The sequence below is a fragment of the Atractosteus spatula genome, chromosome 24, assembly GCF_055471065.1.
Source record: "Atractosteus spatula isolate fAtrSpa1 chromosome 24, fAtrSpa1.hap1, whole genome shotgun sequence".
NCBI lineage: Eukaryota > Metazoa > Chordata > Actinopteri > Semionotiformes > Lepisosteidae > Atractosteus > Atractosteus spatula.
This window is the reverse complement of record NC_142729.1, coordinates 5,958,687-6,030,775: the sequence shown is the minus strand read 5'-3', so window position 1 is coordinate 6,030,775 and position 72,089 is coordinate 5,958,687. Positions and strand designations below refer to the sequence as shown.

General features: G+C 40.9%; 1 pseudogene; it reads left to right on the top strand.

Annotated features, from left to right (window-relative positions):
- The first annotated feature begins 40,761 nt into the window (after nucleotides 1-40,761).
- LOC148815822 (uncharacterized) lies at nucleotides 40,762-42,914 on the top strand (annotated as a pseudogene).
- The last annotated feature ends 29,175 nt before the right edge of the window (nucleotides 42,915-72,089 follow it).

Sequence of the window (72,089 nt, the reverse complement as noted above, 5' to 3'; positions counted from 1 at the left end):
CGGTGAGACCACAGCCGATGATCTTCTGGCCCATATTGACCATTCTCTGCAGTGCCTTTCTTTCTCGAGAAGAGGTGTCGCCGTACCACACGGTGATCCCGTTGGTAAGGATGCTCTCGATGGTGCAGCAGTAGAAGTTCACCAACACAGTTACTGGCATCCCCCATCGCTTGAGGCACCTCAAGAAATAAAGGTGCTGCTGAGCCTTCTTCAAGATAGAGTCCATGCTCACAATCCAGGTTAGATCATTAGAAATGAAGCTAGTGACTGGTTCCACTTCTGTTCCATTAATACTGAGTGGGCTGTGAGTGTGCGGCCTGTGTCTCTGAAAGTCCACTATTAGCTCTTTTGTTTTACTCACGTTCAAGTCGAGGTTATTGCTATGACACCACCTAAGCAGCTGTATGACTTCATCCCTGTAAGTGGACTTGGCATCATCGCTGATCAAATGACCCTGAAAGAAACGTAAGAAGTTTGAAATTATTATTTATTATTAATACATTTAGATTGTTAATTAATAACATACAGATGCAGCCATTCAAAATGCATGGTACAAACCCGTACCGCACGCAACTATCCACAACCAACTGCAGTGCACCGCGGTAAGCGATTGGCTGGCCAAAATGACTGACAGGGGCACTCGTGGTGCATTGGTCGGTAGTGAAAAGATTTAATCATTTAATCTCTTTACTGTGCACATTTTGATCCACTTAGTATTGAATATTTATATGAAATTTTACCACTAAAGGGAAATTTTAGTAGCTGAGCATAAAAAGAAGAGGAGCATAATGCATCTGAAGGTCATAAACGATATTAATTTAGGAACATAAACATATTACTGTATGTAAACTGTACTGTGTATGGCTGGTCTTGGTAGTTTAAAGAAAAAATACACACCAGTCTTCCATTTCTCCCTAAACATTTTAAGCATGAACGTTTTATGAAACGGTACCCAAATATGCATTTGCTGTATAGAATGAATTTTAATTTAAAAAAAAATTATTTAACACGAAAATTAAACTGTTTACATCTTCCACCTGAGAATATAGTCACCCGTTGCTACGCAACGCAGAAACACAGCCACTAACTAGCAAAGAGAGGATATTAGCTAGCCAATATGATAAAGTAATAAATGATTTTTTTTGTTTATTTCTTTTGCACATTTATTCGAACATTTCCATCAATTGTACAAGCACTTGGAAACTGTCCAATCCCTAGTTCATCAGGCATTTTCTTTTACGCTCCGGGCATTCTCCCGGTCTGGCGCCGGTCTGTGTCTTCTAGGATATAATGCCAGTGATTTTTTGTTAAATTTGGGTTTCCAAACTCTTGTTTTTATGTCCACTATAACAGACAATCTCCCTTGCTTTTAACTGAGCATTTCATAATTTCTTCAAATAAAAATGATTTACTTTATTTCCCTCACGGGATCAATAAAGTATCTATCATCTATCTAAACTATGGGACAGAATTCTGGGGTCTCCCTATACCAGAGATTACGGTAGGGCTTCAGAATGGTGATTGGCTGACACCATCTGACACCCCTCTGATTGGGGAAAAAAGACCTGCTGATCTGTTCTACACACCAGGAAGACAACATATGTTGTTTCTATTTGAAACGCGTATTTTAAAAGTTTAACTAAGAAGTAAAAACCTTACAGCGTACACAGATTTCTAAGCTGAATAGGAGGAAGAAAAATCACCCGTGTTTCACGCATAAAAAGTGGTTATAACTATCGAAACCTGTTTTATTTATTTTATTTTTATTTAAATTAAGAGTTCCTGTCACCCCCATTTCCATTTAAATCGCAAATCCATGTTTAATTAAATGTCTTTTAACATAAATCTTTATCTTTGTCTTCTGCATAATAATGTTCACCACTGTTTCCAGCAAATTAATAATTAACTTTATTTTATATAACATTTTAAACAAATAAGATTAGATTGCTCATAAATCTAATCACTTATTCTACATAAACACAGCATAATTGCTCTCTGAAAATGCTCTTTTTCTTGTTCGTTTTGGAGACCTTGATCGAAACTGATTTGAGATGTCAGAACGGATTCATTTTCTGTATATTTCTGTGTGTGCATTTCCTACATTGCTTTGTCTGTCAAGATTTTAACTTTATATTTAGGCTCAGATTTCAACTATAAATTGTACACTAATTACTAGCAGTAAATACTGATGTTTTGCTCCCTCTTACCACAAAAATATTAAAAATAATGTATTGTGGATGGGATTAACTTTTTCGAACGTGTCTCTACCTACTGCGACTCGGACACGGAATGGTTAAAGATGGCGACAACTCACGCACCCAGAGATGGGGGGCGTCTTTCCGCCTCCATAGCTAAAATGCCAAATAGGAGTAGTTTTTAATTCAGTTTGAATTATAACTGTACGTACTGTCTTCGTATTTGGCCAGGGCTTAAAAGAGAGGGCGCGCCAAAATGTTTCAGTGCCTGCGCTTTAAAAGTACCTCTGTCGCGGAAGAATTTGACCTCGGAACGTTTACCCAGCGTAATTATTGTATTTCATTGCACTTTGACAGATTGTCTTTAAATCAATTGTTGTCAGAATATCCCCACCTCCAAACAAGAACAAAATTGCAACGATTTTATTAACTGGCTGTTTCAGTAACTAAAAGTATATATTTAAAGTAATAATTTAACAATATATGTAAATTTTTTAAGATATGATTATGTTGTGAATGTCTGTAGATTATATCTTATTTTTAGTTTTTGTTTTGTTTCACATTAATTTTATAAGGGAGAGTGTCATAGAGACGACTCCTTTACCCCCCATCTTGATTAAAATACTTTTATTTTTTCAGACAGAATTCACATTCACTGCAGCCAAATGGCCTTGCAGATCAGAAAATCAAGGAGCAAAACAATTATCGCGCCTGGCTCCTCAATGGAATCGCTTTAACATGCTAATGCGTTGGTGTAACAGTCCGGGTGTGGCAAGCTTCTAATGTCTCCCGACTTTGGCGAAAGGAACCCATCTTTCATTGGAAGACAATGAACATATTCTAACTGTACATGAGAATATACAGATGCAGCCATTCAAAATGCGCAGGCGATACCGCATTATTTTCCGGTACGCTGCATGCAGTCTACCGCGACTTACCGGTAAATACCGCAAGTTACCGGTAAATACCGCTAGCAAAATAATAGTATCCGGAATTTCCGCAAGGTGGAGCTAATAAAGCTCAACCTCTCATGTTTGAGCTGTAGCCATCAAAGTCTTTAACGAAGATATTACTAATAGTATTAATAAAAAATGACCTTGGACAAGCTGTAAACTCAAAGTATTGCCCTGGTCCACATTCTTTTTTTCATTGACCGTCTTTGTAAAAGTAACACCACAGCATTTCGCAATCACGCATTTTTTTCCAATCATGCAAAGTACAGTAATTTTTGAGAATCAATTCACCATGCCTTACACATGCTCATAAAAGAGATTGATTTAGGAACATAAACATATTACCGTATGCAAACTGAACTGTATACAGTATGTACAGTATATGTATATTTAATGTCTTAACTGTGCCCGTTTAAGTATTGAATATTTATATGGAATTTTACCACTGAAGGGAAATCTTAGTGCCTGAGCATAAAAAGAATAGGAGCATACTGCAACGCGTGTGAAGGCCATAAACGATATTAATTTTGGAACATAAACATACAGTATATGGCTGGTCTCGGTACTTTAAAGAAAACATACACGAAACATGGTTTCATTATGACCAGAATCGGTCTTGAGATATTTTTAACTTGATTTACAGTATTTGAGAGGTATGTCTTGACACCGATACTACGTAAGTACTGCTCACATACTGTATATGTTTCTAGGTTTATATTATGCATTTCATATGGTCAAATTACTTTTGAGCAACTGATAAGAAGCGCGAAACGGTATGCCCAGGGCGTTTTAATTTCGTTTTGTGCAGGGACTGCTTTAACTATATCGCCGTGGATTGATTAGAAATATCAAGTACATACAAGTCATTTTTTAAATGTTGTAGTTTGTCTTGTAAAAATGTTACGAGAACATCATCTGTCAACAATTACACAGGTTCTGTTTCCATATTGCGGATTTTGGTTACGTAATATTATTTTCTAATTTAACGTTGTGAATATATGATTTGGGCAAACAGAGCCACAAAGAAGTACATTATGGGTTGTTGTTTTTTTTTGCAGTTTTATCTAGAACAAGCGATGCTTAAACCTTTGTCTGATTCTTGTGAAACTATCCACACGACAGTTACCTACAGTAGGAGTTGACTTCAGTGATGTCACTGATGGGATGTTTCTAAAAATCCATCCTCTGTAAAACGTCTTCTCTGGTTGTCCTGCATATGTATTCGCTAATGAAGCTGTGTGTTCTGAGCCTGGTTCTCTACATTTCTGTATGAACCAGCTTAGAGGGCTAAAGACAGCTTGTGTTTAAATTGAGTGTAAGGTAATTTATGCTTCTAAAGTCATGGTCAGCATTTATTATTGTACTGTGCTGTAAACTTGTTCTGTGCCTAATTACATTATTTTATAGCTTTATCAAATCTGTACATTGTCGATAATGTTTCTGTAGTGCTTTTTCAGCATTCTGCATGTGACTGCGCCGGTGGTGCTGTGTGTTAGTCTCCTGACTCCCATGTCACATGGTCTGTGATTGAATCCCATGGAACTATGACTTTATTTTTTAACAAACATTTCTTTGAAAAAATGAAACGTTTCCCTTGGTCAGAGATTAAATAAAACCTCACTCGCACCAAACAAATTTATATTTCTAAATATCACAACATGATCGGATTTAAGTCTTTTTAATAACAATGAATAGTCACCTATGCGTTACAAAATAAACATTTATATTGATTTGAATCGCGTTTTGATTTAAATCGTAAACGTGTGTTTAAATATATGTGTTTAAAGGCGATATACTGTATAAAAGCGCTGATTCTTATGGAATGTGTTCCGCTGGGGATTCAAAAAATTTTTTTTTTTAATCGCGTATCTAAGGAAAATTGCAGTATAACTTTGTTCATGCACAAACAGTGACATGTTACATTATTAATTTGGGTGTCTCCTCTTGCCAGAAAGCTCTAAATTGCATTTTGAGTGCGGTTTTTGACTTTTTCTAAATTGCAACCCATAAATAAAGCTGTTTAGACTTACTGTATTCTAAACTGTATTACAGCAGCACATTGGACAATGCAACGTAAATTGCAAAAATGCACTTGGAATCTGTCCAAGCCCTACTACGAAAATTATTTAAACTGCAACACTTATCATTCATCTTTAAATAAACTTTATTTTATATAGCGTTTTAAGCGAATAGGTAATTAGATTGCTCATAAACCTAATCGCTTTTTCTACATAAACACAACGTGATTGCTCTCTGAAAATGCTTGTCCTTTATATTTAGGCTCAGATTTCAACTATAGATCGTATTATTATAAACTTTCTTGGAAAAATATCTTTTATGTAAACCATGTTTGCTATTAATTCATTTAGGGCTAAAATACGTTCATTGTCTTCCAATCGAGTCGAGTTGACATTGGAAGCTTGCCACGCCCGGACTGTTACACCAACGCATTAGCATGTTAAAGCGATTTCATTGAGGAGCCCAGCTACCAGTTAACACTGTACTTCCTACTTTGAAAATACTTGTGAAACCGTTTTAATTCGTCACAGCCAGCACTCCTGCAGAGAGGGGGTTGTACTCGTAAAGTAGAAGCAGGCGAGATTTCCAGCGAAAGACACCCCCCCCCCCCCCCCCCTCAAAAACCCAGTAAGCAGTAATGCTTTATGTTGAAAATTGAGGTGGATTTTGTTTATGATAAAGAGGATAAACTGGGATGGGAGGAGGGTTTGGTTTTGCATAAGGGGCGGGATTATGATAATTGGAGGAATTTGCGAGAGTATAATGGTTTGATATATTTGATTTTCTATTGTGGTCGTTATCTATGTTTTTGGTTGGTATTATGTTTATATGGTTGTTTTTGTTGGTTGGTTGTTATTATGGTTATTAATAATACGATCTATAGTTGAAATCTGAGCCTAAATAAAAAGAAAAAGCAAGTGATTAGGTTTATGAGCAATCTAATTACTTATTCGTTTAAAACGCTATATAAAATAAAGTTTATTATTAATTTGCTGGACAGAGCGGTGAACATTATTATGCATAAGACAAAGATAACAATCCTGATCAGTTTAGAAATCTGTGTACGCTGTAAGGTTTTTACTTCTTAAACTTTTAAAATACACGTTTCGAATAGAAAGAAATCCTCTTCCTGGTACAGTCGCATGAAGAGAGAGGCGAATCAGCCCTACACAGCCCTGTCGCAGTACACGAATATAATCATATCGTTATTAAATTCTTTAGATACGCGATTCCATATTAAATTCCCTATTAATCAAATTCTAAAAGTATACTTGTTGACTCCGGTATCTCTTTAGTTAAAGACTTCGATGCTTAAAATGTTTAGGGAGAAATGGAATACTGGTGTGTATTTTTTCTTTAAAGTACCAAGACCAGCCATATACAGTACTGTATGTTTATGTTCCAAAATTAATATCGTTTATGGCCTTCACACGCATTACAGTATGCTCCTATTCTTTTTATGCTCAGCTACTAAGATTTCCCTTCAGTGGTAAAATTCAATATCTACAACGGGCACAGCAAAGACGTTTACTGTAAGTCTTTCTACGACAGACCAACGGACCACAAGTGCCCCTGTCGGTCAACCAATCACGTACTGCGGTGCCGCGCGTCATCTTGTGTCACAATGCGCGACGCCACCTGCGGTACGTGTCTGTAACGAGCACTTTGAATGGCTGCATCTGTAATGCTGGCGCGCGGGCGCGGTGGGGTGCTGTACCAGCTGTTAAAAAAAAGTTTTTTTATTAAAAAGTCAATTGAGTGTCCATAATATTGCTATTTTGATATTGCTACAGTAATTGCTATTGCTACTGAGTCTCTGTGTCTACAGTACATTGTTTGTGAACAAACTGGTTTAACAGGTATTTTCAACCCCCAGCCACTGTTGTTTCATCTGTTGTTATCCTGTAAAGCGCTTTGAGGAGCCACCTTTTAAGGCGCTATATAAAATAAAGTTTATTATTATTATTATTAATATTGATCATATTTTTCCTCCCAGAACTTACTTGTAAATTGTTGTTGTTATTGTTGTTGTTATCCTGTAAAGCGCTTTGAGAAGCATACTGTCCAGCTTGTCAAGTGCATTTTTCTTGTAAAATAATAAGCAGAGCTTTGGGGTTATTAGTGCTCCACTTACAACAACCCAATGTAAATACATTTTGTCTCCAAATCCACCACCACTTGTATGAATCATAGCCCTGCCAAACGATGCAAATTCCACTGCAATGGTTGTGTGCAGGAATGATTCAGTATGGCATCTCCATGTTCATGTAAACACTGCTCTGTGTGCAAATGCAAATGCATTTAAAAAAAGTTTTTTTTAAAAAAAAGCCACCTTTAAAGGCGCTATATAAAATAAAGTTTATTATTATTATTAATATTGATGATATTCTTCCTCCCAGGACTCATAAAACTGTTGTTGTTATTGTTGTTATCCCGTAAAGCACTTTGAGAAGCATACTGTCCAGCATATTGTATTTCATTGCACTTTGACAGATTGTCTTATAATAACTTGTTGTTAGAATATGCCCCAAGAGGATATAGAGGATATCCTCCATGAGGTATCCAGGTAACAGTGAAACGGGCGTACAGTGTGGGGAGATCACCCGTTTTCCATGTAAATAGTTCCTTGGTTCCGCACCCCTTGGTCTCTCTCTCTCTCTCTCTCTCTCTCTCTCTCTCTCTCTCTCTCTCGGGGGGCTTGTCTTGTGTCTCTCTCTCGTCTGGGTCCGGGAGTGCTGCTGGCGGGTGGTGACGGAGAAGAAATAAGGCGCAGTTTTTAACTCCACAAGTTTGAGTCTCTGTGTTCGTCCTCAATGATGTCGGACTCAGAGAGGCGCCGGTTCCCCCAGCAGCCGAGTGACCCCCTAAAGCATCTTTTGGGGGCGGGACGACCCCTCAGCACCACCAGTGGCCACAGCCCTTATCAGGGCTACCCCACGGTGACCTACTCAGCGGAAGGGGGGCCCTTTCCCGGGTCGCCTCAGGCCGTGTGGCAGGAAGGAGACGCCAGACCAGCGGGGTCAAGCCCGCCACCCCTGCTGGAAGACTTTTCGCTGGAAAAGACTCGCCCCCTTCTACTTGGAAAATACCTGTGAAACCGGTTTAATTCCGGTTTAAACCGGTTTAATTCGTCACAGCCAGCACTCCCGCAGAGAGTGATGAAAACCACACAGCGCCAGGCGAATGCACATTAATATGTTTGGCTTTTGGGCCCAGGTGGATTTGTACCCTACAGTTCAACCTGCGGTACCGCTGTGTACAGTACATACAGTATGAACATGTGTTATTTTGAAATAAAAAAATGTCAATATACTGTAGTGTCCATAATATTTGCTATTTTAGTTTTTCAAAGAAGTGTTTCTGTTAAAAGAAAACTCATAGTTCAAATTGCTGGATTTGAACACCCGACTTCATGCTTAAACAGTACTGTAAATCGGTCGCTTAAGCCATGACGCCACCGAGGCAAGTCATGTGACATGCACTGAAACAGCAATAGAGATATTATTACAGTAATATGGTCGGAAGGTCAACCACATGTAAGACTTTGGTGCTTAAAATGTTTAGGGAGAAATGGAGTATTGGTGTGTATTTTTTCTTTAAAATACCAATAACAGCAACTTACAGTTTACATAATATGTTTATGTTCCTAAATTAATATCGTTTATGACCTTTATGACCTTCGTTATGCTCCTCTGAGATTTATACTAAACTACTAATTACTAATTTCCCTTTAGTGGTAAAATTCCATATAAATATTCAATACTAAGCGGATTAAAATGTGCACAGTAAATAGATTAAATGATTAAATCTTTTCACTAACAACCAATACACCACATTATCTTCCGTGTCCCATTAATATTGGAATGTTTTTTTTGGTCAAAAGTCAAAGTGTCAAAAGAAGCGATACACAACCTGTTTCCTCTATAACTCAAGGTTACAGAGAAATTCCGCCAGAGCCTCACAACATTGTCCAATAATACTCTTCTTGTGTCTAATTTTTAGTTAAGCAGGATTTGAGCTACAGACCATAACAGACCAAAAAAACAGAATCCACCTGCGATTCGGGTGTTAACAAAACGTGTTTACAAAGAAAGTGAAATACAGTAATACTACCAGCTATATAGATACATAGATTTAGATATTTAGATCCTTACATTAATATTATTATTAATTTATTAAGATACGTGATTACATATTCTCGATTGAAGAACAGATAATTCCGGTACTGGAATCTGACTGGCTGACACCCTTCTGAAGCAGTACCATAATCTCTGGTATACGGACATCCCAAAAATTTGACTTTTTACTGTGTGATAAATTTTAAAGACTACTTCTTAGATAAGAAAGCATAGATAAAAAGCTTGGATTCTCATGTATTTGATACAGGTATCTTTTAATACATTCTTTGTTGTGCTCTTGAGGATCCTTGTGATATTTTGAACTCTGGATGAATGATAAGTGTCACAATTTAAATAATTTTGGATGTTAGAAATTATGAAACGCTCTGTTAAAAGCAAGGGAGTTTTTATGCCCGTTATAGTAAAAGAAAATGCCTGACAAAGTAGGGCTTGGAGAGTTTCCAAGTGCTTGTACAAATGTGCTAAAGAAATGAACAAAAAAAAGTCATTTATTCCTTTGTCATATTGGCTAGCTAATGTCCTGTCCTCGTTAGTTAGATCAACGAAATGCTGTTGTGTTTGTCAAAGAAAAAAATAAAAGTCTTTTCGTTTAAAATGATGGTTAGAAAGAGTGTGGACCAGCGTAATACTTTGAGTTTACAGCTTGTCCAAAGTCATTCATTATTAATACTATTAGTAATATCTTCGGTAAAGGCTTTGATGCATAAAATATTTCTGCATAATTAAAATATTTATGATGAAGGTAGGTTGTGTACTTTTGCCCAACTGAGTAATCTTGCTTTCATAAAATATACCAACTTTTTAATGACTGATGATTAACATGCTGTAATACATAGTTTAAATGTAAAAGCTCAAATGCTGTACATGAGAGGTTAAGCTTTATTGGCTACTCCTGGCGGTTTTACAAGGTGATTCCGGATACTTTCCAGTATGACGTTAAATAACGCGATGCTGCGTTTTGATGCGACAAGCCCACAGCGGTATACCACGAAATACCGCGAGATACCCCACCCGTTTTGAATGGCTGCATCTGTATGTGTGTTTTATGAATTTGTGTGCTGGCATGTACGTGTGTGTGTGTGTGTGTGTGTGTGTGTGTAAAAAACCGCAGTGTGTAACAGTTTTTGTATTTATATACAATTAGTTGTAATAGGTGAACCAAAAGTTGAATTTATTTGAATGGCTTGAAACCAGATACTGCAGAAGGCGCATGCAGGATGAAGGAAGCAGGGACCAGCCCTGTGGTTCAACTGACAGGGAAGAACAGTGAAAAATTTATCAACCTGCTAAGAGCTCTGTCTGGGGAGGCTAAACAGTCTTGTGAGAGATCTGTTTACCTAAAGATTAGATCCTGTAAATCCCTTGTAGCCCCCCTAAGTCTGTCCCAATCCAGTGTGTAAAAGAAGTTAAACCTAAAATGTACTATTAATGGTGTGTTGATTTCTCTGTTATGGGATACTGGAGCACTACTGTCATGTTTGTTTCACTTCACAGTGTGCTATAAAGTACTGTATATGGAGAGACGGCAGGAGGCCACAGGAGTATTGAGACAGTAAGTTTTACTTGATGAGTACCAGATTTTAACATTGATTTTAACATTCATGTGCACTTATCATATGAATGTGAGTGGTTTTATCCCAGATCTATTGGGTTGGGATGTTATGCAGCATTACAAGGAATGACTATACAGAACAGGGTATCATGTGGCTTCAACTGACTGTGATCACTCAGTATGTTGAAGGTATTCTGAGTGCTTCCCCTGACGAGGAAACCGACAAGCCTGAGTTGCTTCAGGGTTAGAGTGTCTAATATTAAGCAGTTATGATAAGGCCCTTTTGTGCCTAGCAGTGTGTCATTTTAACAGGGCCTGGGTGCAATGTTTTTACCGGGTGAGCACAACTTTTAACAGATCTGCTTAAGGGGGGAGTGCAGTACAAGGACAAGATTGCCTTGGTGCCAGCAGCAAAAGCCGACTGTAATAATTTGAAATAAGCTCTCTTACAGGTGCTGAGACTGGGGTTTCCTCAGATGTATCAACCATTCCTTTGTATGTTAGTGTGGAAAAAAGGTTCTGGGCAGCTGTGCTGACGCAGGAGCATGGATGTAGGCACTATTATACCATTAGATGCTGTAGCCAAAAGGTGGGGGACCGTGAAAATTTAAGAAAATGTAATACTGTTTACTGATGGGTCCTCTCTGATGCATGAGGGAGAACAGAGAACAGGCTGAGCTGTTACAACAGAATTCGAGGTGCTAACGACCGGAAAATGCCCCTCCACTGCTTCAGCGCAGCAAGCCAGTTTAGAGCCCTGATGGAAAATTGTAAAAAGAAAGATGTTAATGGGTTACTATATATGTATATAATGTATGTATTTGTTGCATGTAGGCCACAATTCTGGATGGCTATGGAGAAATAGGATTCTCTCACAACGGCAGGGAGTCCGGTTAAGAATACTGGATTTGTCTCTGACCTGATTTGTAGTTTTACAGCTGCCGATTGAAGTAGCTGTAGTAAGGTGTAAATAACACAACAAATAATTCCAGTAACTCAAGGGAACAACCGTGCAGATGCAGATGCAGATGCCAGGCGAGCAGCACGGGGAGAGCAGGAGTCGGAGACTTCTGCTGTGAAACCTCTATTGGGGAAAAGGAAGAATTCAGGTTGAGGCCTCTAATAGATGTGGGTAGAAAAAATGTGAAAAGAATGTGGGGTTGTATGATGATGGGGTGTGGGGCCGTCAGCACACCAGATGCCCTGCATGCTCTCACAGCCCAATGCCATTTTGTAGCCAGATATTCATGCTGGCGGATACCCAGGTGTATGACAAAGACGATCCCGTGGTGCGGACTGCCCTGCCCCTTGGATACTGATCTAGGGGCATACTATACTGGGAAGGTGTGCCAGGCTGTAATCGCCTCACTAGGGGTGAGGTGGAAGTTACATTGCTACCCATCACCCACAGTCTGAAAGACAAACAAAGGAAATATCAACTGTATGTTTGTTAACTGAAGCGGTGCACAGGGCTCGTGAACAGGTGTTGGACGCTTGGGGACCTCCAGTAGAGGGAAAACATGACTGGATACCTGGCGAGTGGGTGTGGGTGAAGAAGAGATACCCTGCCAGACGTTGCAACCCTGCTGGGAGGGACCATATCAAGTGCCACTAACTACTGACTCTGCCATCTGAGTGACAGGATGAGATTGCTGGATCCATGCATCACACTGTCACCGAGACACTGCACCAGAGATTGAGTGAACAGAATAATGCTGTTACCATTTCTGTGTCTGATGCTTCGTAAGGTGGACGAACAGTGTGCTTGTTTGGCCTGAGGAGCATTACTGGGGATATGGTATCAATACATTCTGGGTGTTGGCATATCCATCAGCCAAAAAAAATGATAATCAGAGTTTGGTCAATATTGCTATTCCAAAATCCTGATGATAGATCTCCACATGGCTGAGGTCTGCTTTTGGGTCCTGGGGTAGGACTTTATTTATTTGTAGAATTAGGATTGTTTTATATGTATAATTGTAACTATCACTTGTACAAAAACATTAATCACATCTTGTTGTAACCGTGGAACGCACAATGTCATGGCAATGCATGCCTGTTCACCTAGAAAGGACAAATCTGCCCTGACATTATATGTGTAAAAAATAGGCAGTACTGACGTATGCCATATTTTATACGGGGGGAATGAAGTAAAAGTAAAGATGGGGGTTAAATTAAGTCCTCTCTGCTTGAAGATTAGACTTCTAAGCAACAGGAGTTTATGGCAGGAAAGGGAGAACTGATAAGGATTCCAGATGCGAGCTAGGAGAGCTAGGGAACCCCCTGGGGACTTAAACCCTGACCATTTGGCCAAAAAGCTTTTACCATAATAACGAATGACGTCAGAAGCAGCAATGAAGGACTACTGTATATAAACCTAAAGTTTGTACTGGCACCTTGAACAATATTTCGGTTTTGTTGTTTCTTGCGGGAAACAAGACTTCGGCTTTATTGTTCCTTGGAAACCCAATTTTAATGACAAAGCGCTGGAGTGATATCCTGACAGGCACCGGGACAAGCACCAGTGGGAGCTCTCCTGCCGTGAAAAAGAAAATGCCTGATGAACTAGGGATTGGACAGTTTTTCAATGATTGTACGATCAATGGAAACGTTCAAATAAATGTACTAAAGAAATAAACAAAACACAAGTCATTTATTCCTTTATCATATTGGATAGCTAATGTCCTCTTTTTGCTAGTTAATATTACTTATGGCTGTGTAGCAATGAGGGACTATATTCTCAGGCAGAGGAACGTCAACAGCTTAATTTTCATATTAAATGAAGGCTTATCGTGCCTTATTGCTTAAATATTCCAACATGCATTACAAATATTCCAACATACTTCCATTCATGCAATTTCTAACCACTCTTTCCTATTCAGGGTCACAGGGGAGCCAGAGCCTATCCTTGCAAGCAGCAGGCAGAACTTAGTGTACGCCCTGGATGGGACACCAGTCCATTGCACAGCAGCTATACACAAACACAGATACACTCACCCAAGGGCCAATTAAGCTACTAGTATGCCTTTGGACTGTGGGAAGAAACTGGAGCACCAGAAGTAAACTCATGTGATACCACCCCAGGTTTGGAATTAAGCACCAGTGCTGCATGGCGGCAATGCCATCCATTGCACCGCTGTGCTGCCACTTACAAAAGCCATTATCCTGGACAGGACACCAGTCCATTACAAGGCACACACAGACACAAACACACACACAGGGACAATTTTCCGAGAAGCCAGTTAACTTACTATCTTTGGACTATGGAGGAAACCGGAGCACCCAGAGGAAAAAATGTACACACACCATGCAGATAACACCCCAGGAATTGAACCCGGGGCACCAGTGCTGAAAGGCATGTTTATTGCTGTAACATTGTGCCACCTAGAGACTATATAATTTTCAGCCACCTCAGACGAACCTGAACACCAATTTTAGCAGCTTCCTTGCCTTAGACTCCAGGAGATCATCTTACTCTTTGGCCTGTATTTTGTTAACCAGCTCCTCAAGCACCCTTCCCTGGTGGGGAACAGTCTGAATCTGTAAATATTAGGAGTATTAGAAACCAAATAAGTGAAGAGAAAGTTTTGTATTGACCAGACCTATGAATAAACATTCCAAATCCATTAGTTCATCAAATACGGAGTTTAAATTGCATTTCAGCATTTCCTCAGTGTAACACCCTGAACTGTACATAGTTCAAGTGCCACTTTAATCAGTAGAAGGATATGTGTGAAATTAATATTTTAGAACAGGATTCCTGTACATGTTCTAGAAACCAGAGAGAGTAACTTTGAGTTTAGAAACTAGAGAGAGCCACTATGGCATGACAACATGCCGTGTCAAAGCAGCTCCTGGATTTGGGATTCTAATTCAGACTAGGGCGCTTTGTGTGCGGCGTATGCAAGATCCCCCCACGTCCATGTTTCTATTGTTCTCAATGGTCTGTCTTCCTTCCACAATTCACAGAATTCACAGATATGGTCACTATGGTGATTGGTATCCTTAAATTGTCATTGTTTATGTGTGTGCCCTGTAATGGATATGCAGGGCACAGTCTCCCATTGTGCCCCTAAGCTTCCAGAACAGGCTATGGGCTTATTTCTGATAACAAATGGATGAAAAACAGAGAGTAATACAAGTAATGATGTTGAAAAAAGCCAGATATTTGGAATATGTGGAATGGATTTTCAATTACCTTCCTGTGTTCTGCTGGTAATGATTGTTTTAGTGCAACATCTTAAAGGATCTCTGGATTTCAAGAAAGCCTCTGATACAGAGAACAAGGGCTCCTGTCATCTGGAAATAAATTTGCTCTTGAACATACAGTAAACACACCTGGACAATTTGATTTTTCACAGAATGGTTTATTTCTTTCACTCCAGTTAGTTGTACTTTAAAAGATAATTAAATGGCAAATTGCAGCAATGTAACGGTATTGCTTTCTAGACAGCAGGTTCAATATCCATGAGTAGTTGAAACAATCATAATGTAACAGTGCATGATAACACCTCAATTACCAGTAATCACATCAATAACTGCTCTTCTCATCCAAACATGTTGTATAATCCACAGTATCATCTAGAAATTTATGTGAGAAAACCTTTTACTGAGCCTATGTAGGTGGAAACCAATATGATCCCCTGTGCCAATCACATTCAAACACTGCTCTTTTGTGCTTGGCTTTTTTTACTTGCTGGGATCCACTTACAGTATATGTATCATTTCAAGTAGAGAGCATGAACAAGATGTTGACATTAAACATTTACTGTGTTCTTTTGGCATTGTTGCAGAAAAAAATTAGTTTAACGAGTTTGACACTTTAAAAAAGTTCGAGAGCTGTTGTGTTAATTCAAATAACTCTTCCTTCTTCATAATATTGACTTTCAATTTTTAAAAGATGAGTGATAACTCCCAAGATATCTTCTCTGTCTGAAAGTTGACAGGGGATAGTTCACCCACTGCTCTACAACCTCATTGGAGCTGAGTGCATATACAGTATTTTAAATTATAAGGTGGTTGTTTCTCTGACAAAAGCATGTTAGAGGGTAATGTGGTAACACAGTACCCTCTCACGGCGTTTCATTATTTAAATGCATCAACGTACAAATTGAAGAGTGGAAGTGAAATTATTTGAATGGCTTTACAGAATAAAGCAGACGCCAGGCTAATCCAGTTATGGAACTATACTTTCATCAAAGTGCACAGGGTAATTCTCATCATTACAGCCGATGACAATGTATCTGGGGGTTTTGACCCCCTGGAATTTACAAGGGGGGCGTTCGGACCCTTTGTTTTTACAGGTGAGAACTTGGAAGGGAGAGGTGCTTTGGCGCAGGTTACCACTCAAAGGCTTGCCCCCTTTGCCACAGACATCTTGGATCTGTTTTGGCGTGGTATTGACGACGAAGCTGTTTATTTCCTTGCAGGGCTTGCCCATGCACCTTTTACTCATTACCGAAGGACAATCTTTAGTACCCATGCCACAGCTATTGTAATGCTGTCGTAAGAATTTTTGATAGGCTGTCTCATTGGCAGGGGGTGGACAGCGTCCCAACACAGGCACTACAATCACAACCACGAGGAACAGCAGCAGAGTGGCCATCGTCTGGGTCATCATGTTTCTCTAGAAATAGAAGAATGGAGAGAGAAAATGAACATCCCATCATGCTTAGGTTCATGTATAAAAGTTGCAGATTAGTTTGGTTACCTTGGCTGGAGGATGAAACTCAGTGAGAAGGGCAATTGTTGGGGCACGTTTGGCAGGAGCTTCAGTGACAAATATGGCTCAACTTGCTGATGTTTCATGGAAGGGTCTGAAAGGAAGTCATCATCAGCTAAGGGTAACTGTGGACAAATGCTTATAGTTAAGACATTATAAGACGTTCACAGAGAGGGATACTGTAGCCAGGTTGCAGTGCATGGACTGCTTGTTTCACCTAAAGATGCATTTTTGTGAATGAAGTGGTACAGGGAACACCAGCAGTGGTATACTGTGCAGTGGAAAAAAGTTGTATGGTCAGATGAGGCATCCTTCAGCCTCTTTTCAACAATCAGACGAGTACACATTGCACACCAAAAGAAGCCAACAGGCTCCACTGCGTGAATCCTATTGTGAAGGGATCTGGGTCTTTGTTAAGATGCATTTTCCTTGCATGGATTAGGTCCACTCAACCCCTTAGAGGTAAATGCCAATAAATACAAAGCTATTCTGTGTAAACATGACCTTCCTATTAATGTAACAGAAAGAATAAGGTTCTGGATCCCGAGATGAAGTTAAACAGATGAGTTTATTGCATGCAAGGAACAATAAAACCGAAGTCTTGTTTCCAGCTAGAAACAACAAACCGAAGTATTGTTCAAAGTGCCGGTACAAACTTTAGGCTTATATAGTCCTTCCTTGGTGCTCTGATTCGTCATTCGTTATTATGGTAAAGGGGGGAGGTCGCGTGTTTGACCAGTTTACAGCTTTTTGGCCAAATGGTCAGGGATTAGTCTCCAGGGGTACCGTAGCTCTCCTAGCTCGCATCTGGAATCCTTATCAGTTAACCCCCTTCCTGCTATAAACTCCAGCCTTAGAAGTCTAATCTTCATGCAGAAAGGACTTAAAATTAACCCCGTCTTCACATCTTACTTCATTCCACCCTTATAAAATATGGCATACGTCAGTACTGTCTATTTTTTACACATACAATGTCAGGGCAGATTTTTCCTTTCTAGGTGATCAGGCATGCAGTGCCATGACATTGTGCGTTCCCCGGTTACAACAAGATGTGATTGATGTTTTCGTACAAGTGATAGTTACATTTATACACATAAAACAATCCTAATCTTACAAATAAATAAAGTCCTACCCCAGGACCCAAATGCAGACCTCAGCCATGTGGAGATCTATTGTCAGGATCTTGTAATAGCAATATTGACCCAACTCTGATTATCATTTTTTGGCTGATAGATATGCCAACACCCAGAATGTATTGATACCATATCCCCAGTAATGCTCCTCAGGCCTAACAAGCACACTGTTTGTCCACCTTAGGAAGTATCAGACACAGAAACGGTTACTACATCCTTCTTTCTGTTCACTCAGTCTCTGGTGCAGTAGCTCAGTGAAAGTGCGATGCGTGGGTCTAGCGATCTCATCCTGTCACTCAGATGGCACAGTCAGTAGTTAGTGGCACTTGATATGGTCCCTCCCAACAGGATTGCAACGTCTGGCAGGGCCCTGTGCACCGCTTCAGTTAACAAACCTACAGTACTGTAATAGAGAGTTTAGTAAATTCAACAGTCCATTAGCCAAACTTGGTCTCCAGGGAGTTTCTTTGGCTGCCCTTGATGACCTCAAATGGGCTCAGTCTCAAAGTTTTGTTTGCTCCAGCCCGCAAACTGCACAGGACCGCAGTTAGAGCATCTACCCACGGTGTTCCTTCGGTTGATATTTCCTTAGTTGGTCTTTCAGACTGTGGGTGATGGGGACAATGTAACTTCCACCTCACCCCAATGAGGCGATTACAACCTGGCACACCTTCCCAGTGTAGTATGCCCCTAGATCAGTATCCAAGGGGCAGGGCAGTCCGCACCACGGGATCATCTTTGTCATACACCTGGGTATCCGCCAGCCCACACCCCATCATCATACAACCCCACATTCTTTACACATTTTCTAACCACTATTAAACTTCTATTAAAGGCCTCAACCTGAATTCTCCCTTTTCCCCAGTAGAGGTTTCACAGGAGTCTCAGACTCCTGCTCTCCCAGTGCCGCTCGCCTGGCATCTGTATCTGCACGGTTGTTACCTTGAGTTACTGGAATTCTTTATTTATTGTGTTATTTACACCTTACTTCAGCTGCTTCAGTCGGCAGCTGTAAAACTACAAATCAGTTCAGAGACAAATCCAGTATTCTTCACTGGAGTCCCTGCCGTTGTGAGAGAATCCTATTTCTCCATAGCCTTCCAGAATTGTGGCCTACATGCAACAAATACATACATTATATACATATACAGTAACCCTTTAACATCTTTCTTTTTACAATTTTCCATCAGTGCTCTAAACTGGCTTGTTGCGCTGAGGCAGTGGAGGGACATTTTTCCGATCGTTAGCACCTCGAATTCTGTTGTAACAGCACAGCCTGTTCTCTGTTCTCCCTCATGCATCAGAGAGGACTGTAGCGGCAATGCTTGTTAATAAGACAGAATTAAGTGTTGCTGTGTTTTCCTAAATGAGGCCCCATCTCTCTCTTCATTCATGCAGGCTGATTTAAAGATGTTTACTTTTGATAAGGGACAGCTCCCAAATGGGGATGCACTTAGCTAAGCCTGGCTATCATGATCAATGGTCATCCATTGGCGTCTATCTGTCTAGGGAGTGCCAGATGGACATCTGGACTGCATTCCTAAGTGTCAGGAGTAAGTGACTCATATCTCACCTTGATCAACCAATCAGGGACTGGTAGGGCCGAGTAACCCACGTGGGTCTCTGATGCCCATGAAACTTTCAGCTAATGAACGAGCTGAAGTTCCTCCAGGTAAAAACAGGCAACACAGAGCTCCGAGACTATTCTAAAGGGAATTCAAAGGAGAATTCCAGGGGTGCGAGACAATTCCAGGGCAGGACGGCCCAGGAGCAGAAAGGCTCCCAAGGGCAGGACATTCTCGCAGCGCGCCTCCTGACCATCCTGAGACTCAGCCCGGACAGCCACGTAACGGCCAGTGTGTCCGAGTGCCAAAACATTCCTTTGTTCTAAGAGTCAAGAGCGGAGGTTGCCACGAGTAACCAAAAGATCCACCCGAGGTCAGCATCAGCAGTAAGCCTCGTGAACAGGTCGGAACTGTGGACAGCTGAATCACTATTCAGAACTAGCGCATCATCAGGAACGAACAGGTCTTCTTCCTGACCCACAGTCATCTTTTCTCCTGTGCACAAACTTCGCTAGTTAAAGCCAACACTAACTAGCCGGTCTTCAGAGAGCAGCGCAGCGGGAATCTCTCCAGCCGCACGGCCACAGCCTGGCACCGAGCCAGAGAGCGCGGATTGGACAGCAACAAGCCTGCAACTGTTTCTTTGTGCCTGCAGGAGATCTGAATCCCCAGAGATTGGATGAGTATTCAACTTCACTGCATTACAGCTCGAGAATTCAATTGTTATCCCAATCAGTTGATATCAATTTAATTCCTAAGAGTTATGTACTTGTTTGGAGTATCTAATGTAGAAGTTATAACCAAGTTCATTTACGAAACGGTCTAAATGAATGATATACTGAACGTATGACCTCTTGATATATGTAACTCTTTGTAACTGAATTAATATATATCTTTTGTATTCTGATAACCCTCACGATAAGATCTGTTAGGTTTACATGCATATTCTATGTATTAATAAATGTATCCTCGTGTATTAGTACCTGTGTGTGTGTGTTGTTTGAGTTATTTTGCATGGTTGGATTCTAAGGCCATTAAAAGAATCAATTTTGTGATTTACTGCTACAATTAATAATTGTCCCAGTAAATGCCCAAACCCCTACAGAATTGGTGCCTCGTGAGAGCACACTACAGGACCCATCAGTAAACAGTATTACATTGTCTTAAAATTTTCACAGTCCCCCTCCTTTTGGCTACAGTATCTAATGGTATAATAGTGCCTACCTCCATGCTTCTGCGTCAGCACAGCTGCCCAGAACCCATTTTCCACACTTACATACAAAGGAATGGTTGATCCATCTGAGGAAACCCCAGTCTCAGCACCTGTAAGAGAGCTTATTTCAAATTATTACAGGCGGCTTTTGCTGCTGGAACCAAGGCAATCTTGTCCTTGTACTGCACTCTCCCCCCTTAAGCAGATCTGTCAAAAGTTGTGCTCACCCCGTAAAAACATTGCACCCAGGCCCTGTTAAAATTACACAATGCTAGACACAAAAGGGCCTTATCATAACTGCTTAATATTAGACAGTCTAAACCTGAAGCAACTCAGACTTGTGGGTTTCCTCATTAGGGGAAGCACTCAGAATACCCTCAACATACTGAGTGATCACAGTTAGTTGAAGCCACGTGATACCCTGTTCTGGATAGTCATTCCTTGTAATGCATAATATTCCAACCCAATAGATATGGGATAAAACCACCCACATTCGCGTGATAAGTGCACGTGAATGTTAAAATCTGGTACCCAGCAAGTAAAACTTACTGTCTCAATACTCCTGTGGCCTCCTGCCGTCTCTCCATATACAGTACTCTATAGAACACTGTGAAGTGAAACAAGCATGACAGTAGTGCTCCAGTATCCCCTAACAGAGAAACCAACACCCCATTAACAGTACATTTTAGGTTTAACTCCTTTTTATGCACTGGACTGGGACAGACTTAGGGAGGCTACAAGGGATTTACAGGATCTAATCGTTAGGTAAACAGATCTTCTCACAAGACTGTTTATTCTCCCCAGTCTCGATTCTAAACCTACAGTGTTTCAGCATGTCTGGTTTCGAGACATTCGAATAAATCCAACTTGTTTCCACTATTACAACTAATTGTATATACATACAAAAGCTGTTTATCGAACTCCTCCTTTTACGTCCACCTGTACTGTACTTATACGTTTTGGACGCTCTTATATTTTCCAATCTCCTTAAGTTGATTTTCGTCAAGTCTCTTTAGTTACGTCTAGCCAGTCCAGCTGGCTAAACACACTCGCACTGTCATTTAGTATACCAAAACTCACAGTTACACACATACATGATGGCACACAAATTCATAAAACACACATACACATCGAGAATATATTTTTCTCTTTGTACTACAATGTGCTGTATTCTTGTTTCACTTCTACATGAATCCTTTTAATTCCTGAAGCGCACTCCAGGTTCGCTGCATTCCTAATTTCGGATGCGGTACTTTAGCCCACCGGTCAATATCTTCCGGTTTTGGATTTGATCGTATGGGGGAATCAGGGAAGGTAGGTGCGAGTGCGGACCCCCTCGACGGGGTGCGAGACAGTTAGAGTGTTGTGTCATCAACAGCGTCATGCCCCGCTACATCAAGTACTTTCTCACTTCGAGTGAGAGTACAGACCTGCGGGCGCCCTCCCTTTAAGAGGGGAGTCTCTGTTCCGTCTCTATCACACTCGTACCAGGTGTCATCCCACTCAGACCCCCCATCTTTATATGGTCACTGTGGGAATTAATCCCAATTATTTTCATTTCCTGCCTGTCTGTTCCCCTATGGGAGAGCAGGATATAATTTAGTTGACGGTTGTAACACATTAACTAGTGCAGTGCGACCAGGAACTAATTCTTTCTTTAGTTTCTGATTCTCCTGCGCTGCCTCTTTTCGCTTTTGTTCATACTCTTTCGTAGCGAGTAAAGTATCTTTTCTTTCGGGTTTCTTTTCTCCCGTAAACACACTTTTTAGTAATCACATTCCAATTTATTTTTTTTTCTCTCATGTATCTGCCACCACTGGTGCCGGCCGTGCACCAGGGTGGCAGCTACATGCTTGTGCTTTTGCCAATTCTTTACAGGCGTCTTCGCCCCAAACTCCCTCTGACAAACTCGGCTTTTCCCATATTTTTTTTCTCCTTCTTTTCCGTCAACTTACACTTTTCCAATATATAAACGGACCCTTCCACCACTTTCTCAAACCATCAGTTAGCACACATGTTCGGTCTCTTTAAGAGTTACTTAGTCGTGTGTGAGGTAACAGCTCATACAGTAGGGGGATGCTTTCACTTTGGAAATCCTGTGCATTCCTGCACTCATTCAGCTAAGGCGTCTGTTACCTCCAGATCTAAATGCCTCTCAGAGTCTTTAGAGAGGACTTACACAGCACTGTTCACAGGCAAGGAATGAGACCTCGAAAACCCCCTTTCCTTGATCAGTAATTCACCACCCCCAGAACGCCAGTATCGCTGCTTTTGCCCCGGGGTGGATTTACACACTGAGCTCAATCAGGGCGATTCTCGGGTCTCAACGTCCTTTAAATCCTGCTACTTAGTGCTTTGCTCTTTTATTATGAGGTGTGTTTATGTTAGTGTCGTGCGTGTGTATATGTATTCACAAACAAGGAAGACACCAAAAACATACATACAGTATATATATCATCTACTTCTCTCCTGTTCCTTTTAAAACAAAAAACCACGCCATGCCAATCCGTGCACGATCAAGGCGTAGCTAATCTCAGGACCTCGGGCGCAATTAAGGCCCACACCAATCCTGGATTATACATGCATTTAATGCACCACTCAGCTTCAGAACCCCGGGCGCAATTAAGGCCTACACTGATCCTGAGCCTCAGAACTCCGGCAGCAATTAAGGCCCACACCAGTCCTGAACTTCGTGGTAAAGGTCCAAAACCCGTTCAAAAACTCTACGCGCAATTAAGGCATACACCAGTTTCGAACACCTTTACACAATACCGCGAATCACCGCCTGGCAGACCAAATTCTGGGCTTACAGCAAACTACCCATTACATACACCGGTGTCTTCCCCGGGTCAGAGGAATTCAGGAACTCACGTTTACTCCGTCATCTCGGGCGATTCTCGCAGGGAGCAGAGACTTCCCAATCAGTCAGAGAGAGTTCGGACTTTTTTTTTTTAAAAAGAGGAGTCCTTACCTCTTAGTAATGTGAGCGCTGACCGTCTCTCCTGCTGATGGGAAGTTCTGCGCCTTCTGGAGCATCTGCCGACTATGCCAAATTGTTGTAACAGAAAGAATAAGGTTCTGGATCCCGAGATGAAGTTAAACAGATGAGTTTATTGCATGCAAGGAACAATAAAGCCGAAGTCTTGTTTCCCGCAAGAAACAACAAAACCGAAGTATTGTTCAATGTGCCGGTACAAACTTTAGGCATATATAGTCCTTCCTTGGTGCTCTGATTCGTCATTCGTTATTATGGTAAAGGGGGGAGGTCACGTGTTTGACCAGTTTACAGCTTTTTGGCCAAATGGTCGGGGATTAGTCTCCAGGGGTTCCCTAGCTCTCCTAGCTCGCATCTGGAATCCTTATCAGTTAACCCCCTTCCTGCCATAAACTCCAGCCTTAGAAGTCTAATCTTCATGCAGAAAGGACTTAAAATTAACCCCGTCTTCACATCTTACTTCACTATGATGCAGAATTTCTATGCTGATGGGAGATGAAATACTCCTGGATGACAATGCCATCCCAGTCACCAGATCTCAACCCTGTTGAACACTTACGGGAGATTCTGGAGCACCACTGTCAGTAAAACACTACATGATGAAATTTCTCATCATATCAGAAATTTCATGTCATATCCTTCCAATTGAGTCTTGTAGACAAGATGAAGGTATTTCGGTATGAAATACATTTAAACATTTGCCAGCTGTTGCCCATCTGTTCTATGTAACACAGATTCAATATTTCCATTAACTTTCTGGCATGCCCTCCTGGTATTCCCTTAGCCATGGTATACAGTACTCTATTTACAGTATATGATTACAATCTGTGCTCTGTGTAGAATTCAGTGTCTTGAGGAAGTTGGGCAAGCAGTGCATCAAAGGGAAGAGGAATTTTTAGCTATATTTTAAACCAACACCGCCTTTATCCGGTACCTAGCAGCAAGAGCCATGCAGTTCACACAGTAACAGCAACAGCTAAGCAAGCGCTTCAACAAGTTATATCATACAGTGCCATCGCCATGTCGTCCTGCACATACACATCCTGCACTCTGTACGAGTATAAAACAATCAAAATCTTGCACAAAAATTATAAAAAAGAGAAAAGAAAAAAGGAAATCAAGCGTGGTCAGAGATGCAATGCTGGTCTCCCTAGAGCAGCAACCAGATATGAGAAGATGGAACTATATCAGTTATGTTGAGAAGAAGAGCAAAATTTACTCAACAGGAGAGAAACTTTACATGGTCTCATCTAGTTTAAAATTTTGATCACATTTGACATATGTAACAGAAGTGTATGTGGTGTAACAATATATATTTCACTTAACATTGAAAGATAAAGGAACATTTATGTGCAGATGAACATATCTGAATTTACAATGAAATGATCCATAAAGAAAAATTGTATGGAGCACAAACCAGAAGAACACACAGACACACAGACAGTACATACACAGAGAGTACATACAGTCTAAATGTATTGTAGGTGATGAAAGAAAAATGTCTTCAGATCGGTAAGTTTGATGCTAAATTATTCCTTTATATATGGGATCTGAGGAGGAATGGCTACAAAAAAGGTGTTTTTACTGTCACCTGAGACACGAAATCTTCCTTTGGTTAACGTAAAGGATTTGGCTCAGAGAGCTCTTTAAATATTTAATTAGGTGATAGCTCATTCAGATCAGTATTACACTAACTTCATGAAAGGATAAGAGGATTACAAAATGAATCAAAAGACCAGGATGTGGTTAAATAAAAAGGAATTAAAAGTGCATCCAAGCAGCAAAAAAGAAATTAATATATAGGGCTTTGCAAAAGTATTCAGACCCTTTAGAAGTTTTAGGATGTTGCTAGATTACAAATGATACACACGTCTTTCCAATCTTTTTTTTATTGCTTTAACTTATGCTTTAACTTACTTTTTGTTAAGATAAAAATAGTAATTTGTGAACAGATGTCTTATAGTAAATAGCTGAGTCAGCATGCATAGGCTGCAAAGCTGCAGGTAAAGGTTTGTTCCATGCTGAAAAGAGAAGAAAGGAGACCCAAACTTTTGGTTGTGGATCCTTCTTCTGGTTCCTCACAACTGAAGAAGGCTCCACAGCCGAAACATTGTGATTCCTTTCCTCTCTTTTCAGCATGGACCAAACCTTTACTTGGTTCCAAACATGGAATTATGCTGCTTTTCTTTCCATCGGTCATTCTGTCACTGTAGTTATGTTCAGCTCTCTGCGGTTCTGCAAAATGTGCACAAATTACTAGGTAGTGCAAATCCAGGCTAATGATGTAGGAATTGTGAAACATTTAAAACTCTACCAATTTCTTCACCAAGTGTCACTTATAGATTGAATAATTAAGTCAGCATCAGCACGCATACTTTGGCAGACAAATTATTTAACTTGACCTGCTGCTGCAAAAATATACTTCTGATATTTTCTCTGTCTTAGACATTCCAGTTATTTTCACCAATGGTTATGAACTTTGTGTTTGGACAGGGGCAACATTGACTTGTTTTTGGACTAAGCAGTAAACTCTCTGCTTACATCTGGCTTTTCCAGTTTTACAACTGTTTTTTGTGCAATACTGTATATGCCAGGGACTTGATTGATTGACAATATATTGATATTTATAATGTGCAATACAACTTTTTGTGTACTGTTCTGTTTGTTCCTTGTATATTCTGGACTGTGAGCAACTCTTCTTAGTGCACTTCTCACTGACTGTTCAAATTGTATTGTACAGTATGTATTGTATTGTTGTATTATTGGATCATTTCATGACACTGTTGCTGTGTTGACTATGTTAAGCTGCTGTTGCACTGTTTTTTCCTTCACAGGATCAATAAAGTGTCTATCTATGAACAGCATGGTTACAGAGTGCAGTTTAGAGTTTGTTCTTTGATTTCTGTTTCCCACAGACACTCACATACAGGCCTAGTTTATCCAGAAGGCAGTTAACCCACCAGTATTTTTTGGACTATGAGAGGAAACTGCAGCACCCAGAGGAAACCAACACAAAAGTGTAGAGAACATACAGATTCCACACAGATAGTGCCCCAGATCTGGAATTGAACCCAGGGCCCCAGTAGGCAAGGCTGCTATGCTAACTACTGAACCACCATACCACCTTGTTTGCTACTGAATAGCAACTGTATAGAACATTCTTAATGAGATGACCCTCTTCTTCCTCTAGTTTACAATTTAAAGTATCTACATGTCAGACTTGTGAAACTAACATGAAAAAAAGCTTTAAGAACTCCACAGTTTCTGGATTCTGCAGGAGACCTTGTGTGCAAATGTAGTTGTAGACCAGCTCCAGTGTCATAGCTACCAAGCCAAAATAATTTGTGATTCACCTTTAAACTGTATGTTATACATTTCATCCAAGACAATTTAGCTTGTTTGCTAAATGTTTTAACATCCCGTTGAGCAGCAATTCCTTAAGTTGTTGAATAAACTTATTTGCAAGGGGCATTTCAAGTACCTCATGGTAATATAGACTAAACAATACTGCACAGGACACAAGTGGAAAGTGGAAAGAAAATACAGGGTCATGGCAGTGTGGAATAAGCTACCCAGCCATTGTTTTGAAGCTAATTCCTTGCCCACTTTCGTACAGCTCAAATACTCAGGCAGTACACATACAGTAGATCGTATGCTGTGGAGACAACTTTTTGTTGTGATTGCCACAATCCTGGCTTCGATTCAAAGTACACTTGCTTACTTTTTTTGCCAATTTTGTCAACAGGCATGTCAACAGTTTTGATGTGGCATTGGGACAGGTTGGCTTGACCAAGGTCACGGCGTGTCACTGCAAATTGGAAGAGATCCTAGAGATGTTTACTGTGCTCTCAGCTGTGGCCTTTGTCTTCCCGGATAGCCTGGGGTGACCAGGTGGCAGTAACAGCTTCTGTGGGTGCAGGTGGAGTCTGAGAGATTGATCCTGGGTCCCTTGGGTGCTCTGTTGAGGCCCTGGGTCTCTACAGGAGCCTTGCTCAGCAGTGCGGGGGAGTGCTTTTCACTGTTCAATATGCTTCTCACACCACAGCTGAAGAAGTTACATGAAAACGTTACATTTTCTTTCTTCTCATTTCAGCATGGAATAAACCTATTACTTTGTGTCCTGGCTCTGCGTGACTGGAGAGCTTTGGATCAATTAGCTACAAACTTTTAAATGGATCAAGGTAGTCATCTCCCTTTTGCAACTTTAAATTATTTTTTACACATAAGAGTTCCTGTTATAAATGTGGATATCTGATCAATGATGTTTCTTACAATATACAGTGCACATTTGTAGTACAAAGTGAATATGTCCATATAGATCGCTTTCAGTAAGTTCAGTACTAATCACCAGCATTGCCATTGAACATACTGTACACTGTCTCAGATGTGCAAAATCAAACCACTAGTAATGGAAACAACATGACCAATGTTTTGTACAGTAACAGTAACACATAAGTGCTCTTGCTTTTGGTAACTGAAGAATCTTCAAATACAAACTCAAATACAACTCAGCTGAAAAATAAACTGAAAAATTCCAAAGGAATCCATATATCAATACAGAAGGTATGGAAACATTTTATGATGTTATAATGTAGTTGTATTAATAATTAAAATCCTTGAAGTTTTTTTTACATTTTAATGTAATTATGGTTAAGTTAAAAAAATAATGTTATAAGGTATCACTTATAGTCTAACCTTTGGCAGCTCTGCATCACCAAACATTTCTGTTATTTTTACTATTTAATTACAACTGTTCAGCTTTTCACTTGCAACACCCCTGCTTCAAACTCATCTGTGTTTTTTAAAAAACTTTTTTCCTTATCTTTGTTTGTATTTAATTGAATTACCTTTCCTCACCTATCACACAGTGGTGCAGAGGTTAGCATTGCTGGCCCTGGGTTCGATTACTATGATAGTGTTTCCATGGAAGTTTTGTTTTCACTGTGTTTCTTTGGGTTTCCTCTGAGTGCTCTGATTTTCTCCCTTAGTCCAAAGACATACTAGTAGGTTAATTGGCTTCTGGGGAAATTGTCTCTGGCGTATGTGTGTGTTTGTGTCTGTGTGCCCTGTGATGGACTGGTGTCCCATCCAGGGTGTATCCTGCCTTGTGCCCATTGCTTTTCAGGATAGGCTCTGGCTCCCCTGTGACAGGTCTGGATCCTGTGGGAAAGGAAGAGAGTTAATTCTCATAATTGAATGTATGAATTCCTATTGCTCCTGTGCTTTTACACCAGCAGGCAGTCACTGTGGTTATAGAGCAGAGGACTTGCAAGGTTGATGATGAGGAAGTGAGGAAGAGAGGATTAGTTAAAAAAATAGGGGAGCTAGGGAGCTGCGTCAGCATGCGTAGGCTGGATGGATTTATTAACACAATAGAGACTAGACCTTTTTATTAAAGGTAATGGATTCATTCCCTGCTGAAAAGAAAGGAAACACAATGTTTCGGCTGTGGATCCTTCTTCAGGTGTGAGGGTCTAAAAAAGATACAGACTGCAGCTCAGTCATTTGGGTAAAATATTCCAGTATTTACTTTGTTAGGATCCAGCGTCTCATTATGGAAGCTGGATTATGAAGTAGCATTGATTAAAGTGAACTGGAAGGCTGTAAAGGCCAAGTTAAATGTACCAGCATGACTCTCTATAAAAAGGACTAATTTTGTGATTATTGTAAATAATACATTTGGGACAATTTTAAAGGACCTGTGTTTTGTGGTTCATGAGTTGGCATTACCACAATATCTCTTTTGTATTTTCATTGCATTATGTTCTTGCCCTTAACAGACTGTCTAGGACCACCAGCAGTGCATTCTCTGATCACTTTCCTACATTCCCTAAAAGCTCCTCTACTTATACAGCAGGCACAGATTTTTATGTTTTATGCCACTTTTTAAAGCATGTTTACCCAATGCTTGGCTAATTCCTCTTTTATCTACTTGGAAAAGCAGTTTTCGGGGCTCATGTCCACAGTAATAGTGTCATGTCAGAACAGGATGGCTTGACCAAGGACACGGCTGTGTCACAGCAAACATTATCCCCAGAGTTATTTGTCTCCTGTGGGTTCTGGGATGGCTGGGGGTGGTTTCTGCTCCTGTAGGTGCAGGCAGATGCTGGGACACTGATCTTAGGTCCATTGGGTGCCAGATGTCATAGGTCTATGTGGGTCGAGATCTCTGCATCAGTTAGCTATAAGCTTTCTAAAGGGCAAAATTATTTTCTTTCAGTTCAGTTTAGTTCCTTCAGTAACTGTTTAAAATATTTTATCTGATCAATGAAAATTTGTACAATATACACACTGGAGATACAAAATTATTTTCTGTAAGTTCAGTACCAATCACCAGCATTGTCATTAAACATAATATTTAAAATGGACAATACCAAACCAGAGGTATCAGTAAAATAAAAGAGTTTTGCAAAATTAACAGTGCCACATGCAGGTTTTTGGTAACTGAGCAATCTCTGTCAACCCTTAAATACAATTCAACTGAGAAACAAACTGAAGAATTCCACAGAAGTCCACATCTCAATGCTAGTAGTACAGAAACATTTTTATGATGTGAGGTCAAGATCAAAGAGCCTGCTATTTCAATAATAGTGGAAACCCTTAATGTTTTAATAGATTAAAAATGATATGATATAAATGGTATTAATTTTAATAATTAAAAATTAAAATTGATTCGAATAGATTAAAATACTTCTCAACTCTAAGTTGAAGCAGAAGCAGATATGTTATCAAATACAAAGTAACTCTTAGCAGTGCTAAATCAGCAAAGTTTACAAAATCATTTCTGCTCGACTGCCTTTCACATATAAATCCTTAAATAAATGTTTTACTCAGTAGTTCTTCCCCTGAAGACCCCCCCAGAAGTCATCTGCCTTAGGCAGACGTGTTTCAGGACTGGAAGGACTCAAGATTAATATATTTTCAGGACTGATAAAATAACCCAGGTAACCAACTTTATCTTTAACCAACTTTACCAGCTTTAACAACCAAGTTTTTTTTTAATAACAAAGTTTCTAATGAATACACAGAGCATGTGATATATGGTGTATATTTAGATTAAATTGCAAAAAAACTAAGGTTGCTGCTGGGAGAGGTGTTAGTGGGCCCAGCAGGAGGTGCTCACCCTGTGGTCCATGTGGGTCCTTATACCCCAGTATAGTGATGGGAACACTATACCCTAAAACAGGCACCTTCCTTTGGATGAGATGTAAAACCGAGGTCCCGACTCTCTGTGGTCATTAAAAAACCCAGGGTGTTTCTCGAAAAGAGTAGGGGTGTAACCCTAGTGTCCTGCTTATTAAAAAATGGATACATGGGAAGAACACTTTAAGAATTAACATCACTTCATGGGATTTATTAAACAGATTTAATTTGTTGCATGCATGTCTATATATTTAGGAGAAACTGCAAAGCTCTGTCCAATCTCAGGCTCTCTTAGAACTCAGAGGCCATCTGGCCATCCCTGCCATCTCCAGGCGCTTTATGCGAAGAGGTGGCCCTGTGGCTCAGGATCTTCACGTGTGATTGGAAGGTTGCTGGTTCATATCCCGTGGCCAGCAGAGGAATCCTACTCCATTGGGCCCCTGAGTAAGGCCTTTAACCCCAGCTGCTCCGGGGCACCATGTAAATGGCTGACCCTGCACTCTGACCCCCAGCTTCTCCCCATGTCTGTGTGTCTCATGGAGAGCTAGCTGGGGTATGTGAAAAGACAAATTCCTAATGCAAGAAATTGTATATTGCCAAGAAAGTGATCGTATCTCTTATCTAGTGTTGCAGATGATATTGTTTTCACCCATTTTCATTGTTTATTCTCCATATCCAGGGTTTAATCAGTCCCACCTGGTATCTAACTCTGAAGAAAATTAAACACTCTCAGATATTTTGGATATTTTTATTTTCTGTACCTTCCCTTTTGGCATTTTCAGAGGCTAATAGAACTATTTAATGGAGTTGTCCATTTGTAGCAGTGTTCAGTTAAAAGTTTACTCCATACTTGAGACCCCGGGATGTTGCAGAGGACCAGACTTCTTCACCATCTCTTTCGATGGCTAAGGTGCCGTCGTTTCTCAGCTGAAGCACACAGTCTTCGAAGCCACTACTGGTGTGGGTGTTGGTCTGCCACATGGCTTTACCGTCAGTCTTGTACGCCACCAAGTTCGAGTCACTCTGCATTATCAGATGATCAGCATTGCACGTCTCAGTGGTGTCACTGTCCCAGATTGACTTCCAGCCGTATATCACAAAATTACCATCATCCTGGAGAAGGATGAAAAATCAAAAGGTGACAAAGATCAGAAAGCTATAAGTAAGATGTGGGTGTTCTTTACTAATCAAGCTATCCTGTTTGATACAATCAATATCTTAGCTGATTAGTAAGTAGCAAAAGGGTAATTTCTCAATGGCAAGCCTCAAAGTGACTGTTAGTTTATGTTTTACTTCCCTGACCACTTCAAAATCCATCCATTTTCTAACCGCTTCCACCAGCTCAGGGTCACGGTGGAGCTGGTGCATTTCCCGACAAGCAACGCAAAGCAGGATACATGTTGGATGGGATGCTGCTGAAACATATATTTACATTTTGACTCATACTTTTCTGGCAGAATTAAGCCCTTCTTGCTTCAAAGTAAAGTGGTCAAGTAGCTACTGTATCATGCTTTCACAGGCAGACTAAATGCTTCTGTGGTTGTACCTTTACATGAACTTTCACTAAACCGCACTTTTTCTGCATATAAAATGTACAAAAAGCACACTAGAACACTAAATAATGTGCCAGGTGCAATACGCCCCTTCATAATAAAGTTTCTTATAATGCAGTTAACATTTTAACATTAAAATGAACTCAGGAGGCTGAGAATATAAAGTGTGGGAGTGGGAGGAGCCGCGGTCTTGACACGGCGTCTGAGGGGGCGGAGGGACTGGTGTGAAGTTTGTGAAAAGAAAACAAAACAAAAATAAACTGTTTTTTTAAAAAGTGCGCCATTGTGTAAAGCGTGTAGATCAGTGCCTAGGCTGCACTGACCCTGTCTAACTGGGTCCAGCCTGGAAAAAGACCCCGCTTGGCGGCAGGGACCAGGACTAAAAGAAAAAAGAAAAAGTAAATGAAATGAAGAAAAATGACGACCTCACACTCACACTTAGCCACAAAAGTGCAAATAATATTTTTAGAATCTTATCCTTTCTTATCTGATGCTGGAACAGTAGCAGTGCAGTGGTACTCATCGCACACTTTGCTGCCAGGATGGGCTCCTGTTCTCCTGCAACCCTGAATTGGATGAAGCGGGCAGAAAATGGATGTGGAATGGCATCACAGTGACAAAAGAGATAAAAACGATTTCTTGGAGAATCATGAAGATTCTCTTTCAGTGGGATGTCTTCCCTTTTTTCAGGTCCCAGAAGAGGTCCGTGACTCCTCGGGGAAGCATCCAGACATTGTCAGGAATTAATGCGGATGGACGCTTGAGCTGAATTTCAGAAATTGAAGACTCATATACAGGGACACTAGTGACTAGTGTACATCCTGGTTCTTGCCCTGTTCTTTTTGAGGAATCAGATAAACGTACCTGAAATACAGCTTTGTAATTTCCATTTTCTGAGATAAGATAACCCCCCTTTTGCAGCTCCTCATCTTTCCCCAGTTGATCAGAAATTTTGCATCTGAAACACACCATGTAGCATATTGTATTACATATACAGTATCTAGCTAGTATATGTAATTTTCTGCGTAAGATAAGCACAATCTGACTTTCAAAAACTTGTATTCTTAAGTACTAATTTTGTTCAATTCTTGGGATACTATCTGCATGGAGTTTGCATGTTTTTCTTTGGTTTCCTTTGGGTACTTCAGTTACCCCACACACTGTTGTGGCAAGCAATGGGCACAAGGTAGGGTGAACCTGAGGCTGGATGCCAGTCCATCACAGGGCACACGCAGACACAAACACACGCACTAAGTTCCCCCAAAATTAGCCTACCAGCATGTCTGTGGAAGGATACCCATTAAAACAGGGAGAACATACAAACTCCACATAGATTACACCCCAGGAACTGAAGCCAGGGCCCCAGAGATGCGAAATACAGTATCACCATGCTGCCCTGCTAAGTACAACAAAAATATCTGTGGCTCTTACATGACACTCTTATTGAGTCATGCTTCTGGGTTTTTCACAACAGCACAAATGGATATAGTTGACTGACAAACATGATGCTGGTGATTTGCAGGGGTTCTCCTCATTCACTTACCATTATCATGATTATTGCATTGGATTACTGCCTGTGTTGATGTTGTTCATGTGGAACTTTCTACTGTTTTCATTCACATTTTCAACAACTACCAACTACAGTAACTCAGCACTAAGAAAACAGTATAGAACTGTATTATTATTTAGAAGTTTCTCAGTCAGGAGGCTGCGGAGCAACTGGAGAAAAGAGAATGGTTTTCTTTTTATGATTTTGACATGTCTGAGTTTGATACACTTAACAGAACTCAAAATATGCAATGGTGGCAGGATTGAGGGTTTAAAGAGGATTGAAGATTTTTTTGGAAAAAAAGAAAAGCTAGACAGATTTCTAACAGAAAATTCACCTGATGTAGATAGGATCAGCCATTGGAACTGGATACTAAACAGGGTAAAGTAGAAGCCGTTCACAGAAAGTTAATAGACGATTCGAAGTAAAAGAATTCTGGAGACACCCTAGTTTCTCTAGTCAGGAGTTTCCTCACATCCTTATTGACTTTATACAAACATTTTTTTACATAAAATGCAATACTGTATATCAAAGTAGTTTGTGTTTGAAATTTTACAATTTTCTCTGATTAATTTGAATTGAGATATATTTACCGAGGTTGTTTTGCTGATGACCACAGTCATGAACAGAAGCAGTGTGGTCATTTCCTGAGTCATCTTGTTTTTCTACAACCTGAAGGAAGGAGAGAGGTTTATACATAACAATGTTGTTTTTTTAAGATTAATCCACACTTACAGTGTGATATGCTGTATTTCCAGCTGCATGTAGCTTAAACGTTATTGAATATTAGAAAGATTATCTACAGGAGCCCAGTTTGCTTATTTGGTTATTAATAGCTTACAGACCTATAACCACAAGCTGCTGGTTATTGCACATAGTTGCACAATTGCACAGTCAGCTACAGCACCATAGTTTGTATCACACTTCCACAATGTTCTGTGTCAAGCAACACGTTTATGCTGTAAACGTTCATAAATTGGGGATGAATAAGGTATTTTGAATCACTTCTGAGCATCCTTTCCAGCAGTATACAAAAGAAACCTGACAAGTGTATCTGTTTCACATTGCTGTTGTGATACAGAATTGGGCATTAAAGTGAGGTGACATTATTTCTGGCATGAATCTAAGGCATCAAAGTTGTGAATTTATTTGCATTTCTTAATCTGTATGTCAACTGCAAACTACTGTATATAGCATATACTGTGTTCTATTTAAATTCCACCCAATAAAATTACTCTGTTGTAGGATTTGAGTTTAAATTTGTGTGTATGACATCTTCTACAGATACATTGATTCAGTAACTGATTTAATATCTAGCGCATTATAAATTAATTGAAAGATCTACAGTATTTAATGGGAGCAATGTGGATGTAGCAATATTGCTACGATATGACTTGTCAGATTTAGTGGTTAAAAAACATTTACAAAATTTGTTTAAAGTCAGAACCAACTGATATTTATTTCTATTTTACCTAATGAAGAGATAAGGGAGACACCTGGGAAGTGAGGTAATAATATCATTTGTATTTTGTATTGTTTGCAAACTATGCAGTCTAGTGGCTTGAAGCTGGCTTAGCCAAATATAAAAATGTGCTGCCTGTCCTTGGTCAGTAAGATAAAGGGCATGTATGAGGTAAGCTGGCTGTGTGTCCAGAACATATGAAAGGAACTAACTTTCTAGTCTGCAACTTAGATATAATTAATAACAATATTGGCATGTGTTGCTGTTTCAAAATATGTCGTAGTAGCTCGTTTGTTTTAAGGTACAGTATAAAAGACTAATTCTTGTACTGGTCGGGGAGTTTGGTGGTTGCAAGTCAAAATAAAGAGACTTCTACTACACAGACACCTGAACTTTATCATTTGTATGATACAACATTAACAAAACCAAAGATATTTTTAAAATAAATACAGTATCAAGTATTTAGTCTACAATATAGACCAGGGTGGAGTGGTGGCACTGTGGCTAAGGATCTGCACCTGTGGCTTGTAGAGGAATCCTACTCCATTGGGCCCTTGAGCAAGGCCCTTAACAATGACTGCTCCAGGGGTGCTGTACAATAGCTGACCCTGTGCTCTGACTCCAAGCTTCTCTCCCTGTCTGTGTGTCTCATGGAGAGAAAGCTGGGGTCTGTGAAAAGTCAAATTCCTAATGCCAGAAATCATATATGGCTAATAAAGTGATCTTATCTTATCTTAATAGATGGGTTAGATGTAGGGTGATACTAATAAATCATTATCAGTTTTAATTTTGAATGTGATTTTTAACTGTGTTAAATATATATACAGTATATTCAAAGTAAAGTGAAACAGACTAACTGTAGAAATAAGATTGCCTATATTTTCCAAAGTAAAAGTTTTATTCTTTATTTGATTCTTTATTGTTTTCCTTTCCCATTAAAGTGTTTTAGAACTCAGTGAGCATTCAACAAAAGACAGAGTAGGTGCAATATCTTCTCTGTTATCAGGCATCAGGGTCATCATTGTGTTCCTGGTCATGCCAATGTTTGAAAATTTGAAAAAGACCAGGAGGGGTAGTGTGGGATAGATTCAATGGGGCACGTAGTGGGACTCATGTTGGGCTCTAACCCAGCCTCATAGGTAGGATTGATAGTGTGAAGCTGTAGAAACTGCAATGGTGCTACTGATTACACCCGGCACAGCAGCAGCTATAGAAAGAAAGCAGTTTTTATGACAATGATCTTGAACTCAACATTGAAACTTATAGTTAAAAATAGGAAATAAATTGACCAGAACTATCATATACTACAACAAATTCTGAGACAGCAACACATGCCAATATTGTTATTAATTATATCTAAGTTGTATATACTTTAAAATAAGTATTGTTTATGTGGAGAGTTTAGTATGACCTCAAAATGGACTCTAAGGAGAGGCAACTATTATTTAGAAGATATTAAAAATCTAAAAGTAATTTGGTCAAACTTGAAATTTCTAAAAAGCCAAGTAGGTTATTTTCAGAAATTAGGTCAACTGAAAGCTGCAATCAAGAATTCTTTAAATAGAGATACCAAGAAGTGTTCAGAAGTTCTTTGTTTTTTTGAAAGTAAAGGTAAAATTGGCACCCCCCCAAAAGTATCAAGCAACATTTTATGTTTGGAGTAAAATAAAAAAAAACATGGGCATTATTAAGCTGGGAAAAAGAAGCTTCTATAGTATATCTGCATTTGGTGGTCTGTAATAAAAGCCCAACACTATAACTTTGGAATGTTTTCATGTCATATTCATTAAGTTTTCCTCTCTTCTATCTTTCCTATCTTTTGGAAAAACGTTTATCCACTAATGCTACACTTCTGTCACTTATTTTCAGTTAGCTTGTCTGCTGTGATTCCAAACCTGCAGTAAGTATTATATTGTTACAATGGGGGGAGGGGGGGGGTGAAAAATTGAGAAAATCAGGAAATTACTAAGTGGATTAGTCAGTGAGTAAAATAAAATATCATAACCCCCAACTTGTAAAGATTTCTGCCAGAATCTATACAAATGGTTAGTATAGGCAGAAGCACAAGAATTCCTTATTCTCTGGTGCAGCTTTGGTGAAAAGAGTAATAATTCAGGCACATTCAGCTAAACAAATATTTATTAACAATGACAGTAACACTACACACAACATAAACATACAACACACAAGTTACTGTATTTACTAGTTCACAGACAAACGTTTCAGATTCCTACATCTAGTCAACTCAGAAAACCCCAGGCTGGTACCAATTATGTGACTCCTAAATAATGCCTAGAGGCCAAAGAAGAGATAAGCAACCTTCTGAAATAGAATAAAACCTACAATTACATCTCTCTCTCTGACCAGGATGCCACAAAATCAATGGGAGCCTACCTCCCTATTCTAAACAGCACACACTAAGCAGGAGAGGGAGTTGAGGGATTCTTCACTCAGGAGCTAAAGGTTACAGAATAGCAATCTCTTAGTCAGGCTCAAACACTTAGCTGCAGTCAGGGTTTTTCGGATGATCATGAAGAAGGGACTCTTGGCTGACACCAGCTTTAAGTTCTGTCTGTTTCTGTCTCTTCTCTCTTGTGGGGTCTGACTTTTTTCCCCCTTTTTCTTTTTCTCTTTCTCTTTCTCTGTCTTGATCTGGTCTAATATGGTGTCTTTCTGAAATTTGAATGACCCTTGATCATTTACCCAACTTAATTTACAGAGGTAAACCAGAGGTAAACCAAGGACTCTTTATGATTGCTTTAATCACAGACCCTGGACCTCAGCAAACATCCCCCTGCATTGCTGTAATCTGTACACAGCCAGATTTACACACTTTATCTAGAGTCTGACTCTCCATTGTCACCTGTCCTAGCCTGTAACAATATCTATGAACATTTTTATTGAAATGCTGCCACGTCCATCCTAAAATGCATAAAAAATAAAACAGGAGCATTAACTGCAAGGGGGATTTAAAACTTTTATACAAGAATAGGTTAGATTTGACTGCCTTTTTGCAACTCCATTGTGAGAAAACTGATTAGGTAGGCGCCGTGGAATAGTCATTCCACGAAAATATAAAGGTAAAAAATTATGTATTTTAGCACTGTACAAACTCAAACCTGTTTTCACGTCACATGCTAATTTACTTGAGTGCAGACCTCCTTTCACACCTTTTCATCACAATTACGTTTGTCATTATGTAATTAAGTAGTTATTAAATACAAGATAATATCTGGAACAGACCACAGAAGTAAAGACTGATAAAATACTTACCTGCTGAATGTACTGTGTAGCACAGGTGATAAATGCAAAGTGACAGTCATGCTTCAAGGCAGAATCATCCTATTTTATAGGCAATGTAAGCAAGAAGAGGTTACTAAAAGGTCATTTTTTGAAGACAAACATTCTTGTTTGTTAGTGTACATGTTTTTGCAGTCTACTTTTTAAATATTTGAATAGATGATAGCTCATCCACATAACACTAACTACAGAAAGAATGCACTGGAAAGGAATGGAAAGAGGCAGTTTTTGACCTCTCTGACATCATTCGTTATGTATAGCTACTCCCCAGTCAAACATTTCCCAATTGTCCAAATGTCCTTTATACACAAGAAGAAATGCATTTTCTAATTCAGTATAGCATTAAATTCCAAAGTTCTAAATTCCTAAATAATGGAAATTCTGACCTCAGAATCCTAAATTGCAGTGTAGATAAAAATAAAACATATTTCTAGAATCTTTCAGTTCAATGAGAAAGTAGCATGGTTGTCTGCTGAGAAATGCAGGAATTCTGCAGTCGCCTGTCCCTGTACATACAATCAAGTGCTTTCTATGTAATGTCAGCCTCCAGGAATCTTGTGAAATTAGCTTGACTGCTCTCATGGCGCTGGCATCGGCTGGGATTGGAAGGTTAAAGTCCTGACCATATGGAGTTTTTAATGAAAGTTCGGGAGGAATGACAGCAGCCGAGCTCGTTCGACACAAAAGTCCTGATGTAAGCAACCGGTCTCCATATTTATATATCAAACGTCACCCTCTCCTCTTCCTCGTTCGTTTTCTGCATGGTTCGTTTTCGCCCAGCTTTTAATGCGTGCTCCCTTCTCATGGATCTGCAAATTCGCTGCTCCGATGAAGACCTTTTCTGCAGCGCAGGAGACTCTCCTACCCCTCTTGTCCAGTCCAGTCCAGTCCAGTCCTCCCCCCCCCCGCTTCCCTTACCTCTGTCTCATCGCCTCCTTCACCCGCCGTGCCACATCAGCGCCGCTCATCTCCCAGCCAGTCCTCACAAGATCCAACTCCTCGCCGAAGACTGTGTTCCGCCGTCGTAGTCCCTCTCTCATTACAAACCCAGCCTTCCCGTTCCTCCACGGCAAAGTCTCCAAATAACCCCCGTTTCTCTCAAAGATGTCCCTGCCGCCGCGCTTCACGCACATCAGCTCCCCCTTCTCCTGGATCATCTCTCGTGATTTCCAACTGGACCGTAGCAAGCCTCCAGAGGATACTTCAAAAACATGGCGTCTGTTTTAAAAGAAACGCTTCCAAAAAAGCTCTGTTTTCCCTGTACTTAACCTCAGTCTACACAAAGGAAACATCAACTACACAGCTTCCCCCGGTGCCCTCTGATGACATCACCCGCGCCGCCGTCACTCATCCCAATGTGAGGACCCCAAGGTCGTCCACGCCTCTGCCTGTCGCGTCTTCTGTCTTGTCTTGTCCTGATATATCCGTGTCTGTGTCTCTTCCCCAACCAATCCATTCCTCTGCTGAACAACTGCACCTAGCCTCTTCCACCCAGCCTCCTTCCCTAAACTCCTTGCTGCCGAGTCTAAGGCCCCAGGCTCACGCCCCTCCCCCACCCCCTTCTCTGCTTAATCTAATATCTGCACTCTCCTCTGTCTCTATCTCCGGCGTCCAACACGGCTCAAGTGCCGCCGGCTTGGTGCCTTCGGCCTCGGTTTCTTTTCTTTTGGCCCCTGCTGCTGTCTCCACGGCCCAAAGGCCTTCCAGTAAACGACCCCCAGCTCAGCCAGCAGGTGGCCCTTACCCTCCCCCACCCCCTGGCCTCCTCAGTCCTTCATGCAGCCTTCGCCCCTGCTTTAATTCCTTCTCAACAATCTTCGGCTTCCATATCCCAAGCCACTGAGCTTCAGGCCCCAGATCCGTCTAACCCTTCCTACCACAATCTGCTTTCTGCTCTTCTTCCCTCCTCATCTTCTTCCATCCCCGGTGTCCAACACGGCATCAGTCATCCCATGCCTTCGGCCCTGGATTCCAACCTCCCCTTTACTCAAAAAGGACTTTTCTCTCCGAACAGCTGTTCCTATCCCAGCTCCTCCTAACGCACTAAAGTTTAGTCCTCCTCCCATTCCCTTTTCACTCCGGCAGCAAATTTTACGAGGTGCGGACGTCAATCTAGATCATCTTCTCTCTTCCTCTACTTACAACTCTGATTCCAGAACAGTCGACTGCGGCTCGATTTCCGTTACTCTCAAATCTTCTGACCCTCACTCTGCTTCAGTCCTTTGAATTTCCAACTTCTGCTTGGCTTTCAGCATTTTTCGCGACATCATGTGCTCCGCCTTTCCCGAACGTCGTCAGGAACTTGACGATTACATGCACATCATCCTCGATCTATCTGTCCTTTTCGAGGGCTCCCTGTTCTACGATTACCACAAGCAGTTCTCGGCCAAGGCCGCTGCCCGCCTACTCCAATGGAACCAGCGCACCTATTGGGGAGCCCTCGACATTGAGCTTTACTGCTGCACTTTCGCCGGCGTCAGAGCTCTTTCCTGCGACTTCTGTTCGTCTTGGACACATCCATCAAATCTTTGCCCAAATAACATCCGCAAGCTCAACCCTGACTCTGCCCCTTCTCCCCCTCAGCATCAATTCTCCTGCCAGATATTCTTCAAACCTTCCCAGTCCAGAGACGTTCGCGGTCGCCCCATTGTGATGATCAGAGGCCAACAAATTTGCGACAATTCCTCTACATGTACCTCTTCCCTTTGTCTCTTCCTTCACATTTGCAGCTTCTGCGGCGAAGCTCACGCTCGCTCTGCCTGCCCCCGCCAACCCTTCCATGCTCGCTCCACCTTCAGCGTTCCCAAATGATTACTGGCTTTTCTGTCTACCCCAATCGATATCCCCGCTCTTGCTTCCGAACTGCTCCATCACCCCGACCCTCTTCCACCCACATCTTACTCAACGGCCTATCCTTCGGATTCTCACCAGGCCTGTGCACACTTCCTTCTTCCTCCGTCTTTTGCAAAAATTTGCAATCTGTCACCACCGATCCCCAGTCCGTTGATTCCTTGTTAGCATCTGAAGTCGAGAACGGTTTCATGATCGGCCCACTTGACTCTCCCCCACTCCCTGCATACCGCATCAATCCCATCGGTATAGCAGTCAATAAGTATTCCGGTAAAAAAGGCCTTATAATCGACTTGTCAGCCCCCCATAACTCCCACGTGCCAAGTCTCAATAGCCTTATTCCCAGTTCAGACTTCTCCCTCCACTATGCCACAATTGACCATGCCATTTCTCTCATCAAAATCATAGGTCCGGGTGCCTGGCTCGCTAAGGCCGACATCTCTAGTGCCTTTAAAGTTATGCCTCTTGACCCAGACTTCTGGCACCTCTTCGGGGTTCATTGGCGGAACAAGTTCTTCTTCGCAGTCCGCCTTACTTTCGGATGTAGGAGTAGCCTAAAAATTTTCGATACCTTAGCCGAAGCCCTCTGCTGGATCCTCTTGAATAACTATAGGCTTCCTTTTCTCGTCCACCTTCTTGACAATTTCCTTACCATAGATTTTCCCCACTCCCCACCTGCAAAAGCCTCCTCCACACTTATTTCCGTTTTTAGGAAGCTAGGGGTACCTCTCGCCACGGACAAAACAACCGGCCCCTCTCACATAATCCAATTCATTGGGATCACCCTCAATTCCATCAATTTCTCCGCCTCCCTGCCTCGCAACAAGATCGACAGGATCCAGACGTATATCTCTACCTATTCTTCTGCCAAATTTGCACAAAGAGGGAACTTCTATCTCTGCTCGGCCACCTCAATTATGCCATGCGTATCATTCCCCAAGGACGGTCGTTCATCTCCTACCTTCTCGACCTCGCCTCTTCTGTGTCCTCTCTTTACCACCACGTAAGCTTTTCTGCCGACTGCAAATCCGAGCTCAGGCTTTGGCAACTTTTCTTGGCCAACTGGAATGGCATATCCGTCTTCTACAATGACCTCCTCTCCGACGCCGAGGATATCCAGCTTTTCACAGACGCGGCCCCCTCATTCGGTTTCGGAGGCTATTACAAAGGCCAATGGTTCGCGGCCCCTTGGCCTCCTGAATTCTCTTCAATCCCTCTCGCCAACCAGTCATCGGCCTTGTTCGAAATATTTCCAATTGTCGTTGCCACTTCTCTTTGGGGCCACAATTGGAAACAAAAATACGTCCTTATCCATTCGGACAACTATGCGGTAGTCCATATAATCAACAAAGGAAGGTCTTCATCCCGATCTATCATGAAATTTCTCCATCGCTTTAAATGGATTTCTCTCACACATCAATTCATCCTCGTAGCTGCTCACATTCCAGGCCACCTTAATGAGATAGCTGACTCTCTCTCGCTTTCAATTTCAGAAATTCAGGAACTTGGCACCAGATGCAAGACCGAACCCATGCACAGTACCTCCCTATTCGGAACTCACGTTCCTCTGAATCATCCTTTCCATCACTATTTCCCCTGGCCCAGCAAACTATCCTCTTAGGAATCGCCCCTCGAACTCTCAACTCTTACTGGACTGACTGGAAGGGCTTCCTTTTCTCCCCGCGAACATAAAATTCCCTTCTTTTGATATTCTCACCGTATCATCCTTCGTTTGCTATTGTAGAAACTCACTCAAGGTACGAGCATCTACCACCAAAGTATACCTGCGCGGCATCCACTTCTTCCATAAACTCCTTTTCGGCACGACCGGTCCCTCCCTTATCCACCCTCAAATTACTCTCCTGCTTAAAGGCTTTGAGCGGCTTGAAAAACCACTTCCGAACCAACGCGCACCACTTACCTTGGACATCCTCGAATCCTGCTTCTACAGTGGTGTGAAAAAGTGTTTGCCCCCTTCCTGATTTCTTATTTATTTGCATGTTTGTCACACTGAAATGTTTCAGATCATCAAACAAATTGAAATATTAGACAAAGATAACACAAGTAAACACAAAATGCATTTTTTAAATGAAGGTTTTTATTATTAAGGGAAAAAAAAATCCAAACCTACATGGCCCTGTGTGAAAAAGTGATTGCTCCCCCTGTTAAAACATAAATCAACTGTGGTTTAACACATCTTTGGAAAGCTGAGTTCAATTTCTCTAGCCACACCCAGGCCTGATTACTGCCACACCTGTTCTCAATCAAGAAATCACTTAAATAGGACCTGCCTGACAAAGTGAAGTAGACTAAAAGATCCTCAAAAGCTAGACATCATGCTGTGATCCAAACAAATTCAGGAACAAATGAGAAACAGAGTAATTGAGATTTATCAGTCTGGAAAAGGTTATAAAGCCATTTCTAAAGCTTTGGGACTCCAGCGAACCACAGCGAGAGCCATTATCCACAAATGGCGAAAACATGGAACAGTGGTGAACCTTCCCAGGAGTGGCCGGCTGACCAAAATTACCCCAAGAGCACAGCGACGACTCATCCAAGAGCTCACAAAAAACCCCACAACAACATCCAAAGAACTGCAGGCTTCACTTGCCTCAGTTAAGGTCAGCGTTCATGACTCCACCATAAGAAAGAGACTGGGCAAAAATGGCCTACATGGCAGAGTTCCAAGACAAAAACCACTGCTGAGCAAAAAGAACATAAAGGCTCGTCTCAGTTTTGCCAGAAAACATCTTGATGATCCCCAAGACTTTTGGGAAAATACTCTGTGGACTGACGAGACAAAAGTTGAACTTTTTGGAAGGTGTGTGTCCCATTACATCTGGCGTAAAAGTAACAGCATTTCAGAAAAGGAACATCATACCAACAGTAAAATATGGTGGTGGTAGTGTGATGGTCTGGGGCTGTTTTGCTGCTTCAGGACCTGGAAGACTTGCTGTGGTAAATGGAACCATGAATTCTGCTGTCTACCAAAAAATCCTGAAGGAGAATGTCCGGCCATCTGTTCGTGACCTCAAGCTGAAGCGCACTTGCAGGACAATGATCCAAAACACAGCAGCAAGTCCACCTCTGAATGGCTTAAGAAAAACAAAATGAAGACTTAGGAGTGGCCTAGTTAAAGTCCTGACCTGAATCCGATTGAGATGTTGTGGCATGACCTTAAAAAAGCGGTCAAGGCTCGAAAACCCTCCAATGTGGCTGAATTACAACAATTCTGCAAAGATGAGTGGGCCAAAATTCCTCCACAGCACTGTAAAAGACTCATTGCCAGTTATCGCAAACGCTTGATTGCAGTTGTTGCTGCTAAGGGTGGCCCAACCAGTTATTAGGTTTAGGGGGCAATCACTTTTTCACACAGGGCCATGTAGGTTTTGATTTTTTTTCCCTTAATAATAAAAACCTTCATTTAAAAACTGCATTTTGTGTTTACTTGTGTTATCTTTGTCTAATATTTCAATTTGTTTGATTATCTGAAACATTTCAGTGTGACAAACATGCAAAAAAATAAGAAATCAGGAAGGGGGCAAATACTTTTTCACACCAATGTATGTCCTCAGGTCGGGTTACCACTCACCCTGGGTCAACCGCACTCTTGAATCTTTATTCTTGTTAGCATTGCATGGTAAGTTCGATTTGAAGAGCTTTTTGGCGTCAGAGACGTTGCCAGGAGGTCACTACGAGGAAGTGACTCTTCTTGACCCCCATTTCAGGACAAATAGATCAACAACCGACCAGGTCTGCTGTATGGTTGATGATATCGAACAATGCTTCCAAGAAAAAAAGAAAGCGGGTGCTGTTCTTGTGGACTTAGCAGCAGCTTATGACACAGTCTGGCATAAAGGACTCATACTCAAATTGCTTCGTACCATCCCAAACAAGAAAATGGTCCTCTTTATCCAAGAACTAATCTCTAACAGATCATTTACCTTAACACTGGGCAATGACACTTCCAGGAAATTTAACCTTAAGAATAGATAGATAGATACTTTATTGATCCCGTGAGGGAAATTGCAGTGCAACTGCAGCTTAACACAGACAACACAGCCACAGTGTAACGAATGATACAATAATAATAATAGTACAATACATACAATACAATCAGTACAGTGAGGGGTGCACTAAAAGAGTTACTCACAGTCCGGACACACAAAGAACAAACTAGAACAGAACAGTACACAGAAAAATCGTATCACAGATATGAATATAAATATAGATGTAAATATAGATATAGATATAAATATAGATATAAATGTATTGCACAGGTCCCTGGCATATATTGCACAAAAAACGGTTGTAGACGGGAAAAGAAAAGAAAGAGAACAGATGTAGCAGTAGATGTGTAGATGCTTTCAGTCCAGAAACAGGTCACTGTCAATGTTGCCTCTGCCCAGACGCAAGGTGGATGTGTTGTACAGTCTTATGGCATAAGGCAAGAATGACCTCCTGTAGCGCTCCCTGTCGCACCGTGGATGAATCAGTCTATTGCTGAACGTGCTCTTCATTTCTGCAATTCTGTCATAGAGGGGATGGGAGATGTTGTCCATGATGGCTTCTAGTTTGGGCACCATTCTCCTCTCAGCCACTACCTCCAAGGGGTCCAGGTCAGACCCAATGACAGAGCTTGCTCTCCTGATGAGCTTGTTCAGCCTTTTAGAATCCACTGCTCTAATCCCAGGGCCCAAGCATACCACTGCGTAGAAAATGGCGCTCGCTACCACTGACTGATAGAACATATGAAGTATCTCACTAAATACATTGAAGGACCTGAGCCTCCTCAAGAAGTAAAGTTGGCTCTGTCCCTTCTTATAGATCGCCTTGATGTTCTTAGACCATTCCAGTCTATCGTCGATGTGCACTCCCAAGTACTTGTACGAGTCCACCATCTCCACGCCACTCCCATGGATGTAGACAGGAGTAGGTTTGACCTTTTTCCTCCTGAAATCTACCACCAGTTCCTTTGTCTTTGTTACATTCAGTTCCAAGTGGTTCACCCCACACCACTCCACAAACCTGCTGACCAGTCCTCTGTACTCCTTCTCCTGCTCACCCTTGATACATCCCACAATTGCAGAGTCATCTGAGAACTTCTGCAGGTGGCATGACTTTGAGTTGTACTTAAAGTCCGAAGTATAGAGGGTGAAGAGGAATGGAGAAAGAACTGTCCCTTGAGGTGCCCCTGTGTTACTCACTACCTGTTCAGACACACAGTTCTGGAGTCTCACAGACTGTGGTCTGCCTGTCAGGTAGTCAGTGATCCACGAGGTCATGAAGGCATCGACTTGCATCTCCTCCAGCTTCCTCCTTAGAAGTAAGGGCTGGATGGTATTGAAGGCACTGGAGAAGTCGAAAAACATGATCCTTACAGTGTTGCCAGCCCTGTCCAGGTGTGAGTAGGCCCTTTGCAGCATGTAGATGATCGCATCCTCCACACCAACACTGGGCTGGTAGGCAAACTGTAGGATGTCCAGTGATGAGCTGACCAGGGGTCTCAAGTGGGATAAGACCAGCCTCTCCAGTGTCTTCATGACATGAGAAGTCAGTGCAACTGGTCTGTAGTCGTTGAGGACAGAGGGGCGCCCTTTCTTTGGTACCGGGACCAGGCATGATGTCTTCCAGAGCACCGGGACTCTCTCCAAGCGCAGGCTCAGGTTGAACAGTCGCTGGAGCACTCCGCTCAGCTGATCAGCACAGGCCCTTAGAACTCTGGGACAGATGTCATCTGGTCCTGTGGCCTTACCCTGGTGCAGCCTCTTCAGCTCCTTCTTCACCTGGTCAGCCGTGATGGTCAGCCTGACCTGGGGGATGGTGCTCATAGTGCTTTCAGTGCTGCAGGTGTTAATGGCAGAGGTGTTGGAGAGTGGCAGCTGTGGGGGATGGGCGGGTGAGTAGCTGTCGGGGGTTGTAGCTGTAGGTGGCCATGTTTGTGGGGGGATGGAGGAGGTGTTGGGCAGTCGCAGCTGTGAAGGGTTAGGGAGCGTGTGGCTGTGGGGGGATGGGTGTTGAGCCACAGAGGACCCAGAATCAAACCTGTTAAAGAACTGGTTCAACTCGTTGGCCATCTCCAGGTTCCCCTCTGTTGCACCCCCAGCCTGTTTGAAGCCAGAGATCTCTCTCATGCAGCTCCATACATCCCTCACCCTATTCCTTTGCAGCTTGTCCTCTACCCTCCTCCTGTAGGCGTCCTTGCTCTCTCTTAACTTCTGCTTTAGCTCCCTCTGTACACGCTTGACCTCTTCCTTATCCCCCCTCCTAAAGGCTCTCTTCTTGTCATTCAGAAGAGCCTTCAGGTCGCTGGTGATCCAAGGTTTGTTAGTGGAAAAGCAGTGTACATCTTTGGTGGGGATGGTGTTGTCTACGCAGAAGTTAATGTAGTCAGTGACACAGTCCACCATGCTGCCTATGTCGTCCCCATGTGGTTCGCACAGCACATCCCAGTCGGTGGCCTCCAAAGCACCACGTAGATCCTCCATAGCCTCCTGAGACCATCTCCTCACAGTCCTCATGGTTGCAGGTTGGCGCTGGACAATAGGCATGTATAGTGGTGTAAGCAAGACAAGGTTGTGATCTGATCTGCCAAAGGGGGGAAGGGCTGTGGAACTATATGCATCCTTAGCATTGGCATATAATAAGTCCAGTGTTTTGTTTGCTCCGGTCGGGCACTTAACAAACTGGTGGAAAGTAGGCAGAGTGGTGGAAATAGATAGGTGGTTAAAGTCCCCTGAGATAGCTATAAAAGCGCTAGGGTGCTTTGTTTGTAGCCTGGCTGTGACTGTGTTTATGACATCACACACTACCTCTGCATTTGCCGTAGGTGGAATGTAAACAACAACAAAGATGGCGCATGTAAACTCCCGCGGCAGATAGTACGGACGCAGTCCTATGGCTACCAGTTCGATGTCCGGGTTACAGACGTGCTCCTTACTTAACATGAGTATGTCCAGGATTACACCATCTGTTGTTGACAAGCACCGCGAGCCCCCCTCCTTTCCTCTTACCGCTCTTGGTGTTTCTGTCCGCCCGCACCGTCTGAAAGCTGCCGATGGTAACGTTCGAGTCCGGAATAAGTTCCTGCAGCCACGTCTCGGTGAAACACATGATACTGCATTCACGATACTCCCTCTGGCTCCTCACCAATGCTCCCAGTTCATCCATCTTGTTTGCTAAGGACCTCACATTTCCCATGATGATCGAAGGAAGGTAGGGTTTAAATCTCCTTCTCTTCGCCTTTCGTGTTGCACCAGCCCTACAGCCTCGGCTTCTCCTCCTCAGCTCCTCTGGCACCGATGGCTTCTCTCCAGTGAGTAGAGCCGGACGCGCTAGCGCGATCAGCTGGTCCCGCGTGTAGACAATGCCTCTGTAGCTATCGGCATTGCAACCCGATAGAAACAGAGGTCCGAGTATCAGAAAAAACAAGAAAAAGTTTCTTAGCTTCCTAGTATCCATCATGTTGTGATCGCAAATCTAGTTGCCGGCAAAGGTATGAAGAAAAAAACACTAACACACTAGCATTAACTAACTGAAAGAAACAAAAAGACAACAAAAAGACACAGAGCTGCTGTAGCAGGCTGCCACTAACACTGCGCCATCTTTTAGGGGGAATGGCATCCCACAAGGCTCGGTGCTGGCGCCAATGCTGTTTAACATCTACACAGCTGACCTGCCATGTACAACTGCCAAAAAGTACATATACGCAGACGACATTGCTATTATGCATTGCTCCACAGACATCAAAGCAATAGAAACTACACTATCGAATGACCTGAACAAGCTGAACTGCTACTTCAAAGACTGGAGGTTAAAACTTAGCATCACCAAGACAGTGAGCAGCATTTTCCACCTCGCCAATCGCTTTGCTAACATAACAATCAACATCAAGTGCAAAGACAAAACTATTCCATTTGAGAAAAGCCCGAAATATCTAGGAGGTGTCTTTGACCGCTCACTGACCTTCAAACAACATCTCGAACAAACAGCAGCAAAAAAGCACTGAAAGCCTCGGATGACTCCAACCACCTGCTGCACGATGCCATCTGCAACCAGAACACCACAATCCTCCGATTAGAAAACCGGCACTCATCTTCTAACACAATGAGGCGCCTTATGAAAGAAGCAAACAACGACATTGGCACTAATTGGGCTAACAAAAAGTGGCAAAACGTGTGGAATAATAACAACCACAGGCTGAAACAATTTATTGACAAAGTATCCAACAAACCCGCTGGAAATGACCTACCCAGACAAGCCTGGGTCAAGCTGAACCGATTATGAACTGGACATGGCTGTTTCCGGGCCACCCTACGCAAGTGGGGTTTCACTGATGACCCAATCTGCGAATGCGGAGACGGCAAGGAGCAGACGGCTGACCACATCCTATACTCCTGCCTTCGCTTCAGATGCCCTGAAGCAACTTTCGACTTTATCAATTTGGATCAATTTGGATGATGCCGGCCGCGACTGGCTGAGGCACCCAACTGTGACAATATAACTATGTAACTGCATGTTAAGCTCATACGAATAAATATATATATTCTTGTTAGCCTTCTTCGGCTTCCTAAGATGCTCCGAAATTACTGCTGCTTCCACATCCTTCGATCCTTTTTCCTCAACCCTGCTTATCCGACATCTCCATCTTATCTTCCGATACACTGACCTTCTATCTCAAGAAAAGCAAAACCGACCAACTCAGGTCCGGCACTCTCATCTATTATTTCAAACTCTGCTCATACATAAGTCCATACGAGCCTCTATCCCATTACGCACATCTTCGATGCTTTGCCTACTGACCCTCTGTTCGTAAACGAGAAGGGCCGTATTGTGATCCGCAACTGGTTCCTCTCTCACCTCCACGACGTCCTTCTAACCGCCGGATACCCCCCCGAACAATTCTCCGGGCACTCCTTCAGATCAGGGACCGCATCTTCAGCCGCTCGCCAAGGCATACCTGGGTATCTCATCAAGCGACTTGGCCGTTGGTCCTCTGAGGCTTATCATGCATACATTAAAACTAACCCCGGTATCCTCAAGCAAGCACTTTCTCTCCTCGGCTGAATTCGTTTAATAATCATTTGGTTTTGTTTCTGTTTTTTCTGCACTGGTGACTGGGGGTCCCGCTTGGTTCTTGTGGGGGTCCTATCCTCCCCGTCCAACAGCCGGGAGGTTAGCCCTCAGCCAAGCGGGTTACGCCAAATCTCCACATCCCAATAAATAATTCTAATTTCTCCAAAGCTTTCGGCTGCCATCATTCCTCGTGAAATGCAGTTTTTAATGAAAGTTTGGGAGGAATGAAAACAGCCGAGCTCGTTCGACACAGCTGCTGCAATTCCCACTAATCCTGACGTAAGCAACCGGTCTCCATATACAGTGGTGTGAAAAAGTGTTTGCCCCCTTCCTGATTTCTTATTTTTTTGCATGTTTGTCACACTGAAATGTTTCAGATCATCAAACAAATTGAAATATTAGACAAAGATAACACAAGTAAACACAAAATGCAGTTTTTAAATGAAGGTTTTTATTATTAAGGGAAAAAAAAATCCAAACCTACATGGCCCTGTGTGAAAAAGTGATTGCCCCCTAAACCTAATAACTGGTTGGGCCACCCTTAGCAGCAACAACTGCAATCAAGCGTTTGCGATAACTGGCAATGAGTCTTTTACAGTGCTGTGGAGGAATTTTGGCCCACTCATCTTTGCAGAATTGCTGTAATTCAGCCACATTGGAGGGTTTTCGAGCCTTAACCGCTTTTTTAAGGTCATGCCACAACATCTCAATCGGATTCAGGTCAGGACTTTGACTAGGCCACCCCTAAGTCTTCATTTTGTTTTTCTTAAGCCATTCAGAGGTGGACTTGCTGGTATGTTTTGGATCATTGTCCTGCTGCAGAACCCAAGTGCGCTTCAGCTTGAGGTCACGAACAGATGGCCGGACATTCTCCTTCAGGATTTTTTGGTAGACAGCAGAATTCATGGTTCCATTTACCACAGCAAGTCTTCCAGGTCCTGAAGCAGCAAAACAGCCCCAGATCATCAGACTACCACCACCATATTTTACTGTTGGTATGATGTTCCTTTTCTGAAATGCTGTGTTACTTTTACGCTAGATGTAATGGGACACACACCTTCCAAAAAGTTCAACTTTTGTCTCGTCAGTCCACAGAGTATTTTCCCCAAAAGTCTTGGGGATCATCAAGATGTTTTTTGGCAAAACTGAGACGAGCCTTTATGTTCTTTTTGCTCAGCAGTGGTTTTCGTCTTGGAACTCTGCAATGCAGGCCATTTTTGCCCAGTCTCTTTCTTATGGTGGAGTCATGAACACTAACCTTAACTGAGGCAAGTGAAGCCTGTAGTTCTTTGGATGTTGTTGTGGGGGTTTTTGTGAGCTCTTGGATGAGTCGTCGCTGCGCTCTTGGGGTAATTTTGGTCAGCCGGCCACTCCTGGGAAGGTTCACCACTGTTCCATGTTTTCGCTATTTTTGGATAATGGCTCTCACTGTGGTTCGCTGGAGTCCCAAAGCTTTAGAAATGGCTTTATAACCTTTCCAGACTGATAAATCTCAATTACTCTGTTTCTCATTTGTTCCTGAATTTCTTTGGATTGCAGCATGATGTCTAGGTTTTGAGGATCTTTTGGTCCTACTTTTGGATCTACTTCACTTTGTCAGGCAGGTTCTATTTAAGTGATTTCTTGATTGAGAACAGGTGTGGCAGTAATCAGGCCTGGGTGTGGCTAGAGAAATTGAACTCAGCTTTCCAAAGATGTGATAAACCACAGTTGATTTATGTTTTAACAGGGGGGGCAATCGCTTTTTCACACAGGGCCATGTAGATTTGGATTTTTTTTCCCTTAATAATAAAAACCTTCTTTTAAAAACTGCATTTTGTGTTTACTTGTGTTATCTTTGTCTAATATTTCAATTTGTTTGATGATCTGAAACATTTCAGTGTGACAAACATGCAAAAAAATAAGAAATCAGGAAGGGGGCAAACACTTTTTCACACCACTGTATATATATCAAACGTCACCCTCTCCTCTTCCTTGTTCGTTTTCTGAATCCCTCCTCCACCTTTGCAGCTACCCAATTGGTCGCATGGGGGTCCTATCCTCCCCGTTCAACGGCCGGGAGGTTGGCCCTTAGCCAAGCGGGTTACGCCAAATCTCCACATCCCAATAAACAATTCTAATTTCTCCCAAGCTTTCGGCTGCCATCATTCCTCATGAAATCAGGTTCCTCTTTGGTCTCTCTAATCAAGCCGTTTCAGAAACCCTGACCTCTACTACCTCTGACACAGTGCATCCTATACATTCATGTGTTTCATCCCAGTGGACTCTCAGCCCCATCCAGTCCTAATATCAGCTGAAATCCCTTTATGCCACTTCCTACTCTTAATAATTAGACCAGTGATTTTCCTTGCAAATTTGAAGCTGAAAACTCATCCCACAACAAGTTGATTTTGAAAGCTTAAGTTGCAGTAAAATATTAATTTATTTCTAATGTTGTTCCTTTGAAAGGTTTGTTCAGAGCAGGAAATGAATATTGATTGGTTGAAGCAAAACTAACGCCTAAGGAAACTAAAAATTTGATTAAGGTAATAAAGGCAGTTAAGAAAAATATTTTATACCCTTTATCAGTGATAAGTTGCAATCCCGATTCAAAGAAGATTAGATACTGTACCTATTGCACCTGTAATGGAAAATTATATACATTCTGTTAAAAAGTATTAGCAATTCTAAAAATGATAAACAGATTATTTTTTGTCTTGCACGTTTTCAATTTTACGAAAATGTGTATGAGTACTTTTTTTCTAAAACAAAATAAATAGTTAATCTTAAGACTTCTTTTAGAACTCTTTGCACATACTGTATTTATTTGCTAGAATAGGTCTCAAATCAGTCACAGATAGTATAAATAGTGACCCCAAAACACAGGACTTACTATGTCCTGCTTACTATGTCATTTAGCATCCCAGTGAGCTAAGACCCTTTTTCCTCTTTGTATCGCCTAGAGCCAACAGTTTACTCACAGACATGGGCAGTAATATTACATAATTGCACTCCTTAGAACTCCAGCAGTTACATTATCTATCACTGACTAATCAACCTATAGAACACATGACACAAAAAATCCAAAAGGAACACACAAAGCAAAACGTATTAACCATCAACCTCAAGGTCCCCAGTAACCCAAACCGAAAGTCCCACAAACAAGAAATAGCTCTGTCCCTATCCAGGATCCTGGTGTGCCTCCATTTTACCACACCTACAGTAAGGCAAAGAAGAAACTCTGTGAAGTCCTTCAATGGTCTTAGGTATCCTCCCCAATCTAAGCTGTCCTGGGGATGGAAAAGATACCTGGGCTTTCCCCTGCTGCTCTCTGTAGGGCCCCCCTCAGTGTCAGGGTCCTCTCTCATTTCCAGTGCCCCCCCAAATTCTTCTCCTCAAATTCTGCTCTTGAGTCCCCCTGTGAGGCTTATAAAGCCCCTCCCTGCCCAGAATACGAAACAAAGGGCCAGATTGATGTCTGGGATTAACCTGAACTAACGACTGAAGGCTAATTAACAAGCTGCCTGCATGCAGATTGCCAGGCAAAATAATGTATCATTTATTCTTCCTCAGTAGCAGAGCCCCCTCCTGGTTTCAGACCCTCCAGTCCCACATGTCGTCCCTGAACTGTATTGGAATTGACAGAATATTGTTTGACTATGCAACAGTGTGTTGGTAAACCTTTATTGATTGGTGTCTGTCAGAGTCACTGTTTGCTCTAGGAAGACCTTTGATTGAGTGAAGCTCAAAGAACAAAAAAGTAAGACCAAACACCAATCCAGCACTTGCCACATGTAAACATAAAGTCAATACAGTCCCCATGCTTCTGTTCTCTTCCCTGTGACACAAACTCCAGTGAAAAAAAAAACCTAAATTATATAGGAGTTATATGGTGCCAAGGTCTCAACTGAAAAGATTTTTCACAGAAATGTAATTTACAGGTGTAAGCTGTTAAACAACTGGATTAGAATAGTTTTCTCCAGGGTTCTCCACATTTTTCAGGACATTCTTCAGGGTTACCTTAACATAAGGAATCTCTGTCAATCCTGCGAAACTAGGAGAGAAGTTAGAAGATTGGTCCTAGCAAAGGCAAAACACTATAAGTATACAGTATCTCTGAAACCAAGGCTATAAAATGATGCTTTTGATCAATTAGCAAGTTGATCAATTTTAGCAATTAAAAGTTGTCTCACAGTACTACTGTACAACTATGCACAACTATGCTTGGTGATGCAAAACAAAATCAGTAAATAAAAAAATAGTCGATGATACATACTGTCACGATCGTCATCCCTCCTCTAGAGGGTGCTCCGGCCCTTTTTGTATTTTAGTTTCATTATTACGTTCACCTGCCCCTTGTTCCGTGTGTATTACTGTATATAAACCCCAGGCCTCCAAAGCTCTGCGCTCAGCACTGGAAGATGGACTCCACAAGGCCTGTTGCCTATTCCCCAGGCCTCATGGGTAGCCAGAGGGCAGGGCTTATTCCCCGGCATCCTGACCATCTGGGTCTGGGGCTCAGAGCACCCGGTTCCGTTATGTTTTTACTTCATAGTTCCTGATTCCATGTCCCCGTTCCTCTCTTTGTTCGGATGGATCTCCCGGCTATGGACTGCTTCCTGGTTTCCCCTTCCGGATTGTTTTGGACTTGTTCGCCTGTGCCACGCCCCCCAAGCACCGGAACACTGCCGTCACGCCCCCCTGTCAGTCATCCTGTCCTGTTCCTGCTGTGTTTCCTTGTTGCCCGTCTCCAGTCTCTTCCGGATTATACCATCTGCATAGGGTCCAGTACTACGCTTCATTACATATACCTTTTTATATAGACGTTCAAACGAATTAAGTCAATATCCCTGATACAAATTTTACTCTTTTACTAAAAACTGTTATATTTTTGTATATAGAGTGTGGTCTAAAAGATAAAAAAACACAACACTGGATTTATTCAATTTTAACTCAGAAATACAAAATACTATGAAACCATATAATGTGTTATATTAGAGAGAACATATTTGATTTCCGCTATCCAGTTGTTATATTCTTGGCTCCCACTTTCTGAAGCAACACAACCCACAAAGGGAGATTTTATTTCCTGTATGAGTACACTGCTCCTCTTTGATTTGTTTTTTTTTTCTGCAGCAAAATAATCAATGAATTGTTTGCTGCCTTCCTTCATTTCTTGTTCCTTTTTTACTGACACAAACATTTGTGACCTCATTTTAATACTGTAGGTCTTTGCCCTCCACTTATTTGCCTTTGGTCTCTAAGCACACAAACACATTTCTGCTAGAATCTGTTTCTGCTGGAATTTCTTTTTCTGTGGAAGTTCTCCCTTTTGCTTTGTTGTTAACATGTGTGCGCTCTTCTTCATTTTCTTCTTCTTATATAATTTCTTCTGCTTACAGGTCTACTAAAAGGACCCAGGCACCCAGTGTTTGCATCCATGCGCCCATGCCTTTCAGCATTAATGCTCCATGCCTGTACACATCTCCCTGTGCCTAACACTTCCTTACAATTGTTTCAGATGTGGTACATGGACCAGCGCCAAAACTCTTTCCACTGCCCAATCTCAGTTAGTCTGCAATTTGTACAGCATTCTGGAAGAGGGAAGAAGACATCTTAGCACTTGGCCTCCATTTAGGAAATTTCTCATACTCAGCAGCCTGCAGATCTTGTTAGTTACACTATACTTACAGAAAACCTGGGTTATATACATATAATAATGATAATTGCTTACACTTATATAGTGCTTTTTTGGATACTCCACTCAAAGCGCTTTACAGGTAATGGGGACTCCCCTCCCCACACATCAGCTATTAGTGTGCAGGAGAGCAGAGTAATTAAGTCAATTCATAGATTAATATCATACAGTTTTCCAGCTGGATTACAAAATATGACTTATGAATTCAAATCAGATACTGTAAGAACTGTGTTACATCTTATAGCTCAGCAAATTTGTAGCTGAAAATAGTTTCCAATCAAAAAAAAATAAAAATGACTCTCATCAATTCCATCAGCTGAAGGTAAAAAAAATGACCATTTCTTAGTGGAACTTGTAGAACAAAAAATGACCCTTCAAAACTTCAAGTAAAAGTATTGTGTACAACGTCTGGTGTTTTGTTAAGATAATTCAGATTTTTTTTTCTGATGGTAATACTGTAGATCATTAAAGAACTCGTATTCAAATTAATGTGTATTTTTTTGCAAGCCTGCTATAAAAAATCATGCTTTGTAAAAGTGATGGAGAAGTAGTTATTAAAAAACTTGGGAGCCCATGTGTGTTTTTTTAAGATACACATTCAGAACAGGGCAATCCAATGACACATTTGTTTGTGCTGAAATGACTCAATGAAAGCTAAAAATCCTGTATTTCATGTAAATATTATCCTTAATAAAAACAATGCTGAAGTAAACTTTAAATATCTGGAGAGTACAACAAGATAAATAATCTATTTTAAATATGCTTGTATCATGTGTGTGCATGCATACTAGAGAAGAAATAACTGAAGTATTTTGCAATAGGTTTTTACAAGAGGTTTTGATGGAGCATACTGTATGTTAAAATATGGTCTACATTATGACTAACACCTAACACCAGTTGTCAACATAATATCAGTTCCACAGATGGTTTTATTTATGGGTTATTTAATGAATCATTATTAATACATTATTATGAGGTAATTAATTTTACACATTTTTGTAGAACCTCCAACATAGTTTAAGCAAAACAAATCTTAATTCTGATAAAATCTTAAATTCACAGCTTTAAAAACACTAGATTTGTCAATTTTTTTCAGAATTTGAATTTCTCTGCTTCTGACTCCCATCTAGCTAAAATTACCTCCAAATAAAAATAAATATTATTGATGATTAAATGTGTGTAGGTGGAATAGCGAAATTCAACAATCCATCATACCATATCTTGTGCAATGATTAAACACTGATGCTCACAGAACTAGGAAAATAGTCCTAAAAAAAGAAAAATGTAAGGGCTAAAATCATTTTAATTCTGGAAAAAAAGACTTTATTCTATACTGTATAGGATCTTAAAGCTAGGGTTCTAAGACTCTCAAAAAACAAGTTTTGGTTTTGGAATTTTTTCACACTCTGTACTAAAAGAAGGAAATTATTAAGGATGAAGGAAAAGGAATGCTTCATTACACAGAGTTATTGTTATCTAAAACAGAAGTTAAAGCCAAGTAGTTCAGGTCCAGTTCTGGACTCCATTTGAACTTCACTTAGCTACCAAATTACAGAATGAGCAGAGAGGTCTGATCTCATTTTTATTCTTTCTAATGTTCTTATGCTTTAGAATGCAGAATGTCTTTTTTTACAAACTCATGTGTACTTGACACAAAGTGTGAATAGATTTTTTGATCAATCCTTAAATTGACTATTAATTTGCACCCAATATTACAACTTCACTTTAATCATTACTAAATAGCTTCCATACTGAGTCACTGGATCCTTAAAAACATAATACTGGAATATTCTACCTGTCTGACTGAGCTGCACTGCACTCTCTGTCTTTCTTACACTAGTCTCTTCCTATCATCATCTTTGCAGATGCTTTGCAGGTTATTTGGTGATCCCAGATAGCTGGTTCAGAGAAACAGCACAATCAAAAGAAAGTGCAAAAGAATTATGCACAGGTTACCAATCACAAGTCGCAGGAAGGATGAGACAGAGTATAGGGAGACATAAGGATTGTAAATAATTTGTGACAGGCAGAAAAAGAGAAGAATATGTAAGGAAAGGAAATTTAAATTAAGTTCAAGTTAAGGAAAAAGTAAAAAAAAAAGTTTACTAGGGAAGTAGGGAGGTTGCTTGTGAAAGGCAAAATAGCTGTAGTTGAACAGACTATCCATATCCACATTTAATACAGGAACCCTGTTTTGTCCAAAAAATGGCAAAGGTCAGTGCTGTGACTCCGTATAAAAGGGACTGAGAATATTGAAAATGAGACATGTGGAGTATTAAAGAAGAATTTTCCTGTTCTGTCCTTCCTGTGATAGACAGTGGGATGAACAACTAGACAACTAGACAGCAGACTGTGCTGACTTCTCCAAAAGGGACCCCAGATATGATGACAGATCACATTTTAGGGTGACATGCTGCCCATGAGCTGCATTTTGTGTTTGATAGGTTATCAATACCTATTAATAAGATGTTTTTGGGAACGTGTCCACATTTTGTAGTGTCATGTCAGAACAGGGTGGCTTGTCTTATGACACGGTGTGTCATGGCAAAAGTGTATTGCAACTGCTTGAAGAGATCCCAGAGTTATTTGTCCTACTCTCAGCTCAGGACTTTGGAATCCTTTCTAAGGTTTTAATCATGATATTGTCTGTTTTTTTTCAAACAGTTTCCATCATGGTTAGAGAATCTTGCTGAAGAACCTCACAAAGGGTTTAGAGGATAAACTGTTCTTTATTCAAACACATGGGGGAGAGAGACTTTGGGAAAGTCCAGGACACAGTCTCAGAGGCTTAGACTTTCATGACTTAATTCTTCTTCTGAGGACATTATGCAAGACAGGGATACATAGTCTGTTAGATGATGTGAATTCTTTATTAAAAACAGAAGTTAAGTTAAAAAACGCAAAACAATTTGTTCAGCAAAAAAAAAAATCTTGACCAACTGATTAGTAGTATCAATCCATTAGTGCTGTAGGTAGCAGGGTAGAATGAAAAAGGGATCCAAATACATAAGAATAGTTAAGATACTGTACTGTAGACATATCATCATGTAGTCCAATCTAAGCTTTCTCAATTGCTTTAGTCTAATACATCAAAGGTTCTAAGCTCAGAGTAAATTTGAATTGCACCTGTGAGTCCATTATTTTGACAGGCATCCTAGAAAATGCTCCTACTTACATGCTTTTGTTATGCTGTAGTGTAGGAAAGAGGAGACCACAAACCAAAGAGGAAAAATGAGACCATTACACAGGTGTTTAATGGCAGCTATTTCTGAAAATTTGTGTTGTTCATTGGTTCAACTGACAGCAAATTTGAATTGAACAAATTAACAGTGTACACATGTTAAGTGATATCTCTCGATCTTCTAATTGAGGCACTTTTCAGTGGTTTCAACAGTAAAGTAAAGAATTATGTCACTCTCCTTTTCTTTTTAATTATAATTCTACTCCATGAATATATACACACAGGAAAAAACAAGGTAGAACAATTGCTTTGGATAGGTACCGATATTGCTTAAAATGTGGCTTATTAATGGTTAACACCTTAGTAAAAAATGAAAAGACCACTGAAGTATTGGTCTGACCTTTTAAAAAATATTATAGGAAGAGGTCGTTCAGCCCTTCTATTTAGTTTCTTTGCTAGCAGTAGATGTACAATATGTGAGAATTTAATCAGAAACCAATTATTTTAAAAATCCAAAACACGTTCTTCAGCAATGTGGTTGAGATGCTTGTTCCCACAATATGTTGTATAACAGAGTAACTCTTCTTCTCAATTTTAAATGCACTATTTCATAGTTTTGCCATAGTGGGAGAGCAGGGAATGTTCCCTGCTTGTTCATAGTGTTGTGGCAAAGGTGTCTGTGGTCATTTGAATTAATTAATTATTAGTTATTAACGCCTATGGGCACACGGCAGGATAAACTCTGGAAAGGAGGCCAGTACATGGAAGGGCAAACACAGACACACACACTCACACCAGAGAGATTGATTTAATCTACAGCACATGATTTGGTGAAGAGCTACATTCTAAACTGTAAACTGTATTTTTGCCCTTTACAATCAGGTTGTTTATTGCTTTGGTGGTCAAGCAATTTAGAATGGTCCTGGAGACCATTATTATTAAGAGAGCATAGTGATGCAATGTATGTGCCGTGTGGGGTGAACCAAAGCAGGGACATCGCTTAGACCCTATGCGTAGCGGTAGAACGGGGGATTAGCCCGGGCTCAGCAGTTCAGGAGTCATATAGAAACCAATGCCCTCAGGCAGCAGATGTGAGGCAACCTGGTTCGTCCCTTCTGACATCCATGACGGCAATGGTGCTTGTCTTCAGCACCAAAGGCTTGTTTTATAGCTGGAACCTTCAGTCATGTGGCTCTAATCATACGTCAGCAGTTTGATGGTGCAGCAGCCCCGCAAGTTGTGAAAAGTTTAAAGGCTTGCAGTAAAATCAAAGTAGCTCAAGAGTTTTCAGCCCTGCAGCCCTAAGAGTGGCTCGGTGTTGTAGCAGCCTGTGAAGAAGCAGAGGCTGGTGTGATGATACTGGGTCGGGTAGGAGGAAAGATTCTAAAAATTGCAGAGGCATCATGATTAATAGCAATCCTCAAATACACTGACCCAATTGACATTACAATTGTTAGGGGAGAATAATTGGTTGTCTTTTGGGAATCTGTAACTTAGAGAGAGAAGATTTAGTGCTGGGTAATTCCATTGTTCATCTGACATGGGTGTTTTCTTTTTGGCCATTTATTTTAGTATAGACATAGATTTGAGTATCATCAGCATAAAAATGATCATTCAGATCGTGTGTTATCTTGACCAAGTGGAAACATGTAAATGCCAAATAGTAGGGGATCCTGTATTGTATTTGTTTCTCTTGGGGTTTTAGTTTGGCTTCTATCAGGTTCTGAGTCAACATCAATATCCTCTTGCTCATCTATAGGGATCTGCATGGCTTGGAACCTCAGTACCTGTCTGACTTTCTATCTTCCTACTCCCAACCTCACAATACTTTTTCATCTGACTCTTATTTGTCCCTCAAGATCACTTACACTCTACGGGTGAGGGGACCTTCTCTCGCTATGCCCCAAAGCTTTGGAATTCTATCCCCAAGGAAATCAGAGAGTTACTTACCATTAGCACTATCAGATCCAGATTCAAAACCTTCTCGTTCAGAAGGACTTTTATCAGTAGCTATGTTTGCTCCTTGATTCTTCTACAGCCCTCTAAACCCTTGTTTAAATTGTGCCATTTGTGTCTCCTTCAAGATTTTTGTAAATGTTTTTTTACTGTATAGTTCTTTGAGGTTGCTATATGACATAAAGTATATTTTTCATATTCTTACTCTTATTCAGTCTTTGGATAGTAGAAATCTGGGTTACCTTACTATTTTTGCAGGTTTCAAGCGTGATTGGCTGTCACCTCTGAAACAGGGTGGAGAAAGACTCCTACTTCTGGGGCTCATTATTACTGCCCAATGAGGCAAGATAGCAGAGACTTGTAAGTCCATCCACACACTGCTCCAGGAACATTCCCCAGGCAGAAGTACTCACAGTGGTAAGAAAGAGTTTAATTTCTTCATTATTCTACTCAATGTCTTAGCAATATCTCACAATTGCAGAACATTTCCATTATGTTCTTAAAATGTTAAAATAAAACTGAGAAGGACACTTAAGGCCATGTTCTTTTTAAAGCCAAAGTACTGTAACTTTGATGAAGCATTCATTACACAAATCTGTAGTACCAACATTGATTATCCAGGCTCTAGTTTTAAAAGTTTAATGCATTGCTCCGCTCAGATGCAAGATATAGTGCTGTTTGCTACACAGATAATTCCAAATGAAGAGAACTGCTGTGCAAGAGTTTTTTTTTAATTTTGAGCATCATAAGTAGAATGCCTTGAATATATATTTAGTTTTATTTCAAAGTTATTTTAACAATGTGCCTTTTTATAAGGCTACTCACATACCATAAGGTTCGTAAAGTCAGCCATCCTGCAACAATGTCTCAGCCTCTTGTTGTATGGTATAGTATTTACAGAAGCGAGCTCTAATGCACAAATATGCTTACTTATTTTGGACCATTTGCTGTATTTCCTTCAGACTCTCAATCTTAACAGGAAAACAATTGCAGATTTTTCAAACTTTTCGAACTAGAAAATAATTTTGCAATCACACTCATGATTGTATGTTCATCATACAAATGATATGACCATTTTATGTACTGTATATTCCCTTGCATAAAGGGATCTATTAAATAAATCGATTAGTTTTGTTCGGTCATTAAAAACAATTTGAGAAATTGTACTGGAAGGCTGCAGGTTTAGACTGGGGCACTGTAATTTTATTGTAATTTTGATGTCAGTAAATTATCTGCAGTATATTAGTGTGTAAAAATATAAATTATATATTGATAGCTGATGGAACCATGAGTTAAATATAATAATACATAAATAGGATGTTAGAAAGTGGTAAATGATGATGATGATTTAAACAGGATGTATTTAATTTTTTAAGTACAGTATGCACTATAATCATTTGCATTTCTGACAATATTAAATATAATAATGTATAATATAATTCCGCTATTACCGGGAGCTGTAAAACTTGTCAGAAATGGAACTTCCCAGGAGTGGGTGAATGACTGAATAAATACATAAAACAGAAGAAGAAATAAATTGCTTTTTTAAACATAGATCTTATGGCTGTAGTTTATATTTTAATAAAATATTTAATGTAATATTTTTGTTCTAGTAAGATAAGGTCTTGGGGTGCAGTGGTTTGCATTGCTGTCTTGCGGCACTAGGACCTTGGGTTCAATCCCAATCTTATCCCTATCCAAGCAAGCAACAAGTGAATGGCAGGATAAACCCTGGATAGGGTGCTATACCATTGCAGTGCACACACAGACACAAAGAAGCACACCTTCATACCTGTGTCCCAGTTTTCCTGGAAGTCAAGTGTCTTTGATAGGTTAGGAGAAAACAAGAGTAACCAGAAAACATCCATGTGAAAAAACTCTATGCAGATGCACACCAGGAATTGAACATGTACATGTTGTGGGAAATTGTTCATCAGAGGAGCAAGTTGTTTTTATTGAGCTCAATAATGACATCAATGTGCACAGAACAGACAAACTGCAAGGGTTTCCCAGCTATTATATACAGTCAGAAAGAAGTTTGCTTCCAAATCTGAGTGCTTGTCCGGTTCTTTGATATGTTATTACTTCTTGTCCTGCTCTGTTTTGCTCTAGGTTCTGTCCTTTGATATGCAGCAGACATTGATCTGCTTTATCCTGTTTGTGGGTGTTGTTCCTGTCTTTTATTATGTAGCATTAAGTCACTGGGGCTGCTAAAGCAAGTCAGCTTTATAGCATCTTAGCATAACTTTTGTTGAAGGCTAAATTAACAGACCCCAGCAACACGTCTCACAATGCTTAAGTGGTGATATTGTGATGCTGGATAAGTGAGATGTGTACATGTCCCACTTCAGTACAGTATATAATATGAACATTTGATTTATATTTATCCAAATGATACACTGGCCAGGAGGTTACGATGAAGGCTGAAAGTCATGTGGGGAGATAGAACTGACACTATATTTGTCATAGATCTTTCTAGTTTGAATTTAGTTCTAAGGGGTGTCCTGGCTTTGGGCCAAAGCAGGAGAGAGAAATTCTGCTTAAGCCTTTAGACAGAAGATGGCTTCTCAAAAAGAAAAGGATTCCAATTAGACTTGCTCTTAACTAGCCTTCCAACAATTTGTATAGAAATTTAGACTTGGGTCCAGATATATTGAGACATAGTTGGCGAGAAAATCAAAAAGTCCACTCCCCCTGGTGCCCTGGTTGTAGCTGCTATACTGAATATGCATTAACATTCAACTACAGTGGATCACTGTCTACAGCACTAATGACAAGCAAGACAGTACGTCTGCATTTGCATTGTTCAATGTCAATGTCAACTTAATCTCAGTGTCATAGCTGTGGCCTAATGCAAAATCCATTAGAAGATTCATTTAATGGTGCTAATTTAAACATTGTACATCTCAAACTACACTTGGGTTTTTTTTCTGCTTGTCTGGGTATATTATGTATTGTCTGGGTGTTGCTTTAAATGCCAGAACTTGTTTTGAAAAAAAGAACAAAAAGAGTTATTGGGCCTTTTTGCTGTATTGCTTACATAGCAATACAGCAACGTATTTGTGCTTGGCTTCTGCAGTTAGTCAATGCAGTAAATTTTAAAATGTGATGGAAACATTAAGCTACAAGAATCACTTGTGCATCGAGTCAACTATCTAAACAAAGAAACACTTATGTAACTGCTGTGCAAAATCTAATCTTGTGATATTTCATTTTATTGTATTCAGTTTGCATTATCACACTACATGAAAATATTTCTGCTCTGCAGGTAGTGCAAGGAGAGCAATGTCAGAGGGGAATATCACACTCAAACAGATTAAAGGGAACTAAGGATTTGTAGCACATTTGATGATGCAAGGATTTGACTTAGGTATTGAAAATTCCCAAAAGCATTGACCAAGTCAATCTAGGAGACTTCCTCAGGATGATAAATACAACAAGGACCCTGAACAAGAGTTTAAATTCAATTCAGGATCAGGAAAGCAGGAGACACCATTGGTTGTGGTAGTCTGGAACTCCCAAAGCCACTACTTTAAATTAACAATTACAGATCCTTCACTTTTAAACTACTAATAGAAAAGGTTGGTATACAAATACTGAACTCATGTTTGTAACATCTCTTCTGCTATTTTGAATTTCTGTATTCTGTGATCTCTGTGTCTGTGATCCTTATTCTCTTACAATATTAAAACATTTATTTTTATTTTTCAGCCAGGAACACCTGACCACCATAACCTGATTCCTCATTTCATGATGGGTGTTTTCCACACCAATATTACTACAGTCCTCAACTCCAGCACACTCAATGTGACAGACACACACTGCGAATCTACAGACCTTCACAGATTTCCTGCTATGCTATGGCTCACAGCTGTAGAAGTCATTACTGTCATTCTTGGTTTACCAGCCAATGCTAAAGTACTGTGGATTATGCTGAAAACCAAGGCTGATTCCTCCACTCCTGACATCTTCACTGCAAATCTTGCACTAATAGATATTTTGTTCTGCTCAATGATTACTCTTGAAATCATCAACACATTTTTTACGATACAGAAAAAAATTATAGATGCCATGCTTTTTTTCTGGGGTTTCAGTGAAATGGGTGGCCCTTTATTCCTCACCTGTGTCTGTGTGGATCTGTACTTGGCAGTGCTTCATCCCATTACCTTCATGAAGTCCAGAGACCACAAGTGGAGAGCAGTGTGCTCAGCTGTAGCTTGGGTCTTCACTATCTCTTACTCCACCTCTCTGGTTACATTTCCAATTAAATACATGGAAATAATATTCCCAGTTATACTTTTCAGTGTCTTAATAGTTATTGTTATCTGTAACGTCTCTATTCTCAGGGCTTTGAAGGAGTCTGATCCGGGCAGTCAGGAGGTCCATCCTGTGAAGAAGAGAGCCTTTAACTCAGTTCTTGCTATTTTCATGACTATAATGACATGTTATTTCCCAATAGTATTTGCATTCGCTATGAAGAACCGTGTTTTTTCTTCACAATATATCTTCTCTTGTTATATTATGCCTCTGCCCTTGTCCTTTATGTGTGTGGGCAGTTGTATTCAGCCTTTTCTCTATATGTATAGAGTGGGGAAATTATTTTGTTCAAAGAGGTAGATGTTATAGACAAAGAGTTGGGAGTCTGAATTGTTTTGTTAATTATAAATAAATGAAACAAAAAATACGACAAAAAAAACAACAGACAAATAGTATATCTACTGTATACTGGAGTGCAATATGTTCCAGTCATTGTAATATCTTTGGAGATGATACAAAATGGCGCTGGAGAGAGACAGTGCCTTATGTGCAGCTCCTCACAGTCATTTTACGTTATGTCATGTTATGTATTATTATTGTAAACTTTATAGGTACAAACTAGTCCTGCAGTAATCTTGTACGACCAACACGCTCTATTGAACATTAGATCAAGAGTCTCAGACACATGTTTTAGTATTTTGGACCTAGAACAGCTGTCTGTTCTACCTTCCTTTGTCCACCGCCCACCCAATGCACCTGACTCTTCAAGACAAAAGCACCAAACACTAACTGAACATCATGGCAGATGCAGAGGCCTCCAGGTTAGACAGAAAAGACACGACTTTCAACCTTCATTCCCAAGCATTCTTCTGGTGAATGTCCAATCGCTGGATACTAAAATGAGGCTGATCTATCAATGGGAGATGAGGGACTGCTGTGTACTTTCTTTTCACATAGGTCATAACCAAATTCACCTGATCCAACCATCCAGCCTGATGGTTTTTCTATAAGCCTTATGGATCCCATGGAATCTTTTGGCAAGGGGAAAGGAATTGGTGTATGCTTACTGATAAACACTTCATGGTGCTCAGATGCAGCGATCTCACTTATCTCACTTCTGTTCCCCCGATCTGAAATACCTGACAATGAAATTCTGCCCCTTCTACCTACTGAGGGTCTTTTCTTCAGTCATTATGACTACAGTTTACATACCTTCTCAAACAAACACAAAACTCAAAGTCAACTAACTATTCATGTAATTATATGTAATTAGCAAACATAAAAACTGCATACCCTGACAGTATATTCATCTTAGCTGGGGATTTCAATCAGGCCAACTTTAAGAAAATACATCCAAAATACTACCAGCATGTCAACTGTCCTGTGAGAGACGCTAACACTCTCGTCCACTGTTATACCACAATCAAGGATGCAGATCACCTGTCTGTGCTCCAGCTTCCTGTTTACAAGAAGAAGCTGAAGCGTGAGAATCTGGTAGTGAGAACAGTAAAGTGCTGGTCTGAGGAGACAGAGGAAGTACTACAGGACTCCTTTGAGTGTGGACTGGACCATGTTCAAAGATACATCATCCAACCTGAACGAGTCCACAACAGCCGTTACAGACTTTATCAAGAACTGTGTGGTTGACTGTGTACAGTACCTACAAAAATAATTTGGGTTTTTCCCCATTAGAAACCATGGTTTAACTGCCTGACCTGATCCTGGGCTTTTTAATCCAGTGATTTAGAAATATACAAGAAAACCAGGTACGACCTCTGGAAAGCCATCAGAAGCACTAAAAAAAAGAAGTGCTACAGTAGCAAGCTGGAACTGCAGCCTAACACCTCTAATGCTTGGCATACTGTATGTGACACGGTTTTACCATTGTTGATACTCCTTATGTGACTGTGTTAAGAGTTAAAATGAAGCCAACAGCCTGAGTCCTGTATTTTCCTTCTATATCACTACTAAAATTTACTGTAGCTGCTCTTTCAATGTTCTTTTGTTATTTACCTCATCAATGAGTCTCTGAAATATGGTGTTGCACTTATAGTCTTAGTTTCTGATCACACAGGTGTTTAGAAAACCTTTCTGGTACTTAACCAACCATTCTTTACCCAATTTGCCTTTTCTCTCAGTGTTCTGTAAGGGGTGGTGGCTGCTCAATTTCCTCCTGCATCTAATGAACCAGAAACTGTACTGAAACAGCTTTTGTTGAAGTAGGAAATGATTTGGTGATGGGTTTTGAATTGGCATAATTAAATATTTTACCATAATTTTAGTTTGTGATATTGTCTAATATGGAATTCAACTGGAACACATGTAGAACTATCTGAAGAACACTGACACTTCCCTTTGTTTTCTGTCTCTTGTCTCATTAATATCTAACTTTACCCTGTTGGTCCGAGTATCACTCAGCATGGACTCGGATTTCACTACTATCTCGATGACACTCAGATGTGCCTGTAGACCAGATACTACTGCTGAATATTATGTCTGATAATAAATTATGAATGTAAAAGAATCTTTAAAATATCTTAAAATAAACATGTGACAAGACTTAAGTTATGCTCATAAATGTCCTACATCATCGTTATTCATCAGTATTGTTGATGATAGTGCTGAAATCAGACTCGGTGTAACACTATGCCATTTGAAGTCATGTGGAGGAACTGGTAGTGCAAAATCACTTTCAACTTTGAAAGGGGTGTGTTGTGAGTACTGTATGTCACAAAATTATATTGCTCATATTGATTAACACAATTGCATGCAATAAGGAAAAATAATCTATTTTATTGGCAGCATTTCAGGACTGAGTAGCAAATCTCAGTCTTGGATTTGTCAAGCAGGGCAATTTTCCAACAACAGACAGGTAAAACAGTGGCTGAATGCTGACACTCATAGTGACAAAGGCATGAGCTATGGGTTTCAAATAACAATGAAAAACACGAGAAGGAAAAACTTTGTTAATTAGGCAGATCCATACGGCAGGTAAATAAGTAATTATGACACTAGCCAGAATGGAAAGCACGACTTTAAAGGCCTTCTTTTTCATTGGGTGCATCTCATCTCTGCCTGGTCCAGACTGTCTCAGTGCCCTCAGGATAGAGAGGTTGGAGAAAATCATGACTATGAAGGCCATAGTGAAGATAGCTGTGAAAATCTGTTCATTGTAATCTGTCTTATTTAAAGCGAAGTGGATGGAAAATGCTAAAATTATGGTCCAAACAGAAACTGAGCAAGTCAATCTGTACTTGCGATCTTTGATTCTCAAGAAGGTAATGGGATGCAGGACAGCTAAGTAACGATCCACACACACACAGCAGAGGAACAGAGTACCTCCGTATTCACAAAAAACAAAGAAAAAGTCCACAGATGTCCAAATGTGTACATTATTCCAAATAAAATAGTTAACAATGGTAGGAGGGATCATGACACAAAAGATAGTGTCAATGAGAGCCAGGCTTCCAATGAAAATGGCGGAGGTAGAGGAGTCAGCAGAACTTCTGAGCAAAACCCAGAGCACCATCACATTGGCTGGTAAACCCAGGGTGGCACTAGAGCCAACTGCACATATCCAGAACATGACACCAGCAGGCATGTTGGTGCAGAAATACATAATTCCTGTAATATTGGTCATGCTGTGGTTGGATTTGATGGTCACATTTGTAAAGAAAACATCCATCATGACTTCAGTTGCCAGAAAGTGGGTCAGCAGCTTCTCCTGAAAAGACAGGAAGATAACCATAACAGTATATGACAAAGGAAAAACATGGGTATGGATCTAAGTAAAGGGAATGATTCAACTTACAGTATATACTTAGAGTTTAGGAAATACAGACAAGCCCTGTGATGTAATGGACGATACTTTAGATTTTGTCTTTGGCATTGCAGGTAAGTTGCTTGCCTGATGACATGAGTAGAGTGGTCTAGTACCCTCAGTAAGACAAGCTAAAGGTCTACAGAGTAGATAATTACAGGATGGAAACTGTAATGTCTTATTATTTATACAGAATAGGGAACAGTCGATAGGTTGAATAAGGGGCTTGTGCTATCCCTGATGTTTATTTCAAACCTAATTTGTGATCTAAAGTGCCTATTTTAATTGTTCTTCAGTTGCACACATGAGAAAGAAGAAAAACACACAGATATAAATGACAATGGCAGTACAACTGGAACAGCTGGGGAATTATGTTCAAAGCCTGGAATCGTATCTAGATCTTGTAGAAGGAACTAGTAAAGGTTAAGTCTGCTGTGAAACAACAAACACAATGTTTTGGCTGTTGAGCCCTCTTTAGGTGTGAGGCAGAGAGAGAGGAAGGTAGAAGGGATATAAACCACAGGAAAACAAAAGGATGGAGCAGGTGAGTGAGTGGAAGGGAAGTGCCAGTGGAATATAGTTCTGGATCTAAGAATTCCTTGTCTTGTTGATGTTCTGGGTGCTATTTTAGACTCAGGTGAGGACCCTGTCAATACAGCATGAACGGTAATGACAATGAAAACAGAGCATATTCACTTTCTAAGTGATGAAGCCCAAGGAGTAGTGGGAATGGGAAAGATTTTAGTGTTTGGGATGGAATGTGCTGTGATGTGCTGAGACTGTACTGAGTGAATCAGTGGGTTTGTGATACACAGAAGTTGATAGCCCCAGGGAGTTAATTGCTTATGTCCAGAAAAGGAAAAATGGTGCAGAATAACAGAGAATAGTGTTAGTTGGTGAGATGAAAGTTGAATGGCAGTTGGTGAGGTGATTCGGGAGGGTGACGGCCCAAGCCAAGAGCAGAGGACCTGATCTTGCACCAGACAGAGGACAGACGCAACCAAGGAAGCAGGTGGAAAAAATAAAATATTCATAAATGTGAATAGAAATGTGAAGTTCAACAAAAATAACAGATACATATATGACTAGGGATTTGTTATATATATATACAAACTATACACATCTGAAGAAATACTGAATAAAGGTTCCCTGTAACTCAGCTTCTGAGTAAATTAATCTTGTCTCTCTCTACTTCAGGCAGGGAAAATCAACATCACAATGAAATACAACAACAATCATCAACCTTATGTTATATAGCATCTATAAAGTGTTTTGCGAGAAGAAAACAAGTACACAATGAGAAGTGACAGCAGAATTACACGATTACAGTAAGAGTTTTGGAATACAATAGAAAAGCAAAGGGGCAGACACAGAACCAGTTAAATTAAAGCCCTTATAAAGAAGAAGGTGTTACGATCCCTGCCTCCCGGCAACGGAAGAGGCAGAAGAAGGCGTAGCCTTACTCCATCAGTTTACCTATCAGTTTTCTTATTCACCACCACACCCCCGTCTCATCCTGTACTTAAACACCTGTCTTTCCCTACCTCCTTGCTCAGTATTGGTTTTCCTTTTGAGCTTCCTGGTTGCGCTACTCCTTCTTCTGTCTTGTATCATTCTCGGTTTTCGGATTACGGATTTTCCCCCTTTGACGACGGTTTTTCGGATCACGGCTTGGCTTTGGTATTCACGCTCTGTTTTGGATCTCTGGCTTCCCCTGGACTCTCGGATTGCTCTATTGTCTACGGTTTCGGATCACTCTTTGGCTTCGGTAACTCGTTCCCTATTTGGATCTCTGGCTTCCCCTGGACTCTTGGCTCGTTTCTTCGAGTACAGCTTTCTTTGGATCACAGCTAGGCTTTATCGGCTCCTGCAAGTGGGTTCATTCACTGGTTTCGGTTTCTCTTACTGAATCCTTAACAGAATACTGAGCCACTTAACATGGACCCAGCGGAGCAAGAGGAGATTCGCTCGGTTTTGGATCAGCACTGGCAAGCCTTACTCCAGTTGCAGGCTTCCGTCCAACAGATTTCCGCGCACCTGTCGGCAATGCCGCCCATCGGCAATCGAGAAAGCAACGCTGGAGCTGCCGCTTCGGCTCCGCTCCCGCCAGCTCCTACACCTGCCCCTTGACCTCTTCCACTTACTCCACCTGATAGGTTTGACGGCAACCCTACAAAATGTCGGGGCTTCTTAGCACAGTGTGCGCTGGTTTTCAGGCTCCATCCGGAAACCTTTTTTTCTCCTCAGGACAAGATTGCCTTCATAGTATCACTATTAACCGGCCGTGCTTTGGAATGGGCTACTGCCCTGCTAGATCGTGGGGCCCCCGAAGTTCAGGATTATGATCTCTTTTTAGGAAAATTTAAGGGAGTTTTTTGTCATCCCTTAGTTGGGCAAGACTCCGCTTTCCTCCTCTCCTCCATCCACCAGGGCCGCAGGTCTGCACAAGATTATGCCATAGATTTTCGAGTAGCAGCAGCGGAGACTCACTGGGACGATGAGGTCCTTATTTTTCTTTTTCGTCAAGGACTTAGTGAAGAAATAAAGGACCACCTGGTGAATATGCCCAACTGCGCAGAACCTTGGAGGAAGTAATTTCCCAGGTGTTGGAATTAGAGCTTAGAATTCGTCATAGGAGTACAGAAAGATCCCGGACACCAATACTAGAGGCTCCTCGGCCATCACCTACCAGAACTTTAGACTCAGAACAACCTATGGAAATTGCCTGCACCCGGTTAACCCCTGAAGAAAGAGAGAGACGCCACCGAGAGGGTTGCTGC